The sequence below is a fragment of the Triticum aestivum genome, chromosome 5D (genome assembly GCF_018294505.1).
Source record: "Triticum aestivum cultivar Chinese Spring chromosome 5D, IWGSC CS RefSeq v2.1, whole genome shotgun sequence".
NCBI lineage: Eukaryota > Viridiplantae > Streptophyta > Magnoliopsida > Poales > Poaceae > Triticum > Triticum aestivum.
In genome coordinates, this window is record NC_057808.1 from 214,764,870 (window position 1) to 214,836,958 (window position 72,089).

A 72,089-nucleotide genomic window follows, 5' to 3' on the forward strand; every position below is an offset into this window, starting at 1 on the left:
ATCCTTGAGGAATTTGACATTCTCAATGCCAATGACATGCTTCTTCTTCGCGAGCGTGTGCAAGTTCCCCATCCCAGCATGACCTAGTCATCGATGCCATAGCCAGCCTTCTGAAGCTGTTGCAAGTAGACATATAGCTGGTTGTGTTCCTGTAGAGAAATCAACAATATACAGATCTCCTCTCCTAAAGCCTTCGAAGACTTTGGAATTGTCAGCTTCCATGATCACAACACAATGATACTTGCCAAAGATAACAACCATATCAAGATCACAAAGCATTGAGACTGACATGAGGTTGTATCCTAAGGACTCAACAAGCATGACTTTGTCCATGTGTCGATCCTTTGAGATCGCAACCTTACCTAGACCCAATACCTTGCTTTTGCCTTTGTCAGCGAAGATGATATGCTTCAGATGCGATGGAGATAAGGGAACATCCATCAATAGATTCTTGTCACTAGTCATGTGATTTGTACATCCACTATCGAGGACCCACTCATTTGCTTTGGGTTGATCATCCTGTAGATGAATTAGTGCAGCTTACGAACTCATATACTTCATCAGTGAAGAATATGATATCAAATTCATCAGATCAATTTCATCAAGCAATGGAACAAATAAAGCAGTAAGAGGACGTGAGAAATGAGGATTCATTTCTTCACGATTAGCCTGCGTCCTTTCAGGCAATTTCAGGTCTCCAGCAAATTCTTCAGACGTTTAAGCACGTCTGGAGACCTGACCCTGCATATGAGATTAGTTCTTTTTCTTCACCACCCACATCTGAAGGGGTGGCAAAGAGTTCATCATTCTGCGAGCTCCATAAGAGAACGGTGGCATTGAAACCAGTCCACTTCGTTTCACATAAGAGGAGTTAGGGTAAGCATATGAATAAGCAGAGAAATTCTTCGAGGACTTATGAACATAATGGTTAGAAGAATAATGCTCATATTCATAGCCCTTAAATCTTCCCTGCGAAACAGAAGCGTTAGCATGATGATGTTCATATGAGGACTTTGATCCTTTTGAGGAATTTGATCCACGTGAGGAATTTGGTCCGTATGAGGACTTGGATCCATATGAAGAATTTGATCCATATGAAGAATTTGATCTGGGGTTCCTATTCTTCATAGGTGGTGTCATGATGACATTCACCTGAAGACTTTCAAGGCACCTTTTGGGAACCCAGATTTTCTTCATAGGGGAACCGTTCCTGCAGTTAGTGCCAACATATCTAGGAAATACTCCACCATTCTGATTTTTGAATAGTTTATAGTTTGAGTCAAATGACTCATCAGAAGAATGAGGAGATTCACATGCAAAGCCAGATAAAGTGGATGGATCTACTGGAGGTCCCTTTGCAGCAACCCATGAGGTTTTGGGATACTACTCAGGCTTCCAGTATGTCCCATCAGCATTGAGTTTCCTCTCAAAGGCAATACCCTCTTTCCTAGGGTTCCTGTTGAGGATCTGTTTTTTAAGCACATCACAAAGAGCCTCATGCCCTTTGAGGCTTTTGTACATGCCTGTCATATACAATTCCTTCAGCCCTGCATCATTAGTGATACTAGCAGTGTCCTTAGATGAGGAATTAGTGATAGCAGAGACAGGTGAAGAATTTGTAACATTAGAAGCATTTGAACATTCAGGTGAAGAATTAGCAGATTCACATTCAATGCACTTCAAACATGGAGGAACAAATTCTTCCTGAGCAGCGCTGATTTGTTGAGCAAGTAATGAATCGCGCTCCTTCTGAAGATCTTCATAACTCACCCTTAGCTTTTCAAAATCTTGCTTTCTTTGAAGAAATTCATAAGAAAGCTTCTCATGATCAGATAAGAGAGTGTTATGATGACTTTGAAGGTTGTCAAACTTGGACTGAAGTCTCTGAAGATTTTCAGTCAAAGTTTTAGTGCGATCCATTTCTTCACCCAACATATCATCATTTTTGTCTAGCATGTTTTGAACCTTTTCAAAAGCCTTTTGTTGTTTCACAGCAATCTTAGCAAGTTTAGAATAGCTAGGCTTGAGGTTTTCATCAGATTCATCCTCACTTGATTCAGAGGAGGGATATTTGAGTACCTTGGCACCTTTTGCCATGAAGCAATAGGTGGGAATGTAGTCATCATCGCCTTCATCAGCCTTGTTGGTGAAGCCATTTTCTTCAGAGTTGAAGATGGACTTGCTGACGAACGCAGTAGCGAGAGCTAGGCTCGCCACACCAGATTCTCACTCCTCAGATGCCTCCTCTTCCTCATGTTCCTCAGATTCAGCTTCAGAGTCCATTTCCTTGCCAATGAATGCCCGAGCCTTCTTGGAGCTACTCTTCTTGTGAGATGAAGACTTCGAGGATTTTGATGATGAAGACTTTGAAGATTTCTTCTTCTTCTTTGAGTCATCAGAACTGTAATCCTTGTATTTCTTCTTCTTTGATTCCTTCTCCCACTAAGGACAGTCTTGAATGTAGTGACCGGGTTTCTTGCATTTGTGACATAGTCTCTTCTTATAGTCACTGGATGAGGAATCATTACTCCTTGAAGATTTTCCAAAGCGACCACGTCTTGAGAACTTCTGAAATTTCTTCGCGAGCAGTGCTAGCTCCTGGCTCAGTTCTTCAGGATCACCAAGGCTACTACCAGAATCTTCACCTTCAGATTCAGAGACGGCCTTGGCCTTCAGGGCACGTGATCTGCCATAGCTCGAACCATAGAGATCTCTCTTCTCAGCAAGCTGGAACTCATGAGTGTTTAGCCTCTCAAGGATATCAGTGGGATCAAGTGACTTGTAATCTCCACATTCTTGTATCATCAGTGCCAGAGTATCAAATGAGGAATCAAGCGATCTCAGCAATTTCTTCACCACCTCATGGTCGGTGATGTTAGTGGCACCAAGTGCTTGAAGCTCATTTGAGATGTCAATGAGGCGATCGAAGGTTTGCTGGACATTCTCATTGTCGAGTCTTTTGAAGCGGTTGAAGAGACTGCGAGGAACGTCAACTCGAGAGTCACGCCGTGTTGGGACTCCTTCACTGACCTTGGACAGCCTATCCTAGATAAGCTTAGCAGTTTCCAAAGCACTCACTCTTCCATACTGCCCTTTGCTCAGATGGCCACATATGATGTTCTTCGCTTGAGAATCGAGTTGCTTGGATCTTTTCACATCAGCAGCATTCAGAGAAGGTGTGACTAAGGGAACACCATTTTCCACAACATACCAGAGATCGTTATCAATTGCCTCAAGATGCATTCGCATCTTACTCTTCCAGTAGGGGTAGTCTGTCCCATCGAAGGTAGGACACCCAGCAGAGACCTTGATCATACCTGCGGTCGACATAACTGAAACTCCAGGCGGTTAAACCAAAATCACACAGAACAAGGGAGTACCTTGCTCTGATACCAATTGAAAGTGCGTCATATCGACTAGAGGGGGGGTGAATAGGCGATTTTTATGAATTCTTCACTGAGGAATTCCAGGGTAAGGAAAATCCTAAGCGAAGAACTACTTGCAGCGGAATAAGTACTCAGATGCAAACATAACATAACATAAACATGAACATCGTGATGAAATGAAAACAGACACAGAGTACACGAAGCGTAAGCACATGATAAAACATGATGAAGACAAACAGACTGAAGAAATTAAACTGAGGAAATTGAGAAAGTCTCCAGTCAATGTCTTCGAACAGATATGAACAAGCACACAACACAATAATGAGGAAACGGAAGAGTTGAGGAAATAGAACCAGTAGGCTTGGTGAAGATAATGATTTGGTAAACCAGTTCCAACTATTGTGACAGTTGTATGTCTGGTTGGAGCGGCTAGGTATTTAAACCTGAGGACACACAGTCCCGGACACATAGTCCTCACCGTATTCTCCTTGAGCTAAGGTCACACAGACCTCGCCCAATCACTCGTGGTAAGTCTTCAGGTGACTTCCAAAACTTCACAAACTCAGTAACTCGGCGATCCACAATTTCCTCTTGGATGCTCTAGACCATGACGCCTAACCGTCTGGAAGATGCACAGTCTTCAAAGGTAGCAAGCGTCGGATCCACGCAGGATCAATCTCTTCAGTGATGCTCAATCACTTTGGGTTTGTAGGTGTTTGGGTTTGGGTTTCCTCACTTGATGATTTTCGCTCAAAGTCCTCGGAGGATGGGATGCTCTTAAATGACAAGTGTCAGTTTCTCTCGGAGCAGCCAACCAGCTAGTGGTTGTAGGGGGCGGCTATTTATAGTCTAGGGAGCAGCCCGACATGATAAGACATAAATGCCCTTCAATGATATGACCGTTAGGTGGGTAGATATTTTGGGACAGCTGGCGCATAGCACAACAACGGTCGAAAATTTGACTATCAAATTCCTCAGGGCTATCATGTTCCTCACTTGTAGGCAATCCGCACTGGCAAATTCCTAACTCCTCAGTCAGAACAAATTCCTCAGATACCAGAAGAACTTCGTCTCTGTCACTGAAGAAATTGACTGAACTGCATGAGATTTCCAATGGCTTCACTCAAAGGGATTGGTAGGTGTAGGATTTTGAGTTGAGCATCACATGGAAATTTTTCCTTAGTATTTCCTCGACCCCCTTTAACAGTACGGTGTTTCCTATGACTCAAGAAAGAGAATAATGAAACTACGAAAACAAAAGTCTTCACGCTTCATGTTCCTCGAATGAATACCAAGTCTTCAAGGTCATACCAATTTCTTCACTTTCAAAGTCTTCAGAAAGTCTTCAGAAATCCAAAGTCTTCACTCAAAGAACTTCATTTTTAGGGGTCGACTTTCTCTGTAAATATCAAACTCCTCATAGACTTATAGACCTGTGTACACTCACAAACGCATCAGTCCCTTAACCTATAAGTCTTCAATACACCAAAATCACTAAGGGGCACTAGATGCACTTACAATCTTGCAGCTATAGAACTTATTGGAGACTTCATATCTCTCAATTTGGGCATTGGTTGGAATATTAACTTCAACTCCTGGAACATCTCATATGCTCCATGACGTTCAAAACGTATTTGAAGTCCCGATTCTAAGCCGTAAAGCATGGCACACTGAACTATCGAGTAGTCATTAGCTTTGCTCTGCCAGACGTTCATAACGTCCGGAGTTGCTCCTGCAGCGGGTCTTGCACCTAGCGGTGCTTGCAGGACGTAATTCTTCTGTGTAGCAATGAGGATAATCCTCAAGTTACTGACCCAGTCCGTGTAGTTGCTACCATCATCTTTCAACTTAGCTTTCTCTAGGAACGCACTGAAATTCGAGGGAACGGTAGCACGGGCCATTGATCTACAACAACATAGACATGCAAAAACTATCAGCTACTAAGTTCATGATAAATTAAAGTTCAATTAATCATATTACTTAAGAACTCCCACTTAGATAGACATCTCTCTAGTCATCTAAATGATCACGTGATCCATATCAACTAAACCATGTCCGATCATCACGTGAGATGGAGTAGTTTTCAATGGTGAACATCACTATGTTGATCATATCTACTATATGATTCACGTTCGACCTTTCCGTCTCAGTGTTCCGAGGCCATATCTGCATATGCTAGGCTCGTCAAGTTTAACCCTAAGTATTCTGCACGTGCAAAACTGGCTTGCACCCATTGTATGTGAACGTAGAGCTTATCACACCCGATCATCACGTGGTGTCTCGGCACGATGAACTGTAGCAATGGCGCATACTCAGGGAGAACACTTATACCTTGTAATTTAGTGATGGATCATCTTATAATGCTACCGCCTTACTAAGCAAAATAAGATGCATAAAGGATAAACATCACATGCAATCAAAATATGTGACATGATATGGCCGTCATCATCTTGTGCCTTTGATCTCCATCTCCAAAGCACCGTCATGATCTCCATCGTCACCGGCTTGACACCTTGATCTCCATCGTAGCATCGTTGTCGTCTCGCCAACTATTGCTTCTACGACTATCACTACCGCTTAGTGATAAAGTAAAGCAATTACACGGCGATTGCATTTCATACAATAAAGCGACAACCATAAGGCTCCTGCCAGTTGCCGATAACTTTTACAAAACATGATCATCTCATACAACAATTTATATCTCATCACGTCTTGACCATATCACATGACAACATGGCCTGCAAAAACAAGTTAGACGTCCTCTACTTTGTTGTTGCAAGTTTTACGTGGCTGCTACGGGCTTCTAGCAAGAACCGTTCTTACCTACGCATCAAAACCACAACGATTTTTCCTCAAGTGTGTTGTTTTAACCTTCAACAAGGACCGACCGTAGTCAAACTCGATTCAACTAAAGTTGGAGAAACATACACCCGCTAGCCACCTGTGTGCGAAGCACGTCGGTAGAACCAGTCTCCTGAATGCGGTCATGTAATGTCGGTCCGGGCCGTTTCATCCAACAATACCGCCGAATCAAAGTAAGACGTTGGTGGTAAGCAGTATGACTATTATCACCCACAACTCATTGTGTTCTACTCGTGCATATAACATCTATGCATAGACCTGGCTTGGATGCCACTGTTGGGGAACACAGTATTTCAAAAAAAAAATCCTACGATCACGCAAGATCTATCTAGGATATGCATAGCAACGAGACGGGAGAGTGTGTCCACGTACCCTCGTAGACCGAAAGCGGAAGCGTTTAGTAACGCGGTTGATGTAGTCGAACGTCTTCACGATCCAACCGATCCAAGTACCGAACATACGACACCTCCGTGTTCGGCACACGTTCAGCACGATGACGTCCCTCGAGCTCTTGATCTAGTTGAGGAAGAGGGAGAGTTCCATCAGCACGATGGCGTGGCGATGGTGATGATGAAGTTACCGGCGCAGGCCTTCGCCTAAGCACTATGATGATATGACTGAGGTGTTAAACTATGGAGGGGGGCACCGCACACGACTAAGAGATTGTCTGTTGTGCTTTGGGGTGCCCCCCTGTCCACGTATATAAAGGAGGGGGAGGAGGAGGCCGACCAAGGGGGGCGCGCGCCACAGGGGAGTCCAACTAGGATTCCCAATCCTAGTTGGAGTCCCCTTCCTTTTTCCAAGAGGGGGAATTCGGACTTGCCATGGGGGGGGCACCCCTTGTGGCCCTTCTCTCCTTTCCACTAAAGCGTATTAAGGCCCAATACTTCCTCGGGGGGTTCCGGTAACCTCCCGGTACTCCGAAAAATACCCGAATCACTTCGGAACCATTCCGGTGTCCGAATATAACCTTCCAATATATCGATCTTTACCTCTCGACCATTTCGAGACTCCTCGTCATATCCGTGATCTCATCCAGGACTCCGAATAAACTTCGGTCATCAAATCGCATAACTCATAATATAAATCGTCATCAAACGTTAAGCGTGCGGACCCTACGGGTTCGAGAACTATGTAGACATGACCGAGACAGATCTTCGGTCAATAACCAATAGCGGAACCTGGATGCTCATATTGGCTCCTACATATTCTACGAAGATCTTTATCGGTCAAACCGCATAACAATATACGTTATTCCCTTTGTCATCGGTATGTTACTTGCCTGAGATTCGATCGTCGGTATCATCATACCTAGTTCAATCTCTTTACCGGCAAGTCTCTTTACTCGTTCCCTAATGCATTATCCCGTAACTAACTCGTTAGTCACATTGCTTGCAAGGCTTATAGTGATGTGCATTACCGAGAGGGCCCAGAGATACCTCTCCGATACTCGGAGTGACAAATCCTAATCTCGATCTATGCCAACTTAACAAACACCATCGGAGACACCCGTAGATCATCTTTATAATCACCCAGTTACGTTGTGACGTTTGATAGCACAAAAAGTGTTCCTCCGGTATTCGGGAGTTGCATAATCTCATAGTCAGATGAATATGTATAAGTCATGAAGAAAGCAATAGCAATAAAACTAAACGATCATTATGCTAAGCTAACGGATGGGTCTTGTCCATCACATCATTTTGTAATGATGTGATCTCGTTCATCAAATGACAACACATGTCTATGGTTAGGAAACTTAACCATTTTTTATTAACGAGCTAGTCAAGTAGAGGCATACTAGGGACACTCTGTTTGTCTATGTATTCACACATGTACTAAGTTTCCGGTTAATACAATTCTAGCATGAATAATAAACATTTATCATGATATAAGAAATATAAATAACAACTTTATTATTGCCTCTGAGGCATATTTCCTTCTGTTAACTTGTGATTTACATGTAAATAATAATGCGATTGTGTAAATAAATGTTCATCAAATTCTGACCTTGAATTACCTTATATTTTGATTGGAAGTTTGGTAAGTAAATTAAAGTGTAATTGGTTCAGAAGATAAGTAAATTAAGGTGATTGGTTATCATATACATGGAAGGTTGGACGAAGGGGTGGTGGGAAGAAAGATGAAATGAGAACCTTACGTTCTTTTTAAGTTGTATGAAGAGATTAAAGTGGAATTGATTCAAAATGTAAGTAAATTAAGGTGATTGGTTATCATATACATGAAAGGTTGGACGAAGGGGTGGTGGAAAGAAAGATGAAATGAGAACCTTACGCTCGTTTTAAGTAGTAGAGATAAAGTTAGAGATGACAGACATGACGACTACAGTTAATAACACATGGCAACTAAAGTTGATTACACACGCGCTTGCACTCACGGGATGGAGGTGAGCAGTTGACACACATAATCGGTCGTAGTTGCACCCGAATGTGTGGACAGTTTTAACGTTCACCCACACACGGTCGTGTGGGCTGACTCCTGATACAACCGGCCAGTCATGTGGTCGGGTATACATGGTGAGTATGGCCGTTAACCGAATCGTGATTCATAAACCCAACACGATCACCGTCAAAATCGGGATCCAACCACATTTTACGCGCCCGATCTCGTCTATCGCCGTGGTTTACGTGGACGGTTTCCTTCCGTGCCTTAACCTACGTGAAGGCGTTATAAGCCCCTATAAATACGAAGGCATTGTCACGCAGCTTTCGTTAATCATCCTCGCACTGCTCCGTCCCAGAAAGGAAGCCATTATTGCTCCGTTCACCTGCTGCTGCGCACGCCGCCTCTCCCTCCCCCGCTCCCAGCCTGCAACCTTGGGTTCACCAGCACAAGTACAACCGGAGAGAAGCGGGGTTTCGCCTCCAAAATCTCTCGGCGATTAAAAGAAGTTCTTGAGGTCGTCTATTATACTTGCTTTAATCGCACTGCTCCGTCCCAGGAAGGAAGCCATTATTGCTCCGTTCACCTGCTGCTGCGCACGCCGCCTCTCCCTCCCCCGCTCCCAGCCTGCAACCTTGGGTTCACCAGCACAAGTACAACCGGAGAGAAGCGGGGTTTCGCCTCCAAAATCTCTCGGCGATTAAAAGAAGTTCTTGAGGTCGATGTGACCCCGTTTCCATCTTTGGAGGTTTCGTGGAGAGGATGGGTTTTGCGCGGGGAATGTGCTGGATGGATTCTCGAGGTCTCTGTTGAATCCAGTTTCTTGGAGATTTGGGAGGTTTGATTTCGTCCGAGCTCAGGACGCCCAAGCCATTGTGCTTGTGTCCCGGGGAGATTATTTGGAGCGGCGGAAGGTGGTGCGACATGGTACGTGCTCTTATCTCATCTCTTCTTCTCATGTAGTTTTTTCTTCTTCTTTTGTTTCGTGCTGTGGCCAAAGCCAGAGCCAGATTCGTTAGTAATCTAAAACAGGGATATGTTTTTTCTGGTCGATTGTGCGTAGAGATATTGGCTTATTGTCGACTTGGGCATTGTTGCGGTGGACGCAGATCCCATTCGGCCCAGTGCAAGGCCAATCTGTTTAAGGGCCTCTTTGGATTGCAGGAAATTGAAAACTTAAGAATGAGAAAAGCACAAAATTGAGATGCCTTGTACAATGCTAGGTGCTTAGGGAGGCCCTTAAACAATGTTGGGTGCTTATGCACCAGTACTTAGGGCTTGTACAATGCTAGGTGCTTAGAAAACAAACAAAGTTTATCTTAAGCACCGGTGCCTATTTCTACATGAGAGATGCCTAATTAAGCGTCTACCCTCTACAAATAAGCACCATGCTTAAAGAAACTAATGTTTATTTCTCTAAGCACTTCCCCTAAGCGCCTTGCATTGTACAAGGCTTATTAGGAGAGACAATCCTTGAGCCTCAAATAAAAATTTGACTTACGTTAAGTAGACATGTTAGAACTGTATGGGAAAAGGGGTGGTTACTTTGGCAAGCACCAGGACAGGACCGAAGCAAACTCAAGCACTCGCTTCATTCTCCAAGCACCGGCTTATCTTGATGTGCACAAAAATAACCTGGATATTTTTATTTTGGCAGCTGTCTAGGCACCTGCACTGTACAGGACCTTACTATGAATTCCTATAGGATTTCAAAATACTGAAACAAGGCATTCATTTGTTGCTGTCTCTTTGTGGGTTGGGCCTCTCCACCTCTTCAAGGCCATGTAGATACCAACAAGTATCAGGATGTTGATGATTTTTTCCCCTTTTGCCAGTATGTAGCATGATATCCGACCAACTGACCGGTCACACTCAGATCGGATATCGTATGGTAACTAGTATGTTTTCCCATTCGAATAGATAGTTTTATAGATGTTTTTCAAGAGGTCTCATTGGAATTTGATAAATTGAGTTTATCCCGATATGGTTATGAAGAATACATATAGTTTGTTCCTTTTCCTGTTATGCTTGGCATTTTCTCAATCCAAACCTAGAATATAGGCAAACAATATATCTGTTACAACTGGAGAAGGTTATAATATTTTTGCGAGATACTCGTTTTGCCGAGATACTTCTACGCTCACCAATGCACTAGGCGGTGGTTCTATGCTCACCAATGCACTAGGTGGTGGCCAAACTGAGCACCTTTGGTCCCAGGTGAATGTTATAGAACGAAGGCTCAAGACGAGCTCGACTTTGAATTAACAAAGTTCTCAACCGGCCAGGAATTATGACGACCATCATCTTACAAGGAAAAGAAAACGACAAATACAAAGCGCTACCAAAAAGCTTACAAGCACAAGGAACAAGAAACAACCAACGAAATGAAAAATGAAAGACCTGCTTGATGTCGGCCATGCCACTTGAGAAACTCCGTCCCCGATGGGAGGCGATCACGCAGAAGCTGCCACATGAAGATCTTGATCTACACTGAGGGCCGCTTTCCACAAAGATGTAGTCCACGCAAGAGTATGCACATGACATAGGGCGCTATATGTTGAGCCAACAGAGAAGAACCCCAAAGGGGTCAAATGCCAACATATGGCGTCCAGATGGTCCAGAAGCATCGGCGGGAGGGCCGCCCGAAGGCAGGCCAAGCAACAGTTTCCTCAGGGCCAAATGTTCGTCGTAACGAGACATTCCAATTCCCATTTTTAGTGTCTGAGGAAACCAACATCATCGGGTCCACGTAGAAGAGGGTGTCATCTCCATTTCCTATAGAAACGAAAAGCCAGTTGAATCTCATGCTTGATCGACTGAATATACCTCCAGAACTAAGACCCTTCCCTATGTTCACATGTTCACAAGAAGAGGGCCGCACTATAGATACTAAATTTTAATAAGCTGCAACCACAAGCCCCCTCCCCCCCCCCCAACCTCCATGATCCGCCACACCCATCCTCGCATAAGGGCCACATTCATGCGGTGGCGGGACGCGAGAGTACCTAGACCCCCAGGTCCTTGTGCAAGCAGATGTGTGCCCACTTGACCATATGGTATTTGTGGCGCCCATCCGCCGCCTGCCAAAAGAAGCGCAATAGATCCTTGTCGAAGGAGTTATGCACACCTTCCGGCACATTATACAAACCCATCATTATACATGGGGAGGCTAGAGACACGAGTCAATAAGCATGGATTTACTCCCTTTGGACGCAACCCGTCCCACAAGCAGGTCAAAATCCTTGACAAGGATCCTTGAGCCAAAAAGCGGCATCTCCAAGTACGCAATGGGGAAGAGGATAACTTGTAGTTAAGGTTGTTCGCAATCCGCTGCTGATCGGCGGACCAATACCCCATCAACACAATCTCACTCTTATCAAAATTGATCTTAAGGCCGCACATGACCTCAGAGCAGAGGAGAAGGGATTTGAAGATGATGGTATCAAGTTCTGACCCCTCTACCATGATCATGGTGTCATCTACATATTGGAGGTGGGTCACACCACCTTCAAGAATAATGTGCCCAACCACACCCAGAATGTGGCATGCCATCCTAGGCTTATCCAGGATGGCTGGAAGGGCATCAACTACAATGTTGAAGAGGAGGAGGGGGGATAGGCCCCCCTGCCTCACCCCGCAAGAAGACATAAATAGGGGCCCACCTCCCTTTTGATGTTAAGTGTTGTGCTACCGCTCATGATCAACTGCATGATCCAACAACACTAATGGTCATTGAACCACCTCCACTCCAAGACTAGGCAGAGGAAGGACCAGTCAAGGCGATCGTATGCCTTTTGGAAGTTGAGATTAAGGAATACGCCTTTCTGGCACTCCATATGAACAATTTCATGAAGAGCCAAAATCCCATCATGTATAGGACACCCCTTCAGAAAAGCGAACCGGCGTTCCACCACGGGGGAAAACTGCGTCGCACACACCTTACATACGATTCGTTGAAGAACATTCATCACTGTGATTGCCTGATCGGCCCAAAGTGTCGGATATCTGTCGCCCCAACTATTTTGGGGATCAGGGTAATGACACCAAATTTCAAGCGGGACATGTCCAATGTCCCAATATAAAATTGGTGGAACATTATCATAATCATCGGCCGGAGTTGCGCCCAGAACTTCTGAAAGAAGGAGATCGAGAGGCCATCTGGCCTGGGGGCTGAATTAGCCTTCATCTCAGCAATTGTTCGACCAACCTCCTCTGGCGAGTTTGGCAGAGTAAGTTCTGCATTCTCATTCGCTAAGGTCTTGGCCTCTACCGGCTAGCAGTCAGCAGCCAAAGAAACCCTGGATCGTGGCTCTGCCATGAAGAGCTCCTTATAGAAGGAGTAAATGTGAGTAGCAATAGCTCATGCTTCCTCCAATAGGGCATAACCATCCCATAAACAAGGAATGGAGCACCTCCACCGCCTCCTATTTGCAATGGCATGAAAATATGGAGCTATTTTATTTGGTATAAAACTTTGTTTTAGAATCTTGGGGATTTACGGTTGCAGATTGGTTGATTGTTGTTATATATGGTTTACGGTATGTCTGTTTTGTATGATACTCTCTCCGTTCCAAAATATAGCGCGCCCGTGCTTCCCGAGGTTCAACTTTGACCATAAATTTAACCAACAAGACCGACTGCGGCGGGAGCAAAAATTATATAATTGAAAACTTCTTTTGAATACGAATTCACTGGTATAATTTTTGCTCCTCCCGCAGTCGGTCTCGTTGGTTAAATTTATGGTCAAAGTTGAAGCGCGGAAACAGAGGAAGCACTATATTTTGGAACGGAGGGAGTATATGACAACATACTTGTATTCTAGTGATTTTGATCAACTTCATATATTTGTAATCAGCAGTTGAGCACCATCCATGCTCAAATCCAAATCAACTATTGTAGCCTCAGTAGCTACTCTATGCTACATGCATCAAATTTGTCCTGTAAACATTGGTTGCATTTTTTGTACACTCTTAATTGTTGCTCTATCCGTTCACATTCACTTGTCATATGGATCTGATAGCCGGTAGGGCTAGCCAGCTCTTCAACATACTCTTGACTGTTAGTCCCTCATTTCATGTTCGCTTTACACTTTTGACCATGTGATTTGGTCACAAATACATGCCACCTCACCTTTCACAAAGTCACATTTCACAAGTTACACTTATCCACCCCCACCCACTCCACGATACATTTTGTAGGCCCATGGCATATGTTTTACTACCTCCTTTTTGGTTTATTAGGCTTGCGTGTATCCCTAGATTAACAATTTGACCAAAATAATACAATTTATATATCACAAAAAAAAAATATCATTAGAAACTTCCAAGTGGTATATTTTCTAGTGGTATAAAATTGGGATATATTGCTGGTATTATATTGGTTAAATTGTTAATCTAGGGATACGCGCAGGCCTACTAAACTGAAAAGGGGGTAGTAGTTATGAAGGGCATTTTGGTGATTTTGCACGAAACCTGATGATCATAGTTCTGCCTAAGTCAAATGTGACAACTATTTTTGAAAGGATAAGGTAATTAATTTAGTTTCTACAGATATTTACAAGTAAGGAAACAATGTACATTAAGTTTTTCTTAGACAATATGTCTATCATGTGTTCGATCAGAATAGCATTAAAAAAAGAAGTGTTGGGTCACAATCTATACTCGTAAGTTTGAATATAAGGTCATTACATGTTAGTACGCACGCCTAATATTTGAAACTATTGAAATGTATAATGTGGCAACCAACTATGTGTAGGATTGCCTACGAGCGAGCCTGCTAATGCCAAAATACCAATTCCCTACCTCTGCCTGTGAAGGAACGTGATTTAAAGCACAGAATAATTTCCCTTGCAACATATTAAAGTGTATAACCTCCCTAACATTTTTTATCACCATGCAGGCTGTTGTATGTGAAATCTGTGGAGATGTTGGTTATGGACATCTTTTGCTATCTTGCGATCACTGCAAGTGTGCCATGCACCAGTATGATTTTTTATCCACTATAATTATTTTCTTCTAAATACAGCATGCAGCAATTTAGCATAGATGCTTCGTTGATAGCTGTTTGTATAAAGACTTAGTAGTCAGCTCAATGTAAGAAAAGTCTTATGATAATTCCAGACCTGTCCTGTGTATTAAAATGCTTTTTCTGTAAGATGTTTAATACTTCCTCCATTCATAAATATAAGACGTTTTAATATTTTTGTGAATCGGATGTATATAGACACATTTTAGTGTGTTTGTTCACTCATTTCAGTCTGTATGTAGTCCGTATTGAAATATCTAAAACATCTTATATTTGTGAAAGGAGGGAGTACATGCATAATAATTTTTGTCAGAAAAGGAATACTAAAATGTATACATCCAGGAAGTGATGTAGTGTGCTAATGCTTTGCACTGAAACATGTTGGCAAATAATGGTGTACAATTTGAAGCAACACTATAATCATTGGGAGTCTAAAGTGCTAAAACTAATCAATGTAGGAATCAAACTTTTCCATGAAGGGAACTAATAGCACATCACATGCCTTTACCTTTAATAAGGCTAAAATATGTTTTGCACTGTTTATTTTCCGGAGCATATAGTTAATATGTGCTGTCACTTCTTAGTATTAATTTACCTATGATGACATAATTATGTAGCAATCTCTGAATAGTGACTCTGTGGACAGATACTTCAAGTTCTTTTTGTACGTTTCCTGGATGCATAATACATGGACGATTGCGGCACTTCTACCTCCTCACATATGAATGTTTCTTAGACCATGCAACTCATGTCTGCTTCTGTTGATTTCTGGACAATATATTATCATGGTGCTATGTTTTCAATAGCTGCTGCAACAAATTAGTTAGATTGTTGAAACATTTGCAAAATAGGTGGCTGCATTCATAGCTTGCTCATCTGTTCGCCACTTGTCCCGTAAAAGTTTTGGCTGCACTCATGGTGGAAGTGTAAATCAATACTCAATCAAATCTATTTTATTTATTGACGTTATGCTTGTTACAGGACAAACCCAATAAGTTTTAATGTTCTCATGGGAACTTATTATTGATCACATCAGATGCCATACATGTCATACATCTGATGTCATACATTGATTACAGGACAAACCCAATAAGTTCTGTTACTATGCTTCTTATCTTTTTGTTGGTTTCCCCAAAAGTGCTACTTGCTCTTTGCTTATTGTGAGTAATCATTTTGTAGATACTGTCTGGCCAAGGTTCTTTTTGATGGATCATTAGTAGAACGCTGGTTCTGTGATGAATGCCTGCCAAAGCGTGGTGAAGTTACTTATGAGGGATTTTTGCAGAAGGCGCCAAAACATACTCGTTCTGGTTCTGCAGTACGCCGGGCAAGTACCATAAGTGTGAGGTCAACAAGGGAAGCAGGGCCATGTAGAAACCATAAGAGTAAGTCAGAGAAGTCTAAAAGTAAATCTCGAAGAAAGAAATGTTTGTCAAGCAAGAATTCTATGCTAAGGAAGCACAAACAAAAGGGGTCAGATATGCAACCAATGGGTAACAAGACCATTACACGAGATTGCAATGCTCCCAATATTTATTGTGATAGTGAGAAGGAACTTCATTCCTGTGAAGTCATGTCCATTGAAACATCCAAGGCCGGCAAAGCGGAGAATCAGCAGATTGACCATGGACATTGTGTTCATACATTAAACAATGATTGTGTTGCAAATTGCTTGCCCGCAAGGGTAAAACAAATCAATCTCCAAAACCCATTGGATGAATTTGAACCTCCTCTAGGTGATGCAAGGCAATTGAACCCCTCAAAGGACAGTGACTGCCTGTCGCCAGGGAACGTTGGAATTGAAAATCCAAAGGGTCATGTTACACCAGTCATAGCACGGGGAAATCAGAGTGTACCCAATATTTCTTGTGATAGTGGGAAGGCACTTAATTCTTGTGAAGTCATGACCATTGAAACATCCAAGGCCGGCAAAGAGGAGAGTCAGCAGATTGGCCATGGACATTGTGTTCATACATTAAACAATGATTGTGTTGCAAATTGCTTGCCAGCAAGGGTAAAACAAATCAATCTCCAAAACCCATTGGATGAATTTGAACCTCCTCTAGGTGATGCAAGGCAATTGAACCCCTCAAAGGACAGTGACTGCCTGTCGCCAGGGAATGTTGAAATTGAAAATCAAAAGGGTCATGTTACACCAGTCGTAGCACGGGGAAATCAGAGTGCACCATCAACACTACTGGATCAGGTGGATTCAGGTTCCTTCCCAGGAACCAATTTGAAAGAAATCGTTCTTCTGGAGGACAGTGATACATCAGCGGAACTTTTTTATACTGTTGAGAATTGTGTTAAGGACAATCAAGGGAAGCAAACACAGCTCATTATACTGGACGATGATGAAGAAGAGGCTGCGGATGTGCAGTCAGAAGATTATAATCATCGGTCGCTTGAGTGTGATGGACCACTGAACAAGCGTAGAATAGGCATGGAAGATTGTGTCGAACAAGCTGTACAGACTGGTGATTTGAATGGTCAAAATCTCAATGCTGTACACCTAGATATTTTGATTCCTGAATCTTGTGAGATTACTCAGCCTGTGAAGAAACGGAGGAGAAATATAGAGGAGAATGAAGATAACAAAGATGAAGAGGTTTTAATAGGTACCAGTAATCGTAAATGTGCTCTTGATGATGCTTCAAAGTTGACATCAGAAACTTTAGTTGCAACGGATCCTGTTCTCGGATCCAGAATGGCATTTGATTCAGAGTTTGCCAATCAGCAATGTTCTATGTACTCACAACCCACTGATGAACCTATCTGGAGGTCTGCTTTTCCTCAACAATCATAGTTATATTATTATTGTGTGAAATACTGATGTCTCCCCATTCTTCTGTTTTCATGTCAACAGTGGAATACTTAAGATAAACAACGAAGTATATATCTCGTTGACTGCACACCTGTCGACCACAGCTTGTGGGTTCGTGCGGGAATTGTCAAGGTCGTTGCGACCAGTAGTTAAAGTAATCAAGCTCCCTCAGTTGGAAGCCTGGCCACAGAGTTGGAGGACTTCAAGACCTACTGATGGCGACATTGCATTGTATTTCTTCCCGCCCAGTGCGAGGTGTGTAATGTGTTTACCTTTATGATTCTCCGCATCTTTTCTTCAGCTCATTGTGATACTAAAGGTCCCATGTCCTCATCTCTAGCCCAAATGAAGAATCGGATGGTCCAGTGGAGGAAATCATTGATAGTGGTGCTGTCTTACAAGCTGTTATTGGTGTCGCTGAGCTGCTAATCTTCCCCTCCACAATGTTGCCAGCGCAATATCATTGTACGTGTCCAACTGGAGATTAATTTTCTTATTTCTGCATTGTCTTCATATGCTACACATGGCATGCCATTCCACATAGTCAACATGCTTAAATTGAGATTGAACACGGTTATGTGGTTATTATCAATCTTCTTACTTAGAGGTCTATTCTTGAGCCAACAAAATAATGATTGGATAAGCTTTGCTTTGCATCATAGACCATGGCTTTACCAGTCATTGATCAAACTGTGTTATGTACAGTGTGCCAGGGCAAACGCTACCTGTGGGGGATGTTCAAGCGTAGGGAAGATGAGTCCGACAAAGATCATCTAGTTGAACAACAATATGATTCAGCATGTGCCAAAGAAGGGGAGATACAAGAACACATTTTTATGGACCGGCAATATGAAGTACAATGTGAGTCACCAGATCATGAAACTTCCGCTGTGAAGCATGTCGTGCATGTTGAGAATCAAATGCTGGTGGAGCAGAACTGTGGAGGGCAAGAGGCGACGATGAGTGCTACGATGGGCCTTCACTCACCTGGCAACAATCCGTCATCCGCAGAGCCGAACCCACCAAAGGCTAGATCAAACTGTTTCACACAGCCAAGAGCTGACAGTAAACCAGATATGCCTGAAGAAGTGGACCACCAAGATGAGAAAAACTTCATCAAGCCATCAGCTGACCCTGCGGGACCTGCTGCAGCCACTCCCAGTTCAATCGATTCTACCGAGTGTGGGGCAGCGCCTCCCATGACCCAATTGTTTGGATTTGTCACGGCTCGGACACCAAGAGCGCAGAAGCTCATCCAGGAGATGGTCAGCGAAGGTGCGCTGTTATTTTCGGTGGCTGAAGAGATAGCGACTGGCGGATCTGCAGTAGGCAGTAATACTGGAGCACAAGTACATCTGGCACCTGACAGTGCGTCTCCGCCTATGCAGGAGCGCTGCCAGCCCATCGGATTCGTTCCACTGGATGATGATGTGGCTTCTGAAGCCTGCCTGGAACTGTTCCCAGTTCGGCAGGGGCATATTGGATGGACTCCTAGGGTAGAAACTAGCAAGGAGGTAGATCTTGACCTGAGCCTTAGTGCGCGTTCCCGAGCATCGTGTGGGTCAATCCTGTAATATTTGCTGCCGAGGCTCCTTACGAACCTGGCCGGGTACAATTTTGCTGAGAATTGCAATGGATTGCCGTCTACCAAGCCGGCAATCTTTTCTCTGTTATTTCCAGTGCATTCGTTTGCAATGTTGCTGGCCATGCTTTTTCTTGTAGTGAGTACTTTTTTGTACTAATAATAACCTTAATAGCTAAGCTATTAAACTGATGTGTTGTTTCAAAATATTTATTTAACCTTAATAGCTAAACTGATGTGTTGTTTCAAAATATTTATTTAACCTTAATAGCTAAACTGATGTGTTGTTTCAAAATGTTTATTTAACCTTAATAGCTAAACTGATGTGTTGTTGACGATGTCGTCTCCTAGTAATTTGGCGTTCAAATAATGGTCTGGAGAGTGAGTTGGCTTTTTGATAATGGTCTAGTCGTGGTTTTAGTTCATATACTTAATTTGTGTCCAACAACCATGTCAAGACCATCTATGGAACCCTAACTTTCATCAATACTTCATCTTTACTCGCAATATCTAGATTGCAAATCATAGTTACTTGTTTTTCAATTGCTTGCATGAATTAGACTTCATGGCCAAGTTGATCGTGCTTCGGCAATGGTCAATAACCTTTCGAAATTGATTTAGCGACTGCTAAGGCGCGGTGTCTTTGCACGTTATAGTTGAATGGTCAAAGTCTACTCCACCCAAACCAATAGAGACCTCTCACTGAAAGATCGGGACATCGTTGTGCCTATTAGTCGGCTCTTCTGAGCATGTTACCGGAATTGTCTTGGGTTGTTTGTTGATATGAAGTCGAAATTGTGACGGTGTGATCTGGGTAGCAAGTGGTATGTTCGATGATCTTCCACGACGTCGGGGTTGTATAATTCTCCTTCGTAGCTCGCCGTCTGAACCGGATCTGCGTTGTTGCCGACACGTGTGGCTAATTCCTTGTCATGGGCCTTCGTGTTGCTTCTCATGGCCTTTCCAGTGCTGGTTCCATCCATGGCTATTTTCGGTGAAGCCGAAGTCACTTGCTCCAGGAGAAGTGATGACGATGATTCAATATGAAACCTCGACGGGTTTTCTTCGCAATAGTGTGTGGTGTATCTTGAGTATGCCCCGTTAGCGAGTTGTGGTGGCTTTCCGTAAATTAATTAGGCAACTTTCTTCTTCTTAATGAATGGACGAGCTAAATCATGTGCCTCCATTTCAGGAAAAAAACATGTGAATCTAAGAGGCCCTTAGAGCATCAACAACCGGACCCCTCAAACCCTCCCCAAGCGCCCAGCGGGCAGCATGGTCACTGCCCGGTCACAAAATTGCCACCCAACTAGACCCCCCAAAACCAGCCCAAACGTCCAGGTTGTCTGGCACCCTCAAACTCAACCCATATGTGGGGTAGATTTGTGGATGCTTGGACGCGTCCGCCATGTTGTATTCGACGGGTCGGACCTAATTCAAATATGCTCCAAATTGACCAAGTCCACCAAATCGACAGCCCTGCACCCGCGTCCAACTCGCCGCCCTCCTTCACACCTGCTTCTCGTTCACGCTGCGATCTGATTCTGCCGTCCTAGATGTTTATGTTCACAAGTGGCTGGCCGGAACCAAAGTGGGACTAGAGTCCATAGCTATGTAAGTTTGACATGCTTCACATTATCAGCATTTGTATATTGTCATCATTTGTATTGCTAGCTCCCTTCGTTGCGTTGTCTTGAGTGATTCTTGTTTGCTAGCTGGGGTTGGCGGCCACTTTGTACAACCAAACTGAGGACAAGCCATTCACTTTGTCCCATTGTTGGTTGAAATTGAATGGGAACTAAAGTGGCAACTCACCCTTGATGAGCTTAAAAACCCACCAAGAAGTTGAAGACAAATGATGGCTCAAGCTCCCAACAATCTATTGGATTGGATGACGATGATGAGCAAAGTGAAGGAGCTGACGGGCAAGCGACCATGCCAAAGAGGAACCGACATGTGATGGGAAACAAGTGGGGGAAGCAGAGGGACGTGCGTGACGCCGCGGCAAGCAAAGTGTTCGCCACATGGACAGACATTTTTTCCGTTCAAGGAGGAAAAGGAGGAGAGGTGCCTGCTCTTCTTGTATGTACAAAGGGAGGGGATGTGATAGGGCCGTAGGTGTCCTGTCTTTCGATGAGATATTAATTATCATTTTTGGTGGAAGTCAACTTTGACGATCCGACTAGGAACGTGCGAAGATGTCGCGCCTTAACAATCGCTAAACCAACTCCGAAAGATTACTGATCACGCCGAGCACGATCAACCTGACCACGAGGATCTATTTCCCGCAGGCAAACGAAGAACAAGTAAGAAACTGAGATTGCAATATGGATACTGCGGATTTAAAAGGTAAGCTTTATTGATCGAAGTGGGGTTCTGTGACGTCTTGGTTTGGTCGTTGAACACAAACGGAAGACGCGAGTTGCAGCTTTGGCGGTTTTGAATCTAAAAAAACCCAAGTCTAAATGACGCGTTAAGGGCTATATTTATAGTGAAAAAGAGAGGGCATTTCGTCCCCCCCCCCCCCCGCAAGGTGGGACTAAAACACCTCCCGAGTTGTTTCCCCTATAATATGGACTCTAAAAATAGCCTACGGAAAGGTATTTCAAAATTACATGGCTTGGCCCAAAAATAAAGTGGCGGGACACCTATAATAAACTATGGATGAAATTTATGAAAGACCATCTTATATTTTTCATCCAAGTCCTTGGATGTCATCATGGTTGCTTCAAACTGTTGAAATCTCCACTAGTAACTATGTTGTTATTCCCTTCGCGCAGCTTCATCTCCACACTTGATCATTCCCCAATGTTCATCCTTCTTGTCCATGCTAGGCCCTTCATTCGTAAGCAAAATAAATGTGTCCAATTTAGGCAGCATAATATTCTCAATTTCTCATGAACACTAGAATCATTACCAAAAAACGAAAGTATCCGATAATTCAATTGGCGTGCGCGGGTACTAGTAATTGGTCTAATATGTGTAGCAGCAGGGGTTGTGGGTGTAACAGTGGTAGTGATGTCCTCATCGGGATGTTGTTCGACCAGGAGAGGGTGAAAAAGAAGTTAATCATTGAGAGGAAGAAGATAGATCTAGAGAAGATGAGAAATATGTAAAATGAGAACTTGAAAAGAAGAAGACAATACAATAATTGAGTTCCACGAAGAGAGGTTGAAGCTTGCAAAGGACACGGAGGATTTGAGAATCATGTTAGATGCTAGTGTCTTGGATGAAGAAAGCAAGTGGCTCCACATGAAAGAGATCAACACGTGCAAAGTGAGAGGCAGATGATTCATTCTTGTATCGCCTGAATTGTTGAATTTTATTATGGCATGTGTTGAATTATGATTTATTTTGCTTTGTCAAATTGATGACATATGATGAGCGTGCATTACTTTGCATGAATATGAGGATTTAGATATGAGGGCATCTCCAACAGTTTGTATGTTAGATTGTTGATAAAATATGTCATATCATCAACCAACACCTTAACATACAACATTTTTTTAGACTATCAGGAGGGCAAAACACCCCCCCCCCCCGGTTCCATTTTTCATTCAAAACAAAACCAGAGCAGAATCTGTTACACGACTTTTAAGTTCTACCAGATTAAGGAACTAGAAAACTGGCGAGCCAACGGCCCCAAGGTGCAAATTATTACAGAGACACAACTCCTTACAATCTAAAAAGAAACGAAGGCTCACTCCGGAGCCTGTTTTACTACCCCCACTCCAACCATGAACAGAGACGAAGTTCTAAACCCCCAGCATCATCCCATTGCTGTTCATCAGCGCCTCCAGCTCCATTGCTTTGTGGTACTCGCTACTCTTGATTCTCTTGATTGCTTGGATCGGAGACAACGGCAGCTCCAGCGGAGTGATGGGACTGAGCGCAGGCATGGTCTTGAAGTTCCTCCCAGGGCTCCTAGGAGGCGAACAACGCCCTTGTGATAGCTTACCAGAGCCCTCTCCTCCCATTCCCAGCGACATTTCTGTGAGTGCACCTTGGCTCAGGACACCCTCAGTGTCCATGCCTTCAGTCACCCCATTGTCAGCAGGGAAGGGGAAGTGAGTATTGACGCTATCTTCTGCAAGACAAGTTTCAGACTTTCCAGATGGGAGTCCTTGAAAAGGATCATCCACTTCTTGAGAGTTAGATGGATCTGCCACCAAATTTGTTTAAGGTTAGACCACATTACATTATTGAAAATCATGGAATTTCTGTACTTCCAAATGCACCACATTACATAGGCACATACTGAATTCAAAACTAAGTGTTTCTTTTGCGCTGGCCAATATCTGGCAACTGACAAGTAAGTAGTACCTAATTCACAAGAAAAAACATTAGAGATGCCCGACCAGAGCTGTTTAGCAACCACACAGTGGAAAAACAGATGATCAACAGTTTCATGCTCATTGCAAAATAAGCACTCTGGGGGCTTCACAATGCCTCTCTTTAAAAGATTATTTTTAGTCATCAGCTTATATGAGATAATAACCAGAGAAAAACTTGTACTCGAGGTGGGACGACTATAGACCACACAGAAGGTATAAAAACAAGCTGCACACCTCGAAAGTTAATCACATTGTAAAGCGAACTAGTAGAGTAAACTCCATTATTCTCGTATTGCCAGATCAGAGAGTCTTCTCCTTCAGAGAGCACAGTGCTTCTGATGATCTGTTCTAGACAGTACCAATCCTCCATCATGGCAGGTGAGAAGGTTCTCCTAAAAGTCAATTTTATATTTGTGCCATCCCAGGTTTCAGCCACAGTCACCCCTTGCTGATGGCAGATCGTGTACAGGGGCCAAAATTGCACTGACAAGGGGGATGTGCCAAACCAAATATCCTCCCAAAGTCTAATTTTTGTACCATCCCCTATTTGCCATCTATATCCAAACTTCAAAGCTTTAGCCGCCCACATAACACCTTGCCAGAATTTGGAGGTATTTTGAGTGCTAGAGGCAAAGATGTCCGGCCTCCTTTTAATGTACTTACTATCAACTATATCTCTCCAGATTTTTCCTCCATCCTGGGTGTACCTTCTCACCCAGGTGCCCAAGAGGCACAGGTTTACATCCTTGATGTTTGGGATACCTAGACCACCATACTCTTTTTTCATGCAGACTAGATGCCAGTTAGCAAGGTGTAACTTCCTGTCCCCCTCAAAGTCACTCCATAGGCAGTGAGCTAGTTGACTGTTGATCAAGTCAAGTGCCCATCTAGGAAATTTAAAGAAAGAGAGCAGGTATACAGGGATACTTGCAAGGCAGGTTTTGATCAAGACAATCCTAGCAGAATAGGAGAGCAGTTTACCCCTCCACCCTGCCATTCTCTTGAGGATCTTATCAATAAGAGGTTGTATGTCCTCTCTTCTAAGCTTGTCGTAATGAAGAGGGATACCTAGGTATTTTATGGCGAATGTACCCACAGTACAACCCATGATGTATTGGAAGGGTTCAATCTCCCCTTCAAAGAGGCCTAATGGTATGATTTCACTCTTAGAGTAGTTAATCTTCATACCAGAGACGTTCTCAAAGCAAGTTAGAATAGTTTTGAGCTTAGCTGCTTTTTCTATATCATTATCTAGGAAGAGGATAGTGTCATCTGCATATTGCAAGCAGATGACCCCTCCAGGGATGAGATCAGAGCACAGGCCTTACACTAGGTCATGTGAAGCAGCTTTAATTAGCATTCTAGTCAGCACATCAATTACAAGATTAAACAACAAAGGGGAGGCAGGGTCTCCCTGTCTAAGCCCTTTACTTGTAGTAAAGAAGTTCCCTTCTATTCCGTTAATTTTCACACCAATAGAACCCAATTGGGTAATTTGTTTGATCCAATTAATCCATCTAGGGCCAAAGTTCCTCTTTTCTAGCACCTCATACAAGAAGTCTAGATTAACTTTGTCAAAGGCTTTCTCATAATCTAGTTTAATCACTACACCAGAATTATTGGAATGGACAGTAGAGTGCAACGCCTCATGTGCTGTGACCACACTTTCCAAAATAAACCTGCCTTTTATGAAGGCAGACTGGTTGCTAGAGGTAAGGATGTTCATTAACTTGGCTAATCTATTAGTCAAAACTTTTGTAAAAGTTTTGAAAATACAATTCAGGAGACTAATTGGTCTAAATTTTTTCATACTAGTAGCATCTTTCTCCTTAGGAACAAGAGTGATCATTGCAAAATTAAGTCTATATATGTCAAGCTCCCCCTCAAAGAAATCTTTGAAGAGGGCCATGACATCTTCCTTCAAAATCTCCCAGAACTGTTGGAGGAAGAGGAAAGAGAGGCCATCAGGACCAGGGGCTCCATCTGACTAGGATCCAAAGATAGCCTCTTTTACCTCTTCTTCAGTAAAGGGGGCTTGGAGGGACATATTATCTTCATTCTTGACTTTTTCTCCCTCAGATAAAAAATCATCACTGAGTCTAAAACCATTTCTATCTTCCTTTTTAAAAAGCTCTTTATAAAAAGAGGTGGCAATATCTAGCATATCTTTGGTTTCATTGGCAGTGCCATTAGGGCCTTCTAATACATGGATCAGGGTTTTCCTTCTCCTCTGGTTGGCTACAGCTTGAAAGTATTTAGTATTCCTATCTCCTTCCAAAATATCTTTATCTCTAGATCTTTGCTTGGCTTTAATCTCATCTTTCAGCCAAATCTGTTGAAGTTCCTGCATAATCCTTTTCATCCTATCAACCTCAGATTCAGACAACTGTTCAGTTTCAGCCCTAATATCTAGAGAGTCATACTCTTGTGTGAGGCTGGCTTTATGCTTCCTAAGCTCAGCTTCAATATTCCTACTCCATCCCTTAGCAAACTTTCTAAACCTCCTAGCTTTCACCTGCCAAACATCTATAGCTTTCTTTTCCTTAACAGGAGTTGTCCAATTTTTAATAACTAGTTCTCTAAAGTCTGCCCTCAACAACCACCACTTTTCAAATTTGAAACTGGTGGGTTTTGGGGGGCAGTTTAAGCCAGAGTCCCAAAGGAGTGGGGTGTGGTCACTCCCCACTCTGGGCAGGGCTTGGGAGCTACTTAATGGAAACAAAGCATCCAGCTCTGTATTACAGAAAATCCTATCTATGGTGGTCATCACCAAATTACTTTGGTTATTGGCCCAAGTGAATTTCCTGCCAGACATTTTAATCTCTAAGAGACTCCAAATTTCTATCCAGGCATTAAACTTATCACACCAGTGGTGATTGATGTTGCCATTACTTTTATCATGTTGATATCTAACCAGATTAAAATCCCCCCCAATCAGGGTAGGCTGGCGATCATCTATAAACAGGTTGTGCAGCTCAGAGATGAAAGCATCTTTTCCTTCATCATAAGGTGAACCATAGACACTAATCAACCTAAACTTGACCCCACTGGATCTAACAGTGAGATTACATGAGATAGAGAAATTAAAGGAACTCCAACTATTTACTTCATAAATATCTGCATCCACTCCTACTAGGATGCCTCCAGCAGAGCCCTCAGCAGGAAGGTGGTGCCAAACAAAATTCCTGTTATTGCTAATAGATTTCAAGAAAGCGGAAGAGAGTTCTTCTTTTTTCGTTTCTTGAAAGGTAATGATACTTGCTTTGGTCTTGCTAAGGACCTCCACTATGCAAGTTTTCCTCCCTGGGGTAGTTATACCTCTAATATTCCAGAAGAGGCAATTCATCTAAGAAGGTTTCTCTTAGGGTGCTTGCCCCGTCCATACTTGGATACTTTGGTCCACATTCCACTATAATCTACCTCACCACATTTGTCCCCATGACACCCTTCAGGTGTACGTGGGGAGTTTGTGAGTGTATCTAAACTATCAGGCAATTCTGAAACTTTATTAGCCTCTCCAATCAAGTTGAGCCCCCCTTGGTTGGTGCTGGCCACTTTTTTGGCTAAATCCAATGAGGCATCTATATGAATGTCAGCTCTACCGGACCCCCCAGGTCCCTTAGAGTGTTTACTATTCTTAGACATCTCATCTTTGTTTAACTCAACTACATCTACCTCTATGCCTACTTTTTGAGCAGTAGCAATAAATTCAGGATCAGAGAAATTCATAAAAGAGTTTTTGAGTAGAGTACCTTTGTAAGTCTCTTTCTCCTTCTCTAGATTCTGGATCTTCTTCTTGTTGACGGCTATCTCCAACATGGTCTTCCCTCCTACATCAACTCTGGCACTTTTTCTTTGTGCTTGCACTGGTCCCCATTTATTAGTTGCATCTTTTTGAGTATCCACCACTTGTTCAGTGATATCTTGGCTGGGGCTGAATAGCACTTCATCTCCATCATTGGTGATTTCTCCACTTTCCTCTATCAGGTTTTTGTAGATCTCCTCATCTTCCTCATCTTCCAGCTCCATTGCTTGGAGCAGCTGGCAGCTATGTTCATCCACTCCTGAATCCAACATGCTCTGCATGAAGGTGGTGGCAGCTTGCTTGGTGTACTGAGAGCTACTGTTGTTTCCTTTAGTCATGTTTGTCCCAGCAGAGTTACTTTTACTAACAGATCCACCATTGTTGCTTGCCCCACCAGCAGCAGAGGTGTCTTTGTTGGCAACAGTGTCATCATCTTTCTCAGTAATGTCATCTAGCAGATCATCACTAAGTTCTTCTACAGGAGGCTCCACAGTGATACCTATCTTGTGAAGTTTCTTACCAATACCAAAGACCCTGCTGGTTGGTATTTTGGTGTAATCCTTGCATCTGATCTGAACTCTGACTACCTCAAAAAAGGACTTGAAATTCCCTTGCCAGTCTACATCAACTAGAGTACCCACCACTGAGATGAACTGTTCCAGTACTGACCATTCAGCCCATTTTGGTGCTACACCTGTCAGCTGCAGCCAGACTGTTTGCAGTTCAGCAAGGTGCTCTAGCTCTCCCTTCCATTCTTCAACATTAACAATAACCCCTTCCATCTCTGGCAGTCCAAAGTTTGGGTAGCCAGCTACTTGAGCTACTGGAATATGTGGGGGGAATTTCACTAAGTATGTCCAGTTGTCTAATTTCCTGACCTGCCAAGGCCAGTTGGTCTTATAGATCAAAGAGAAGTTGTGTGCCAGTTCTTCTTTAGTAACCTGCCCAGCTTCTATGTATACAATCCCTACATTCTTGCCTGTCCCCAAATGCTGATCATTGACATCTGGTACCTCAATTTGGAAGAACCCTAATCCAGTAGCAACACTGCCCATAAACTTGGTTGTGTTCCTCGGCTTTTTCCTGACTGAGCATTCCTCCACCTTGTGGTTCACCATTTTGCAAATGAAACATGCAGGAGCCTGTTGGCATTGGGTTTTGTGGTGTCCAGGCTCACCGCAGCTGTAGCATATCACATCTGCATATTCCTGTGGTGACTCTTTGTTTTTGTACACTGCCTTGCTCTTGTTGACTGGCTTGTTCTTCCTCTGTTGATTTCCTGCATTGCTGTTTTTCCCTTCATTTTGCCCTGAATAGTGCTGTTGTGGTTGCAGGGCAGGGCCTGCTCTGTTCTGTTGATTGCCTATCATGCCAGATCCTTGCAGATTTTGAGCACCTCCATGAGGCTGATTCTGCCCAGACTGGCCACCTGCCGAACCGAGTTGAGCCTGTTGGGGTGGATTCCCTCCTGAAGGCATGTTGGATGAATTCCCACCGCTCCAAGCATGGGGATTGTTCCATTGATTCAGAGGGGGGGGGGGAGAACGGTCCCTGGTACCACGGGGGAGGTGGCCCTCCTTGGAATCCATACCCAAAAGCAAATTGGGGAGGCGGAGGCCCAAATTGAGGATCGAATGGCGGCATCCACTGCCCCTGATTGCCCCCCTCCGCGTTGTTGTTCTGGGATCTGTCTCCCGATCCCTTCTCATGCCCTTGCCCTCTTCCCCTCCCTCGATCTGCCATAACTCTGAGACTGGCAAGATCCGGGGGGGATCCTGCCCACTTATCCCGAGAAATCGAGATGGATCTCACCTTATTGCGATCAAATCCTCTCTCGGGTTGCTTCTGGACAGGGTAGCAGTCGGTGGTGGAGAAGCTTCGCGTGGGGATGAGATCTCTCCTCACCCACACAAGGACAGAGTGGGAATTTGTAGCTGCGCTAGGGCTAACAATTTCCTCATCGATCCATAATTGTCCAAAAATCTCACTCAGGCCCTCATCCTCATCTTCTCCTGGCACGCTTTCCACCTCAGCTTGATTTGACTTTTCCCTCCTCTTTTCCAGCTGCGTTGCATTCCCCAATTCCAGCAGGCCCTCTGAACCTTTCCCATCATCTGCGAAGCAGGGGATCTCGCCGACGACGGTGATCTGCACTGCCTGGCGAGCCCTGAAGTGGCGGGTTGTAGCCCCTTTGTTGATCAGATTCATCAGCTGCAGCGGGGACTGGTCTGCAGCTCTACGGAGTGGGGAATCCAAACCTGGCTCCAACGGAAACTCTGGCACGCTTCCACGGCAAGCTCCCCAGGTCGAGCCCCTCGGAGCGCCATGTAGGTTCAGCTGGGCGGCGGCTGGAGGGACCAGAACGCCTTCCATCTCGCCCGCTGCTCCGGATCTGATGAGTTCATCTCCGCGCGCGCCCATCTGACGATTTTCTCCGGCGAGGTCGATCTCCCTGGCAGCAGACGCTCTAATTCCTCCGGAGTGGCCTCCACACAGATCCTGGTGATGAGCTTCTGGGTCGAATCGCCCCTCAGCGGGCGGCGCATCGACCGCTCCATGCGCTCTCGATGCCTCGCCTCCATCTCTTCTTCCCCCTCTGGATCTCGGAGGGGCCTCTCCTGCGCCATAGGGCAGGCGCAGGCAGGGGCGCTCTCCTTCGATGCAGGGCAGTAGGTGTGGTGGCGACGACGGCGAGCAGCGCGGCGAGCGGTGGTGGTGGTGGTGGTGGTGGTAGGCGGAGGGGATGAGGCAGGTCGCAGGAGCGCACATGAGGGGTTCCATACAACATTTTCAATGGATTGTATCTAGTTTGCTCAATAGAATGTGAGATAATAAATAAGGTGATCTCTCATTCTACATTGAAGCTTGTGCAAGGGGTGTTGATTCATGTACATACAACCTTCCTCTCTTTCCTCATTTATTGTATGACACATCATCAAAAATCCTATGTGGCAAAGTCTATCAACACTTACAACCATTGGAGATGCCCTATGTGACAAAGTCTACCAACAATTATCTTACAACCATTGGAGATGCCCTGAACAACCATTGGAGATGCCCTGAACAGTGCGTGCATGGCTTTGCATGAATATGAGGACGTTCAGGGGGTCAGATTTTGTCCAGCCCAAGCTCTTAGGAGAAGCACACCAAAAAGTATTCCAAGTCCAGTAAGACAGCATGACACATTTGAAAACAAAGCCTCGTGATTTGCCAATAGTAAAACTCATGCTAGACAGATCAACCTAGAATTGTCATTCAGTAGATCAACAGAACAAAACTCGCTAATAGAAGAAACATCAGTAACAAAACAGGAACAAAGATTTTACAATCCAAACACTTCCTAGTGATCATTTTGTTAAACCAATTGTCGATGCCTTCATGGTTCTACTGTGTTAGGATTTCTGCACGCCCGGTTGTGAGAAAGATCCGTGGTACGTCACAAGAAACCAGCTAGTCGTGAGCTGACAACGCTAGTCATTGCAGAAGCGAGCTGAACCCCTGCTCTTAGCTCTTGAAAGGTGCCTTGATGGTGCCCATGCTCGATCACTCATCTAAGGTGGCCTGTCGCTGGGATAATCTGGTGCTGCGCAATCCCAAGAGGCATTTTTCCATTTTCTTGGTTCTCTCCTGATCCACTGCCATCACAACTGGGTTCCAACAAGCGCACGAGTGAGAGGAAAATCTCCATTCTAGTCACGTCCCTGTTGGCCTGCACAAATGGAACCAAATAAAGGAACACCTGTCAAAAGCAGGCACGGAAGGAAGCAACTGACAATTAAATTCATAGGAAGAAAATGTTGCAACTCGTAGAATCCAAGGATGATCTGTACAAGTGCATGATCCGTGCAATCTGACCCAACCAAGGGATCTTAATAACATTGAACTACTTACCTCAACAGTGAATCGTGCCCAGATTTTATTTTTGCGTGCTTCCATCACACCCCTCAAGATGGTTAGTCCAAGACCTTTGATAAAGTCGGCTATTTCCAGGAAGATTCCTCTGTCATCACAAATCATCTGCAGACATACTGACGTCAACAAATGGGAAGTATGCATATATAACAATATGTGAACTGAGATTAACAGGATGGATACAGAGAACAAACAATAGCAGAATCATTTACCTCCACAAGCATCTGACGAGGCCGGTCGAGATCCTCAACTATGATTGGGCATGTCATAGATTGACTGCCGACGTTGAAGGCCCAAGTTGCACCACCCTCAAAGTAGTCTTTCCAAAGAGGACCATTGTCACCGCTAAGTATCTGTTTGAAGATTATCAAACAGCACAGGAAAAGATTATACAGGGTTTGCAACTATTTTCTCATGGAATAAACTGCAGCGAAAAATAACTGAAATTAGAGTGTGGCGATTCGGTGCCCAGGTGCATCTGCATTGGGGTGTGAACGGTAAATTCAAATAAAATAGCAAAAGAATCGACATTGAAGATGCTCCAATACGCTAGGTGCGTGCAAAAAAATTGTGGTGAAATGGCATTTGAGGAGCTCTCAGGAAAAAAAAACTGGCCTCAAAGGAACTATGAAAAGAACACTTCGGAGCCGATTTTTTTCGTGGGTTAGAGCTCCTCGAATGTCATTTTGCCCAAAAATTTTGCACGCAGCTAGTGTGTTGGAGCATCTTCGATGCCAAATAATTTCAGATTGTTTTGAACTTTTTACTATTTTTTTTGAATTTACTGTTCATCAGGTGCAGATGGGCCTGGGCTCAGACGTGGAATACTAGTGTATACCTTAGATTCATTACAATCTTTGAGATTGTCAGCATGCTTTGTCACACTCTGCAAGAAAACCATGTGCTTGATGGTCTTTTCCAGTAAAGCATCAATGCTACACTGTTGACAACAAATGACATGAGAATAGCAGTTATTATGCTACAAGTCCATGAGCATTTTAAAGTGAAGTGATATCTAAATAAAAAAATAATCACCAAAGGACCATAAAATGCAGAAGTCAAACTAGAGGGTACCTTTGCACCATTAGGTACAAGTTCCCGAAGCTCCTTTATACGATCCTGAATAAGCTGACGGTCTTTTGGCCGGGGCTTAGAACTCTCTCCTGGTCGAGATCTCTTTCGATTTGCCTTGTTTGGTGTATCATGACCTTTGCTGTTTGAGGCTGACACGCTTTCACACTTCATGTTATGTCCGCTCTCGATCCAAAGGCGTAACTGAGATTTGTGCATTCCATTGTTTTGGGAAAGACAACCATCCTCGGTCTTCTCTAGGAAACTTGGTTGTTTAACCAAATTTGATACAGCCAACTCATCCTTGACTAGCAAAGGAGGAGCACCAGATGATTCGTGTTGCTTCATCACTTTTGAACCACAATAAGAGCTGCTAGGCATGTCTGTCAATGAAGTCCTGCAAGAGGCACTGTCACCGGAGATCTGCTTGCCACCAGGATTGACACTGGAGATAACTGCGTCCAATAATTGGTCACTATCAGTTAGTGAGAAGATTCCAGAAAAGGGGAACTCATCGTCCAGTGCACCAAATACTGGAGAGGTATCAAGATAAACTGAGGATTCAAGTGCATCTTTTCCTGAGCTAGCCGGTTTTGCAGTGTTCCAGGTCGAATCGCCATCCACATTGCGGCACAGATGAGGAAATTCAGCACCAAATATATCAAACAAATCATTTCCTGCAGTTGGATCCACAAGAAGTGAGGAAGATCGCTCACTTGAAATGTCTGGGAGCTTCTGCCGATCCATATTCTTCAAACCTTGTATTCTTACAGCAATACTGGAGTCATTTACTTCTTTAGCCTTTCTGTTTTGGTAAACACGATCCGAAATATTCACTTGATTATCTTGAGAAAAGTCTGTTTTAAATTCACTAGAAGTTTGAACTTCAGAGCCAGAGGATGGAGCTGCAACAGCATGACATGAGTCTCTTTTGGGACTCCCCATTTTCATAATGAATTGAGCAGATTGGGGGTTTTTATATGAAATAGCCGGTTTGTGCCCTATCATCCCAGAAGTAGAGTTACATCTTTGGTCTAATAGTTGACTTGCTGAGCAGTCATACAAGTTAGACTTGACTATGCTATTACCTTCAGGAAGAAAATCAAAGTTTCCATGACTGTTTAGAAAATCTAACACCTCACCCCCTCCATGCGATGGAGGCAGGTTCCGGAATGCAAGAGATTTTAGCAGAAGATTTCTGGTATCAGACGCCTCTTCCATGTTTCCCATTCCCAATTGTCCATCATTCATCAACAGTGGATGCTTTTCTGCTGATGTTGAGGTAGAAGAGAGAAAATCTGAGCTAACCACACTGCTTTGTGTGGTGCTTTCAACTCTCCTGTCACAGTAAGGAGTTTGTCGTCTGAACCTCACATCAGGAGCATATAAACTGTGGTCTCTGATAGCTTCACCATTTCTCTGTGCCACCTTAAGCAAGGAAGCTTTTCTTCCTATGTTTACTGATGCACTACTTGACATTGCCGTCGCATCAGGAACATAGCACTGTTCATAAGTCGCTGGAGAACCACTGAAGGCTTTTGAGCAACCATCTGTAGGGTAGACACTCAGAAGACCATGTGAAGAGCGTGACTGGACCTTCTGGCTAGAATCATTTTTAGCTGAAGTAGATGCAACCATACTTGATCGATTGTTTAACTGAGAACACAGCTTCTTATACTGAAGCACATAAGTTGTATTTTCCATAACCTGTCATAAAATAAGCATTTTATGAGCTCTGACATGTTGGAACCACAAAGACGAGAGCTAAGTCCTAGTGCTAATGGTACAACGCCAGAGCAAGTCCTCTTGATGCAGTTCGCAAAACGCTAAATAAGTAAATATATCAGAGAGAATTATATATCAATTTTTCATTCCAGTTCACCGCTCCAATCACAAGAAGCTTTGGTCTTCCTAGAACCTCACCGCAAATATAGTCTATATAAGGATTCGAAGGACAGAATATTTGACCAGTCAACTACATAATATTCACAAATTAGTACCACTGTTCTACCTCATGGCCCATACTTAAAAACAAGAATAAAGTTCAAGGCATGTTGAGTGGGATATGTATGCTGATATGCATTGTCAAAAGCAGGGCATCTTACCACACTAGTAGAGCCTAGCTGTAGTACACCACGTGGTAACACAGGAATAATTGCAATAGTCTGCGGAACAACCGAACAAGTATAAATTATTAAGAGATCAAAAGTAAAGAAGTCAGTAAATAATCTAACATGCAAGGGCGAAATTCTACTAACCTGAATGCCAGCTCTGAACTGATAATTCATCTCAGCAGCAACCTATCACCACCAGAAGACAACAGCTTATTGTTCCATTATGAAAGGGAACATAACAATTGGGGATAACCAAAACAGCCAGAGCAACTGATAAAATCAAATTGCATTGTTATTAAAAGAAAATTAGAAATCATCATGTAAAAAGATCATGGTTAGCTCAAGCCTGTGTGGCAAATCATGTTAAGTTGTTAATGAGAAACTCTACATGATTTCCACTTGTTCAAATACCATTTGTGTGCTTTTGCAACTAGCTTATCCAGTGACCACTTATGTGGCAGAACAATAGATCAAACTCACTACAAGCCAAAATTTCAACACAGAAGGAACAAATATGTGAGGACAAAATAACCCCACAAGGATTGTTGCGAACTTGCGATGACATAAATTCCTGGACAGCATGCTATTAATGACACAGCAGCAAAAATGAACCAGACAATACTGAATTAGGGCTACGGGCATGTTTGGTTCATGACTACTTTGCCACAACTAAACTTAGGCAAACTGTGGATGCCACAAAAAATGTGGCGAACAAAATGGCCACCACAAGTGTGGCAAGATTTGGCAAATAAATGAGCATGTAGTTAGAAAAGTGTGGCAAGCCATAAGTGTGACAATGAACCAAACACATGCCTAAGGTTTTGTGGCACGACTAATGTTAGGTGTGGCAACCTTAGGCTACAAACCAAACATGCCCTATATTTATATCAGTTCACGAGAACGAAGAAGAAGAATTTATACCTCGGATCTGAGCCTGTGATCATTGGCAGTATCATGGATAATCCACTGATGACTACCAGTAAAAGCAGCACGGCCGATGGTACTGAAAAAACAGAAAATGTAGCATCTATCCATCAATAAAAGAAATCAACCAAGAACATTGTGCTAGCTAGTAACAAACAAATGATGTTCCCGGTTCTTCCTTACCCTTCTCCAACAACATGAACCTGCGATGCCATAACCTTCCTAACTAGGGTGCACACAGTGCCACCTGATTCACAGCCAACCTCAGAAGCCTCAGATCCAGTTGGACAAGATGCGTGGCCACAGTAGCCATCCTCCCACACTAGATGCCTGCACATCACCAAAGGAAAACAGTGCGCGCAAATCATCAAACAAAACCCAAATTCCCAGCGCATCAAGAAGTTTATTCCACATTGCATTTAGCATTCCTCCATGATCCCCAAATCGTGTCCCCATTTCTCCCTCCCCCAAAAAAGCTTGCACGGAATTGCAACAACATCTCGCACATTCACGCTCTTTTAAGCCTCAGGAGCTAACACGAACTTGCACAGACAAGGCGGTAGTAGCTTTTTGGTTCATGTTCCTTGTTGTAAAGGCGTTACTAAATTTGCAAGCATGAGTGAACGCCCACACGAGCGTACGGGCGTTCTTTTTCCAGGCACCATCTTTCCCACAAGGAAAGGAGTCCCTTATTAGTAATTGCTGAGGAATATACCCATCCTACGAATCTTCCTCGCGGATGCTTCATTCGTACGAGACAAATCTAGCTGAAATGGAATGTTCAAGAAGACTTTGAACCCAGAAAAATGAAGAAAAGACACTGAAGCCTGGGGGGGGAGAGAAAAACTAGAACTTGGTTTTGAGATTTTCCGCAAGATCGAGCGGGGGGAGAAGATTGTGACAAAAAAAGAAGTCCAGGAGAAGGATGGAAGGCTTACACGGGGTCAGCAGCGCCGATGGCCTTCCAGAAGACGGCGTAAGACCACCCGACCTCCTCGCAGAGCCGCCGCAGCGCCTCCCCCACCGCCATCGCCGCAGCCCCAAAGCCCAACGGAACCCTAACGAGCAAACCCTAGCTTCTTCGACGGGGGGAGAGGGCGACGAAAAGACGAGCAAGGACGCCGCTGCCTCCCTAGGCGCAGCGAGAGCCGGCGCGCCCGGCCTGCCTCGCGCGGACCCCGCCGTCCCTCTGCTCCGCCGCAACAGCAACGCCAACACTTGCTCCGTTGGCCGCCGGCGCGCGGCAAGCGGCCATCAGTGGGGCTCGCCACCAGCCGCTGGCGCTGGTCCCAGCGTTGGTGGGGACCTCGGGACCACGGCGCAGCACCAGAGGCAGAGATGCCCGGCAGGAGAATGGCGCGGGGTCCCCGGAGGAGCGTCGGAGCCGCACGGCGGCGGGCGAGCGAGCGAGCAATGCGGTCTTGGATTTGGCTGCTGCTGCTACAGCCGCTGCGCGTCCTCGTCAATCTCTTTCTTCCTTCTCCGCTTTCGCTTTGGTTTCTCACTCTGTTCTGGTCTGGTCTGGGAGTCTTTGGCCTCTTTGGGGTGTGCTTGGCTTGTGTGAGTGTGTGAATAAAATTTCGTTCTGGCTTTTTCTTTGTCGCTTTCTTTGGTTGCCCCTCCTTTTCCTTTGTCCATCGCGGCTCCCGAGGCGGGCATCATTCCCTCCACGAGGGGCAGGATGGGCATTCCCCCAGCTAATCACCCTCATCCCCTCCTTTTCCTTTATGTATTTTCACCTAGGTTAAATAGTGCTCCTCTCCAACACACCACCATTCGCTAACAGCTAATATTGATCTAACTATAACCCATGGTCTTACTGAAAGCATATTTCAACATATTTCCTGGATTAATTGTTTAAAACTAATCCCTCCGTTTCACAATACAGGCATAGTTTTTTTGTTGATTCTTTCAAAATCTTGAGAATTGACCCTCCATCCAGATTCTTTCAAAATCTTGCACCCATAAAAAATATATGGGTTCAAGATTCTAGAAGAAGCTGGGGCGAGCCCCAATTCTCAAGATTCTGAGAGAATCGGCCAAAAGAACTGGGCAATAAGAATGTTTTTTAGCATCTTCAAGGTGCATCCGTAAACTTCTCCCAACTGTTCGAACCGCGCTATTTGGACCGCGAAAACCATCCAACGATGTCCTGTATCGATACGTGGGACGGTCCGGACGCGATTTCTCCCGCAAACCGGAGACAAAACATAGGGGGCTTTGAGGAGTCCGGATCGATCCCAAGCCCGCTTCTGACCTCCCTAACCCACCAAAACCTTTCCTCCCTCTTCCGCGTGCGTTCCCGCCCGGCGCCACCTGCCCACATTGAAGACGGCTCAGGGCGGACGCGACCTCTCACTGCCACCGTCATGGAAGCGGCATGTAGGCCGACGGCGCCGTCCGCGACGCGTCTCCGGTGTCCGCGTTGTTCAATGCCGGAGATGCGTGACTAGACGGGACATGGCAGATATCTACCACGCATGTTCAATGCCGCTGTCCGTCCGTATGCCGACATTAACCAAGTTCGCCGGCCGAGAAACCCACTCCGGCGCCACGCATTGACGCACCCAGACGCCTCGCCTCACCGAAATTTGCTATTTAAAGGCGATTACACCCGGCTAACTCCACACCACAACACAAGCCCCTACCCATCATTCTCCCTTGCACTGCATCTGTAATGACTGCAGGCGGCGAAGCTTTGTGGGAGAGCCTTTCCACGGAGATGAAGCACGTCGTGGCCACCCTCGTCGCCGCCTGGCAAAGCCGCCGTGCCAAGCGGATTGAGGCCGGCTTGCCGGTCAGCTCGCCCGAGGTCTCCGATGACAAGGACGAGACCACAATGGAGACGTGCTCCGACGACACCGCCCCGGCTCCCGTGCCTCATGTGCACATCGGCTTCACCATGGAGCAGGCGCAGGCGCACTACAACGCCGCCATGGTGGAGGTGTGACCTGCGCCGGCGAGCCAGGAGGTCGTGGCGGCCATGGCCGCGGCGAACCCCAACTTCGTGGCGGAGCAGCGTGCCATCTACAACGCTGTCCGTGCTCAAGCCGCCGCTCGCGACGAAGTGGCCGCTGCGGAGGCGCAGTTGCAAGCGACCGCAGAGGAGAACAACGCCAGGTGCGCCTCCTACGCGCCGCCGACAAACCATCAGGCGGCCCGGTGGGGCGATGACAGCGTCGGCGCCACCATTTCCATCGTGGACCTCACGTCCACTGGCGACGGATAAGAAGTTGACTCCTCCGAGGATGAGTAGGCCACGGGAGGCGGCATGGCTTGGTGTCCCATATGGGTCAGTCCGTCTCTCGTGTTCTACTCTTCCTCGCGCGGAGACCGCATCTTCACTTATCGGTCTTATCATTGGTGCTCGTGCAGACGGCGGATGGAGGACGACGCGGTCTTGGACGTCGAGCGTCGCCGCCGTAGGATAGGTTTAGGGTCAGGTCTTTCTTTTGTTCTAGATGTTCGAAATGTAATGAAATCATTGTGTTTCTATAAAATCCGTCAGGTCTATATGAAATTCGGCCGTGTTTGCATAAATTTCATCTGGGTTGTTGAAAAAGAGTTTGAAATGTATGCGGCTAGTGTTGAATGGCGGCTTCCTGCATCCATGTCCGCGGATCGGTTCCCCCTATTCGCGGACGGATGCGAGAGGAAATTTGCGGGTTGTCGTTGAAGATACCCTGACAAAACTAATTCCCGTAAAAAAACAACAAGAAAATAACTTCCTTGTTAGAAAAACAACAACAAGAAAGTAACTTCCTTGTTAGAAAAAACAACAAACTGACTTATAGACACTATGGAGGTTTCTTTTTAACACAGTACAACTGCAGATGATCGCATACACTCCTTCCTGTGAACACACTCATGCATATTTTATTCTTATGAGCACACCCAAGATAATAAGCCAACACAACATTTTAAGATTCACAAAGTCACTATAAACACCTTGTAGTCGATGAGATTCTTTTTCCACTAAACGAACATCACCGAAAAATCTGAAACAAATCCAAAAAATACGAGCATCAGTGTTATTGTGTCCAATCCCAGCAAAAAAGATACAAAGTTGAGAAACTGCGCCAACTCACCTATGATCGTCGACCAAATTACCAAACAGTGGGTTCGATCTAACTGATAACAGATTAGTTAATGTGTACGTACCTCTGCACAACTTGACAGTCCATATAAAACGGCGAGCACCATCCTGTGCCACAAGCTTCAAGCAATGTATGATTAATTAGCCTATCTTTTGGATTAAAGAAAGATTGAAATAATTATATATCTTCTTCTCTTTCTACCAAAAAAACTAATCAGTTTGAGAAGCTTTCGTCAGATTGTACCATGTAGCATTCATTTTAAATTGAAAAGCTTCACATAACTTAACTACTCGTCAGAATCCATTGAAAGAAGACAAACCGGATAGCTTACAATATTATCCAACGAATGACCTGTCATGTACCAAAAACAACAGCACTTTTGTACCCTGAAACTCTATCTTAGTGCTATGACAGAGACGGTTATGCCCTCACCGTTTGTGAGTAATTACAAATATGTCAATATGGGGCATTCAAAAGGTGGGCATTGAGTGCAATTATGTGGTCGTGTATGCTTTTGAGGGGTGGTGGGGTAATTTTTAAATTAACATACACATAGTATATTTTATATTTTAACAGTGAGAGTACGAAAAGACACATGCTAATGGACAACAATGTCCTTGAACACGTTTGCGAACAGCTTGGCGGACGAAGGTCATTCAACCGTAGTAACCAAATATAAAACAAACACCAATTTTTCATTCATTTTCGAATCAATTTTTTACATATCCAAATAACCCTGAAAACAACTTTTGAAAAATTAAAAATGTAATTATCCCTGTTGTAGGTGAGATAGACAGCCCCACGCGAGACTGCCTGGCCCAGTTGACGTTGACATCCAATGCGACCAGGCAGAGGCGACGACAGATGCCTCTTTGGCATCATCGTTGTGCTACTTGGGCGCCTCGTCGTCCTTGGCCTCCTGCCCCTCAAAGAGCCGGTTGCGCTCCGCCTCGTTGACGCGAAGCTGCCAATGCTCGGGGCGGCGATGAGAACGGAGGCGGGCACGGCCCGGTTGACGTCGATCGTCGAGTCCGCCCCAACCTTGATCGCGAAGGTAGCTTCGGACACGTGCTCCATCTCCAGCTGGTCCTCAGCCAGTCGATGCTCTACAGGAGCCGGAAAGTGTAGTGCTACTCCGTCTGCAACAGTCTGAATGCGGACATCTACAACTCCTTCACTTGGGCTCACCTCCTCCTCCTCCTCCTCCTCCTCCTCCATCTCTTCCATGGCCATGGGGGCGCCCTCCTCCTCATCCTCCTCCGAGCGCTCTGGAGAGCTCAGAGATTGGCATGCACCAATGCGGGACTGGCCCCGGCCTCGACGTCATGGACCTTCACCATGATCTAGGTGCAGCACACCGACGTGAGCCTCCTTTACCAAAGGACCGGGCCATCGCGACGGTGGACGACGGACGAGGATGCGAAGGTGGTAGGACGATGGCTCAAACAGTGAGAGAAGGGCTCACAAGGGTTGAGTTTTGGGACGTAACTGTCCGGTTTAAATAGTCGTGGCAGGCGGAGCGGCGGGTTGAATGTGGGCCAGACAAACAAACAGACCAAAATTGCATCTCACAGCCTTAGGGCATCTCCAACGTGGACCCCTAATACAGACATAGTATTTGTGTGCGGACGGGTTCACAAACAGTGATACGGGATTTTCGCAAAAAAAAGACAGTGATATGGGAGACGACCATGAAGGAAATATGCCCTAGAGGCAATAATAAAGTTGTTATTTTATATTTCCTTATATCATGATAAATATTTATTATTCATTCTAGAATTGTATTAACCAGAAACTTGATGCATGTGTGGATACATAGACAAAACACTGTGTCCCTAGTAAGCCTCTACTAGACTAGCTCGTTAATCAAAGATGGTTAAGTTTCGTAAACCATAGACATGTGTTGTCATTTGATGAATGGGATCACATCATTAGGAGAATGATGTGATGGACAAGACCCATCCGTTAGCTTAGCATATTGATTGTTCAATTTTATTGCTATTGCTTTCTTCATGTCAAATACATATTCCTTCGACTATGAGATTATGCAACTCCCGGATACCGGAGGAATACCGTGTGTGCTATCAAACGTCACAACGTAACTGGGTGATTATAAAGATGCTCTACAGGTATCTCCGAAGGTGTTTGTTGGGTTGGCATAGATTGAGATTAGGATTTGTCAGTCCTGAGTATCGGAGAGGTATCTCTGGGCCCTCTCGGTAATGCACATCATAAGAAGCTTTGCAAGCAATGTGACTAATGAGTTAGTTAAGGGATGATGTATTACAGATCGAGTAAAGAGACTTGCTGGTAACAAGATTGAACTAGGTATGAAGATACCGACGATCGAATCTCGGGCAAGTAACATACCGATGACAAAGGGAATAACGTATGTTGTCATTACGGTTCGACCGATAAAGATCTTCGTAGATTATGTAGGAACCAATATGAGCATCCAGGTTCCGCTATTGGTTATTGACCGAAGAGGTGTCTCGGTCATGTCTACATAGTTCTCGAACCCGTAGGGTCCGGACACTTAACATTCAATGACGATTTTGTATTATATGAGTTATGTGATTTGGTGACTGAATGTTGTTTGGAGTCCGGATGAGATCACGGACATGACGAGGAGTACCGAAATGGTCGAGAAGTAAAGATTGATATATAGGACGATAGTATTCGGGCACCGGATGTGATTCGGGGTGTACCGAGTACATATCGGAGTACCTGGGGGGTTACCGTAACCCCCGGGGGAATAATGGGCCTTATGGGCCATAGGAGGGGAGCACACCAGCCCACAAGGGGTGCCCCCCCCCCCTAAGGAAGGAGGCCGAATAGGAGAAGGAGGAGGGGGTTCGCCCCCCCCTTTCCTTCGTCCCCCCTCTCTTCCCTTTTCCCCTTCCGGTAAAAGGAAAGGGGGAGCCGAATTGGAATAGGGCCCCCAAGTAGGATTCCTCCTACTTGGGGCGCCCAAGGCAGATCCCCTCCCCCTCCCACCTATATATACATGGGTAGGGGGTGCCTAGAACACACACCAACAATTGTTAGCCGTGTGCGGCGCCCCCCTCCACAGTTTACCCCTTCGATCATATCTTCGTAGTGCTTAGGCGAAGCCCTGCGCAGATCACTTCACCATCACCGTCACCACGCCGTCGTGCTGACGGAACTCATCTACTTCCTCGACACTTTGCTGGATCAAGAGTTCGAGGACGTCATCGAGCTGAACGTGTGCAGTACTCGGAGGTGCCGTACGTTCGGTACTTGATCGGTCGGAACGAGAAGAAGTTCGACTACATCAACCGCGTTGTCAAACGCTTCCGCTTTTGGTCTACGAGGGTACGTGAACACACTCTCCCGCTCTCGTTGCTATGCATCTCCTAGATAGATCTTGCGTGAGCGTAAGAATTTTTTTGAAATTTCATTCTACGTTCCCAACAGTGGCATCCTAGCCAGGTTTATGCGTAGATGATATGCACGAGTAGAACACAAAGAGTTGTGGGCGGTGATCGTCATATTGCTTACCACCAATGTCTTATTTTGATTCGGCGTTGTTGGATGAAGCGGCCCGGACCAACCTTACATGACCACGTTCATGAGACCGGTTCCACCGACAGACATGCAACTAGTTTTGCATAAAGGTGGTTGGCGGGTGTCCGTTTCTCCAACTTTAGTTGAATCAAATTTGACTGCGGCGGTCCTTGTTGAAGCTTAAAACAACAAACTTGATAAATCGCCGTTGTGGTTTTGATGCGTAGGTAAGAACGGTTCTTGCTGGAAGCCCGTACCAGCCACGTGAAACTTGCAACAACAAAGTAGAGGACGTCTGACTTGTTTTTGCAGGGCATGTTGTGATGTGATATGGTCAAGACATGATGTGATATACAATATTGTATGAGATGATCATGTTTTGTAAAAGTTACTGGCAACCGGCAGGAGCCTTATGATTGTCTCTTTATTGTATGAAATGCAAACACCATGTGATTGCTTTATTTTATCACTATGCGTTAGCGATAGTTGTAGAAGAAATAATTGGCGAGACGACCACGACGCTATGATGGAGATAAAGGTGTCAAGCCGGTGACGATGGAGATCATGACGGTGCTTTGGAGATGGAGATCAAAGGCACAAGATGATGATAGCCATATCATGTCACATATTTTGATTGCATGTGATGTTTATCTTTTATGCATCTTATTTTGCTTAGTACGGTGGTAGCATTATAAGATGGTCCCTTCACAAAATTTCAAGGTAAAAGTGTTCTCCCTGAGTATGCACCATTGCTACAGTTCATCACATTGAGACACCACGTGATGATCGGGTGTGATAAGCTCTACGTTCACATACAACTGGTGCAAGACAGTTTTGCACATGCGGAATATTCGGGTTAAACTTGACGAGCCTAGCATGTACAAACATGGCCTCGAAACACTGGAGACCGAAAGGTCGAACGTGAATCATATAGTAGATATGATCAACATAGAGATGTTCACCATTGATGACTACTCCATCTCACCTGATGATCGGACATGGTTTAGTTTATTTGTATCACGTATCATTTATATGACTTGAGGGGTGTCTATCTAAGTGGGAGTTCTTAAGTAATATGATTAATTGAACTTAATTTATCATGAACTTAGTCCTGATAGTTTTTGCATATCTATGTTGTAGATCAATAGCTCGTGATATAGCTCCCTTATTTTTTGATATGTTCCTAGAGAAAAACTAAGTTGAAAGATGATAGTAGCAATGATGCGGACTGGGCCCGTGATCTGAGGATTATCCTCATTGCTGCACAGAAGAATTATGTCCTTGATGCACCGCTAGGTGACAGACCTATTGCAGGAGCAGATGCAGACGTTATGAACGTTTGCAAGCTCGATATGATGAATACTTGATAGTTTAGTGTGCCATGCTTTACGGCTTAGAACCGGGACTTCAAAAACATTTTGAATGCCACGGAGCATATGAGATGTTCCAAGAGCTGAAATTGGTATTTCAGACTCATGCCCGTGTCGAGAGGTATGAGACCTTTGACAAAGTACTTTGCCTACAAGATGGAGGAGAATAGCTCAGCCAGTGAGCATGTACTCAGAATGTCTGGGCACTACAATCACTTGAATCAAGTGAGAGTTAATCTTCCAGATAAGATAGTGATTGCCAGAGTTCTCTAGTCACTATCACCAAGTTACTAGAACTTCATAATGAACTATAATATGCAAGGGATGTCGAAAACAATTCCCGAGCTCTTCGCGATGCTAAAATTAGCGAAGGTAGAAATCAAGAAAGAGCATCAAATGTTGATGGTTAACGAGACCACTAGTTTCAAGAAAAAGGTCAAAGGGAAAGAAAAGGGAACTTCAAGAAGAATGGCAAGCAAGTTTCCACTCCCGTGAAGAAGCCCAAAGCTAGACCCAAGCCCAAAACTGAGTGCTTCAACTGCAAAGGAAATGGTCACTGGAACCGGAACTACCCCAAATACTTGGCGGATAAGAAGGATGGCAAAGTGAACAAAAGTATATTTGATATACATGTTATTTATGTGTACTTTACTAGTGTTCGTAGTAACCCCTGGGTATTTGATACTGGTTCAGTTGCTAAGATTAGTAACTCAAAACAGGAGTTGCAGAATAAACAGAGACTAGTTAAGGGAGAGGTGACGATGAATGTTGGAATTGATTCCAAGGTTGATATGATCAACATCGCACACTCACCCTACATTCGGGATTAGTATTGAACCTAAATAAATGTTATTTGGTGTTTGCGTTGAGCATGAATATGATTAGATCATGTTTATTGCAATACGATTAGTCATTTAAGTCAGAGAATAATTATTGTTCTGTTTACATGAATAAAACCTTCTATGGTCATACACCCAATGTCAATGGTTTATTGAATCTCGATCGTAGTAATACACATATTCATATATTGATGCCAAAAGATACAAAGTTGATAATGATAGTGCAACATATTTGTGGCACTGTTGTTTAGGTCATATTGGTGTAAAGCGCATGAAGAAACTCCATGCAGATGGGCTTTTGAAATCACTTGGTTATGAATCATTTGATACTTGCGAACCATGCCTCATGGGCAAGATGACTAAAACTCCGTTCTCCGGAATAATGGAGCAAGCCAATGACTTATTGGAAATAATACACACCGATGTATGCGGTCCGATGAGTGTTGAGGCACACGACGGGTATCATTATTTTCTGACCTTCATAGATGATTTGAGCAAATATGGGTATATCTACTTAATGAAACACAAATCTGAAACATTTGAAAAGTTCAAAGAATTTCAGAGTGAAGTGGAGAATCATCGTAACAAGAAAAATAAAGTTTCTACAAGCTGATCATGGAGGCGAATATTTGAGTTACGAGTTTGGCCTTCATTTAAAACAATGTGGAGTAGTTTCACAACTCACGCCACCTGGAACACCACAACGTAATGGTGTGTCCGAACATCATAATCATACTTTATTGGATATGGTGTGTTCTATGATGTCTCATACCGATTTACCACTATCGTTTTGGGGTTATGCATTAGAGACAGCTGCATTCACATTAAATAGGGCACCATCTAAATCCGTTGAGATGACACCGTATGAACTTTGGTTTGGCAAGAAACCTAAGTTGTCATTTCTTAAAGTTTGGGGTTGCGGCACTTATGTCAAAAGGCTTCAGCCTGATAAGCTCGAACCCAAATCGGAAAAGTGCATCTTCATAGGATACCCTAAGGAAACAATCGGGTACACCTTCTACCACAGATCCAAAGGCAAGATCTTTGTTGCCAAGAATGGAACATTTCTAGAGAAGGAGTTTCTCTCGAAAGAAGTGAGTGGGAGGAAAGTAGAACTTGATGAGGTAGTTGTACCTTCTCTCAATTTGGAAAGTAGCACATCACAGAAATCCGTTCCCGTGATGCCTACACCAACTAGAGAGGAAGCTAATGATGATGATCATGAAACTTCAGATCAAGTTACTACTGGACCTCGTCAGTCGAACAAAGCACGTTCTGCACCAGAGTGGTACGATAATCCTGTTCTGGAAGTCATGTTACTAGACCATGACAAACCTATGAACTATGAAGAAGCTATGATGAGCCCAGATTCCGATAAATGGCTTGAGGCCATGAAATCTGAGATAGGATCCATGTATGAGAACAAAGTGTGGATTTTGGTGGACTGCCCGATGATCGGCAAGCCATTGAGAATAAATGGATCTTCAAGAAGAAGACTGACACTGATAGTATTGTCACTATCTACAAAGCTCGACTTGTTGCAAAAGGTTTTCAACAAAGTTCAAGGAGTTGACTACGATGAGACTTTCTCACCCATAGCGATGCTTAAGTCTGTCCGAATCATGTTAGCACTTGACACATTTTATGATTATAAAATCTGGCAAATGGATGTCAAAAACTGCATTCCTTAATAGATATTAAAGAAGAGTTGTATATGATACAACCAGAAGGTTTTGTCAATCGTAAGGTGCTAACAAAGTGTGCGAGCTCCAGCGATCCATGTATGGACTTGTGCAAGCATCTCAGAGTTGGAATATGCGCTTTGATAAGGTGATCAAAGCATATGGTTTTATACAGACTTATGGTAAAGCCTGTATTTACAAGAAAGTGAGTGGGAGCTCTGTAGCATTTCTGATATTATATGTGGATGACATATTATTGATTGGAAATGATATAGAATTTCTAGATAGCATAAAAGGATACTTGAATAAAGAGTTTTTCAATGAAAGACCTCGTTGAAGCTGCTTATATATTGGGCATCAAGATCTATAGAGATAGATCAAGACACTTAATAGGACTTTCACAGAGCACATACCTTGATAAAGTTTTTGAAGAAGTTCAAAATGGATGAGTCAAATAAAGGGTTCTTGCCTGTGTTACAAGGAGTGAAGTTGAGTAAGACTCAAAGCCCGACCACGGCAGAAGATAGAGAGAGAATGAAAGTCATTCCCTATGCCTCAGCCATAGGTTCTATAAAGTATGCCATGTTGTGTACCAGAAATATTGTGTACCTTGCCGTGAGTTTGACAAGGGGGTAAAATAGTGATCCAGGAGTAGATCACTGGATGGTGGTCAAAATTATCCTTAGTTACCTAAGAGGACTAAGGAAACATTTCTCGATTATGGAGGTGATAAAGAGTTCGTCATAAAGAGTTACATCAATGCAAGCTTTGACACCGATTCAGATGACTCTGAGTCTCAATCTGGATACATATTGAAAGTGGGAGCAATTAGCTAGAGTAGCTCCATGCAGAGCATTGTAGACATAGAAATTTGCAAAATACATACAAATCTGAACGTGGCAGACCCGTTGACTAAACTTCTCTCACAAGCAAAACATGATCACACCTCGGCACTCTTTGGGTGTTAATCACATAGCGATGTGAACTAGATTATTGACTCTAGTAAACCCTTTGGGCGTTGGTCACATGGCGATGTGAACTATGGATGTTAATCACATAAAGATGTGAACTATTAGTGTTAAATCACATGGCGATGTGAACTAGATTATTTACTCTAGTGCAAGTGGGAGACTGAAGGAAATATGCCCTAGTGGCAATAATAAAGTTGTTATTTTATATTTCCTTATATCATGATAAATGTTTATTATTCATGCTACAATTGTATTAACCAGAAACTTGATACATGTGTAGATACATAGACAAAACACCATGTCCCTAGTAAGCCTCTACTAGACTAGCTCGTTAATCAAAGATGGTTAAATTTCCTAAACCATAGACATGTGCTGTCATTTGATGAACATGATCACATCATTAGGAGAATGATGTGATGGACAAGACCCATCCGTTAGCTTAGCATATTGATCGTTCAGTTTTATTGCCATTGCTTTCTTCATGTCAAATACATATTCCTTCGACTATGAGATTATGCAACTCCCGAATACCGGAGGAATACCTTGTGTTCTATTAAACATCACAACGTAACTGGGTGCTTATAAAGATGCTCTACAGGTATCTCCGAAGGTGTTTGTTGGGTTGGCATATATCGATATTAGGATTTGTCACTCCGAGTATCGGAGAGGTATCTCTGGGCCCTCTCGGTAATGCACATCATAAGAAGCCTTGCAAGCAATGTGACTAATGATAGTTGCGGGATGATGTATTACGGAACGAGTAAAGAGACTTGCCGGTAACGAGATTGAACTAGGTATGAAGATACCGATGATCGAATCTCGGGCAAGTAACATACCGATGACAAAGGGAATAACGTATGTTGTCATTACGGTTCGAGCGATAAAGATCTTCATAGAATATGTAGGAACCAATATGAGCATCCAGGTTCCGCTATTGTTTATTGACCGGAGAGGTTTCTCGGTCATGTCTACATAGTTCTCGAACCCGTAGGGTTCGCACGCTTAACATTCGATGACGATTTTGTATTATATGAGTTATGTGATTTGGTGACTGAATGTTGTTAGGAGTCCCGGATGAGATCACTGACATGACGAGGAGTCTCGAAATGGTTGAGAAGTAAAGAATTATATATAATACGATAGTATTCGTGCACCAGATGTGATTCGGGGTGTACCGGGTACATATCGGAGTACCGGGGGGGGGGGGGTTACCGGAACCCCCCGGGGGAATAATGGGCCTTATGGGCCATAGGAGGGGAGCACACTAGCCCACAAGGGGTGGCGCCTCCCTAAGGAAGGAGGCCGAATAGGATAAGGAGGAGGGGGTTTGCCCCCCCTTTCCTTCCTTCCCCCTCTCTTCCCTTTTCCCCCTTCCGGTAAAAGGAAAGAGGGGATTGGAATAGGGCCCCCAAGTAGGATTCCTCCTACTCTTGCTGGATCAGGAGTTTGAGGAACGTCATCGAGCTGAACGTGTGCAGAACTCGGAGGTGTCGTATGTTCGGTACTTGATCGGTCGGAACGGGAAGAAGTTCGACTACATCAACCGCGTTGTCAAACGCTTTCGCTTTCGGTCTACGAGGGTATGTGGACACACTCTCCCCCACTTGTTGCTATGCATCTCCTAGATAGATCTTGCGTGAGCGTAGGAATTTTTTTGAAATTGCATGCTACGTTCCCCAACAGACCATCCAAGGCTTGGCGTAAATGTTCGCTCACAATAGGAACGGTTTTGGATAGAATTCATTTAAGTTCAGACATAATCTACATAAACCCGACGATATTTCAAATGTTAAACTAATAAAACCTGAAAAAAAACTAAACTACCTTGTAGCGGACGGTGACCTTGTACATATAGTTGGGGTAGCCGGCGGCACCTCCGTCGCCGTCCGTGCTGTCGTTGTAGTCGTCCTCGTCATCGGAGTGGTCCTTCCAGCAGTGGAAGGGTGCGGGGACGCGATAGCCTTGCTCAGCCACTGCCTGGTGCTCACGGAGGAGTCGTTCCCCTGTGTCGTGTGGAGGGCCGCCGCGGGTGACGCCAAGCCTAGTTGTGGAGCCTTGCCCTTGCCCCTGCTGGTGACGGCGACGGCGTCGATCTCGCTGACAGACCACTCCTCGTCGATACTAATGAGCTCCTCGTCGAGGTGTAGTCACTGCTACCTCTTGAGCATGCGTTGGTTTTCCCTTGAAGAGGAAAGGGTGATGCAGCAAAGTAGAGTAAGTATTTCCCTCAATTTTTGAGAACCAAGGTATCAATCCAGTAGGAGACTACACGCAAATCGCCTAGTACCTGCACAAACAATCAAGAACCTTGCAACCAACGCGATAAAGGGGTTGTCAATCCCTTCACGGCCACTTGCAAAAGTGAGATCTGATAAAGATAATAAGATAAATATTTTTGGTATTTTTGTTGTATAGATTGAAAAGTAAAGGTTGCAAAATAAACGGCGACAGAAATAGCTAGTTGACGATAAACTAATATGATGTAAAGTAGACCCGGGGGCCATAGGTTTCACTAATGGCTTCTCTAAAGATAGCATATATTACGGTGGGTGAACAAATTACTGCCGAGCAATTGATAGAAAAGTGCATAGTTATGAGAATATCTAGGCATGATCATGAACATAGGCATCACGTCCATGTCAAGTAGACCAAAACGATTCTGCATCTACTACTATTACTCCACACATCGACCGCTATCCAGCATGCATCTAGAGTATTAAGTTCATAAGAACAGAGTAACACATTAGGCAAGATGACATGATGTAGAGGGATAAACTCAAGCAATATGATATAAATCCCATCTTTTTATCCTCGATGGCAACAATACAATACGTGTCGGTTCCCTTTCTGTCACTGGGATCGAGCACCGCAAGATTGAACCCAAAGCTAAGCACTTCTCCCATTGCAAGAAAGATCAATCTAGTAGGCCAAACTAAACCGATAATTCGAAGAGACTTGCAAAGATATCAAATCATGCATATAAGAATTCAGAGAAGAAGCAAATATTGTTCATAGACAATCTTGATCATAAAACCACATTCATCGGATCTTGGCAAACACACCGCAAAAAGTATTACATCGAATAGATCTCCAAGAATATCGAGGAGAACTTTGTATTGAGAACCAAAGAGAAAGAAGAAGCCATCTAGCTAATAACTATGGACCCGAAGGTCTGTGGTAAACTACTCACACATCATCGAAGAGGCTATGGTGTTGATGTAGAAGCCCTCCGTGATCGAATCCCCCTCCAGCAGATCGCCGGAAAAGGCCCCAAGATGGGATCTCACGGGTACAGAAGGTTGCGGCGGTGGAAAAGTGGTTTCGTGGGTCCCCTGGATGTTTTCAGGGTATAAGACTATATATAGGCGAAAGAAGTAGGTCGGTGGAGCTACGAGGGGCCCACGAGGGTGGGGCGCGCCTACCCCCTGGGCGCGCCCTCCTGCCTCGTGGCCGCCTCGTTGCTTCCTTGACTTCCACTCCAAGTCTCCTGGATTGCGTTTGTTCCAAGAAAGATCCTCGTGAAGGTTTCGTACCATTTGGATTCCGTTTGATATTCCTTTTCTGCGAAACACTGAAATTGGCAAAAAAACAACAATTTGCACTGGGCCTTCGGTTAATAGGTTAGTCCGAAAAATAATATAAAAGAGCATATTAAAGCCCATTAAACATCCAAAATAGATAATATAATAGCATGGAACAATCAAAAATTATAGATACGTTGGAGACGTATCAAGCATCCCCAAGCTTAATTCCTGCTCGTCCTCGAGTAGGTAAATGATAAAAATAGAATTTTTGATGTGGAATGCTACCTAACATAATTTTCAATGTAATTTTCTTTATTGTGGCATGAATGTTCAGATCCGAAAGATTCAAGACAAAAGTTTAATATTGACATAAAAATAATAATACTTCAAGCATACTAACTAAGCAATTATGTCTTCTCAAAATAACATGGCCAAAGAAAGCTCAACCCTACAGAATCATATAGTTTGGCTATGCTTCATTTTCGTCACACAAAATGCTCTCATCATGCACAACCCCGATGACAAGCCAAGCAATTGTTTCATACTTTAGTATTCTCAAACTTCTTCAACTTTCACGCAATACATGAGCGTGAGCCATGGACATAGCACTATGGGTGGAATAGAATATGATGATGGAGGTTGTGTGGAGAAGACAAAAAAAAGAAAGTCTCACATCGACGCGGCTAATCAACGAGCTATGGAGATGCCCATCAATTGATGTCAATGCGAGGAGTAGGGATTGCCTGCAACGGATGCACTAGAGCTATAAATGTATGAAAGCTCAACAAAAGAAACTAAGTGGGTGTGCATCCAACTTGCTTGCTCACGAAGACCTAGGGCACTTGAGGAAGCCCATTGTTGGAATATACAAGCCAAGTTCTATAATGAAAAATTCCCACTAGTATATGAAAGTGACAATATAAGAAACTCTCTATCATGAAGATCATGGTGCTACTTTGAAGCACAAGTGTGGAAAAAAGGATAGTAGCATTGTCCCTTCTCTCCTTTTCTCTCAATTTTTGGGCCTTCTCTTTTTTTATTTGGCCTTTCTCTTTCATTTGGCCTTTTTTTTATTTGGCCTTTCTCTTTTTTTCCTCACACGGGAAAATTCTCTAATAATGATGATCATCACACTTCTATTTACAACTCAAGGATTACAACTCGATACTAGAACAAAATATGACTCTATATGAGTGCCTTTGGCGGTGTACCGGGATAGGCAATGAATCAAGAGTGACATGTATGAAAAATTATGCATGGTGGCCTTGCCACAAATACGATGTCAACTACATGATCATGCAAGGCAATATGACAATGATGAAGCGTGTCATAATAAATGGAACGGTGGAAAGTTGCATGGCAATATATCTCGGAATGGCTATGGAAATGCCATAATAGGTAGGTATGGTGGCTGTTTTGAGGAAGATATAAGGAGGTTTATGTGTGATAGAGCGTATCATATCACGGGGTTAGGATGCACCGGCGAAGTTTGCACCAACTCTCAAGGTGAGAAAGGGCAATGCACGGTACCGAAGAGGCTAGCAATGATGGAAGGGTGAGAGTGCGTATAATCCATGGACTCAACATTAGTCATAAAGAACCCACATAATTTGCAAAAATCTACAAGTCATCAAAACCAAGCACTACGCGCATGCTCCTAGGGGGATAGATTGGTAGGAAAAGACCATCGCTCGTCCCCGACCGCCACTCATAAGGAGGACAATCAAAGAACATCTCATGCTTCAAATTTGTCACACAACGTTTACCATACGTGCATGCTACGGGACTTGCAAACTCCAACACAAGTATTTCTCAAATTCACAATTACTCAACTAGCATGACTCTAATATTACCATCTTCATATCTCAAAACAATCATCAAGTATCAAACTTCTCATAGTATTCAATGCACTCTATATGGAAGTTTTTATTATACCCATCTTGGATGCCTATCATATTAGAACTAATTTTATAGCCAAAGAAAATTACCATGCTGTTCTAAAAGACTCTCAAAATAATATAAGTGAAGCATGAGAGATCAATAATTTCTACAAAATAAAACCACCATCGTGCTCTAAAAAGGTATAAGTGAAGCACTAGAGCAAAATCATCTAGCTCAAAATATAAGTGAAGCACATAGAGTATTCTAATAAATTCCGATTCATGTGTGTCTCTCCAAAAGGTGTGTACAGCAAGGATGATTGTGGTAAACTAAAAAGCAAAGACTCAAATCATACAAGACGCTCCAAGCAAAACACATATCATGTGGTGAATAAAAATATAGCCTCAAGTAAAGTTACCGATAGACAAAGACGAAAGAGGGGATGCCTTCCGGGGCATCCCCAAGCTTAGGCTTTTGGTTGTCCTTGAATTTTACCTTGGGGTGCCTTGGGCATCCCCAAGCTTAGGCTCTTGCCACTCCTTATTCTGAAATCCATCAAATCTTTACCCAAAGACTTGAAAACTTCAGAAGACAAAACTTAAACAGAAAATCTCATGAGCTCCGTTAGTGTAAGAAAACAAACCACCACTTTAAGGTACTGTAATGAACTCATTCTTTATTTGTATTGGTGTTAAACCTACTGTATTCCAACTTCTCTATGGTTCATACCCCTGATATGTAATGAACTCATTCTTTATTTGTATTGGTGTTAAACCTACTGTATTCCAACTTCTCTATGGTTATACCCCTGATACTAGCCATAGATTCATCAAAATAAGCAAACAACACACGAAAAACAGAATCTGTTAAAAACAGAATAGTCTGTAGTAATCTGTATCAAACGTATACTTCTGGAACTCAAAAAATTCGGAAATAAATTGGTGGACGTGAGGAATTTATCTATTGATCAGCTGCAAAAGAATCAACCTAAAAGCACTCTCGAGTAAAAAATGGTAGCTAATCTCGTGAGCGCTAAAGTTTCTGTTTTTTACAGCAAGATCGCAAAGACTTCACCCAAGTCTTCCCAAAGGTTCTGCTTGGCACAAACACTAATTAAAACATAAAAACACATCCAAACAGAGGCTAGATGAATTATTTATTACTAAACAGGAACAAAAAGCAAGGAACAAAAATAAAAATTGGGTTGCCTCCCAACAAGCGCTATCGTTTAACGCCCCTAGCTAGGCATAAAAACAAGAATAGATCTAGGTATTGTCATCTTTGGTATGCAATCCATAAGTGGCTCTCATAATAGATTCATAAAGTAATTTAATTTTATTCCTAGGAAAGTGTTCCATGCCTTTCCTTAACGGAAATTGGAATCTAGTATTTCCTTCTTTCATATCAATAATTGCAGCAATCGTTCTAAGGAAAGGTCTACCAAGGATAATAGGACATGCAGGATTGCAATCTATATCAAGAACAATGAAATCTACGGGCACATAATTCCTATTTGCAACAATAAGAACATCATTAATCCTTTCCATAGGTTTCTTAATGGTGGAATTCGCAAGGTGCAAATTTAAAGAACAATCATCGAATTCACGGAAACCCAGCACATCACACAAAGTTTTTGGAATCATGGAAACACTAGCACCCAAATCACATAAAGCATAGCATTCATGATCTTTAATCTTACTTTTAATAGTAGGTTCCCACTCATCATAAAGTTTTCTAGGGATAGAAACTTCTAATTCAAGTTTTTCTTCATAAGATTGCATTAAAGCATCAACGATATGTTTAGTAAAAGCTTTATTTTGATCATAAGCATGAGGAGAATTTAACACGGATTGCAACAAGGAAATACAATCTATCAAAGAGCAATTATCATAATTAAATTCCTTGAAATGCAAAATAGTGGGTTCATTGCTATAAGTTTTGACCTCTTCAATCCCACTTTTACCAATTTTTGCATCAAGATCTAAAAACTCCGAATCATTGGGATGCCTTTTAACTAATGTTGACTCATATCCAGTCCCATATTTATCAAGATTAATATTGGAAAACAAAGATTTAATAGGAGACACATCAATCACTTTTAGATCTTCATTATTATCATGAAAACTAGAAGAACATGCTTTCACAAAGCAATCTTTTTTTTGCACGCATCCTAGCGGTTCTTTCTTTACACTCATCAATGGAAATTCTCATGGCTTTGAGAGACTCATTGATATCATGCTTAGGTGGAATAGATCAAAATTTCAAAGAATCAACATCAATAGAAATTCTATCCACGTTCCTAGCCAACTCATCAATCTTAGGCAATTTTCTTCAAGCAAAGCATTGAATTTTTTTTGCAAAATCATAAATTCTTTAACACTAGTCTCAAAATTAGAGGGCATCTTATTAAAATTTCCATAAGAGTTGTTGTAGGAATTACCATAATTATTAGAGGAATTACTAGGGAACGACCTAGAATTAAAGTTTCCTCTATACGCGTTTTTACCAAAGTTGTTCCTACCAACAAAATTCACATCCATAGATTCATTATTATTCTCAATCAAAGTGGACAAAGGCATATCATCAGGATCATAAGAAACACTCTTATTAGCAAACAATTTCATAAGTTCATCCATCTTCCCGCTCAAAACATTAATCTCTTCAATCGCATGAACCTTTTTACTAGTAGATCTTTCGGTGTGCCATTGAGAATAATTAACCATAATATTATCTAGGAGTTTAGTAGCTTACTCTAAAGTGATTTCCATAAAAGTGCCTCCTGTGGCCGAATCTAAAAGATTTCTAGAAGCAAAATTCAATCCGGCATAAATTCTTTGTATAATCATCCATAAATTCAAACCATGTGTAGGGCAATTACATATCATTAATTTCATCCTCTCCCAAGCTTGTGCAACATGCTCATGATCAAGTTGCTTAAAATTCGTAATATCGTTTCTAAGAGAGATGATCTTAGCGGGAGAAAAATACTTAGAGATAAAAGCATCTTTGCACTTATTCCATGAATCAATACTATTTTTAGGCAAAGAAGAGAACCAAGTTTTAGCACGATCTCTAAGCGAAAACGGAAATAGCTTAAATTTAACAATATCATTATCCACATCTTTCTTCTTTTGCATATCGCACAAATCAACGAAGTTGTTTAGATGGGTAGCGGCATCTTCACTAGGAAGGCCAGAAAATTGATCTTTCATGACAAGATTCAACAAAGCAGCATTAATTTCACAAGATTCAGCATCGGTAATAGGAGCAATCGGAGTGCTAATAAAAGCATTGTTGTTGGTATTGAAAAAGTCACACAATTTAGTATTATCTTGAGCCATCGTGACAAACAATCAATCCAACACACAAGCATAGAAGAAGCAAGTGAAAAGAGCCGAACGAAAAAGGGCGAATAAAACGGCAAGGGTGAAGTGGGGGGAGGAAAACGAGAGGCAAATGGCAAATAATGTAATGCGAGGGATAAGAGTTTGTGATGGGTACTTGGTATGTCTTGACTTGAGCGTAGATCTCCCCGGCAACGGCGCCAGAAATCCTTTTGCTACCTCTTGAGCATGCGTTGGTTTTCCCTTGAAGAGGAAAGGGTGATGCAGCAAAGTAGCGTAAGTATTTCCCTCAGTTTTTGAGAACCAAGGTATTAATCCAATAGGAGACTACACGCAAATCGCCTAGTACCTGCACAAACAATCAAGAACCTTGCAACCAACACGATAAAGGGGTTTTCAATCCCTTCACGGCCACTTGCAAAAGTGAGATCTGATAAAGATAATAAGATAAATAGTTTTGGTATTTTTGTTGTATAGATTGAAAAGTAAAGATTGCAAAATAAATGGCGACAGAAATAGCTAGTTGACGATAAACTAATATGATGTAAAGTAGACCCGGGGGCCATAGGTTTCACTAATGGTTTCTCTCAAGATAGCATATATTACGGTGGGTGAACAAATTACTGCCGAGAAATTGATAGAAAAGCGCATAGTTATGAGAATATCTAGGCATGATCATGAACATAGGCATCACGTCTGTGTCAAGTAGACCGAAACGATTCTGCATCTACTACTATTACTCCACACATCGACCGCTATCCAGCATGTATCTAGAGTATTAAGTTCATAAGAACAGAGTAACGCATTAGGCAAGATGACATGATGTAGAGGGATAAACTCAAGCAATATGATATAAACGCCATCTTTTTATCCTCGATGGCAACAATACAATACGTGTCGGTTCCCTTTCTGTCAGTGGGATCGAGCACCGCAAGATTGAACCCAAAGCTAAGCACTTCTCCCATTGCAAGAAAGATCAATCTAGTAGGCCAAACTAAACCGATAATTCGAAGAGACTTGCAAAGATATGAAATCATGCATATAATAATTCAGAGAAGAATCAAATATTGTTCATAGATAATCTTGATCATAAACCCACAATTCATCGGATCTCGGCAAACACACCGCAAAAAGCATTACATCGAATAGATCTCCAAGAATATCGAGGAGAACTTTGTATTGAGAACCAAAGAGAGAGAAGAAGCCATCTAGCTAATAACTATGGACCCAAAGGTCTGTGGTAAACTACTCACACATCATCGGAGAGGCCATGGTGTTGATGTAGAAGCCCTCGGTGATCGTATCCCCCTCCGGCAGACCGCCGGAAAAGGCCCCAAGATGGGATCTCACGGGTACAGAAGGTTGCGGCGGTGGAAAAGTAGTTTCGTGGCTCCCCGGGATGTTTTCAGGGTATAAGAGTATATATAGGCGAAAGAAGTAGGTCGGTGGAGCTACGAGGGGCCCACGAGGGTGGGGGCGCGCCTACCCCCTGGGCGCGCCCTCCTGCCTCGTGGCCGCCTCGTTGCTTCCTTGACTTCCACTCCAAGTCTTCTCGATTGCGTTTGTTCCAAGAAAGAGCCTCGCGAAGGTTTCGTTCCGTTTGGATTCCGTTTGATATTCCTTTTCTGCGAAACACTGAAATAGGCAAAAAAACAGCAATTTGCACTGGGCCTTCGGTTAATAGGTTAGTCCCAAAAATAATATAAAAGAGCATATTAAAACCCATTAAACATCCAAAACAGATAATATAATAGCATGGAACAATAAAAAATTATAGATACGTTGGAGACTTATCAGTCACCTGCGCAACCATCTCCATGGTGGCCAGCGATCGGTCGCAGGCCTAGGCCTCCATGAGGTCACGGTCCATGTGGATCCAGGTTGGCGCCTTGTCGGACTTTGTGAACGTAGAGCGGCGCGCCGTCTCACTGTTTGTGCTCTCCTTGACCGCCATGGTGCTCTACGACTACGAGGAGCTACTACGGCCATCGAGGTAATGGAGGAGGCGCCTGCGTGCCTTCGCGATCACCGATGGAGCCCCCTCATTCACGGCTTTGCCGCGCCAGACATGGCGGGGCGACAATGCCTGCTAGTCGATGCAGACGTAATGGTTCTGCGGCGGCGACGCCGGTCCTCCTTCATGAAGTCGGACATCGCGGCCACGATGGGGGAACCCCCACTCCGGCTTCATGCGTTGGAGAGGCAGTGACACCAGCTCCTTCTTCATGTGGCGGCGAGACGACACACTAGCTCCTCCTTCACGCGGGTTCATGGCGGCAAGGGCGGCAGTAGACTCCGATCCCGGAGCGACCCCTCGATCATGACCTCCATTTTTCTGCTGGTACTCATCGTTTGTGACTGTCGCCTTGGCGTAAAGGCACGTCCGCTCCTCCTCGTCATTGGAGGAGATGACGATCTCCTCCTTGGAGGAGGTGGCCACCATGGAGGTCGAGGGCCCAGGAGAGCGACGACGCGACGCAAAGACTCGGAGTCACCAGCGACCGACGCGTAGAACCATGACTTCGACATGATGTGTTGTGGTGCGACCGACATCGGAGTGAAGTGGATCGGATAAGCTGTGCGCAAAGAGGACTGGTGCGGTGTGGTGTAGACGACACTGGAGCGAAGAGGATCGGATACGTTTTGAGCGAAGAGGACCGGTGCGGTGTGATGTGGATGGCGTTGGACATGTGCTTAAATAGGCGCGGCTAGGCGAAGGGACGAGAAGACGACTTCAATTCAGCGGATCAGCGGAAGTAGGCTTTTCGGCCGCCACGCCGGCATTGAAGCAGCGCCGTCCACTCGTCCGGTCACATCGCTTTGAAAGACGTCATTGTCACGGAGTCACATTCGTTTTGGAACAGCACTGACCAACATAAATGCGCGGCAGCTGCTCCAAGCGAAGAGGGTTTTTAGGCAGAGAAGTTTTCTGGTTGGTCCGGGGTATCAGATGCGTACGTGCCAGCGGTCTGCTCTCTCGCAAAGTCCCCTTGTTTGCATCCAGTTTGTTAGATTTCGAACAACCGGGCTGGTATACGAATCGATGAGATACCGCATTTGATAACAAACTGCGTCCGAACAGATATGTCCGGACATTTGCGTACAATTTGAGGTTCCGCGTTGAAGATGCCCTCACTACAAGCAACCAAACAATCCTCCATATGGAGACACATTAGGGCATCTCCAACGCTGACACGCAAATTTGCTCCGACATCCGTCCATGGACAGGGAGGGCAAATTCGCAGACACAGATGCGGGAGCCGGCCATCCAGCTTGCCCGCATACATTTCAACCACTGTTTGAACTGAACGGACAAAATGCATGCGAACATGGCATATTTCATTCAAGTTCCATCGTAATTTACGTAAAATGTTCGATATTTTGACCGTCTGACTTAAAAATTAGAAGAAAAAACCTAAACTATACAACGGACGACCACCTCGTACGCATGGCCACCCTGCCCCGCCATGCCACAGCCGCGTCTGCTACTTGTGAGCTGCGTTGGGATTTCCCCGAAGAAGAGGGGATGATGCAGTGAAAGATCGTGGATGTCGCCTAGAGGGGGGGGGGGTGAATAGGCGCTTTAAAATAATTACGGTTGAGGCTTGAACAAATGCGGAATAAACCTAGCGGTTAATTTGTCAAGCACAAAACCTACAACAACTAGGCACACCTATGTGCACCAACAACTTATGCTAAGCAAGAAAAACTACTTAGGTGATAGCAAGATATATGACAAGAAACAATATGGCTATCACAAAGTAAAGTGCATAAGTAAAGGGCTCGGGTAAGAGATAACCGAGGCACGCGGAGACGACGATGTATCCCGAAGTTCACACCCTTGCGGATGCTAATCTCCGTTTGGAGCGGTGTGGAGGCACAATGCTCCCCAAGAAGCCACTAGGGCCACCATGATCTCCTCACGCCCTCGCACAATGCAAGATGCCGTGATTCCACTAAGGGACCCTTGAGGGCGGTCACTGAACCCGTACAAATGGCAACCCTTGGGGGCGGTCACCGAACCCGTACACTTTGGCAACCCTTGGGGGCGGTCACCGGAACCCGTCAAATTGCTCGGGGCGATCTCCACAACCTAATTGGAGACCCCGACGCATGCCCGGAGCTTTACACCACAATGATTGAGCTCCGAACACCACCAACCGTCTAGGGCGCCCAAGCACCCAAGAGGAACAAGCTCAAGGGTACCAAGCACCCAAGAGTAATAAGCTTCTCAACTTGTAACTTCCACGTATCACCGTGGAGAACTCAAACTGATGCACCAAATGCAATGGCAAGGGCACACGGAGTGCCCAAGTCCTTCTCTCTCAAATCCCACCGAAGCAACTAATGCTAGGGAGGAAAATGAGAGGAAGAACAAGAAGGAGAACACCAAGAACTCCAAGATCTAGATCCAAGGGGTTCCCCTCACATAGAGGAGAAAGTGATTGGTGGAAATGTGGATCTAGATCTCCTCTCTCTTTTCCCTCAAAAACTAGCAAGAATCCATGGAGGGATTGAGAGTTAGCAAGCTCGAAGAAGGTCAACAATGGGGGAAGAACACGAGCTCAAAGGATAAGGTTCATTGGGGAAGAAGACCCCATTTTATAGGAGGGGGAAAATCCAACCGTTATGCTCACAGCCCGCACCGAGCGGTACTACCGCTCCTACGAGCGGTACTACCGCTAGGGCGGTAGAATCCCAATGAAACAACACTGCAAACGGGCAACAGGGCGGTACTACTGCAGGAGCGATACTACCGCCTGCCCTTGCGGAACTACCGCGCGACCATGGAAGTAAAAATAACTGCCGCGCCTACAACCGCTGGAGCTAGCTACGAGAAAAAGGCGGCACGGTACTACTGCTCACAGGGAGCGGTACTACCGCGCAAGGGCGGATGTAAAAAATTACGTCCGCGCCTACTACCGCACGCAATCAGCGACAGGATGCCAGGCGGTGGTACTACCGCTCACTAGGAGCGGTACTACCGTGTAGGACACGGAAGTAAAAAATTACTTCCGCGCCTACTTCCGTGCGCGCCAGCGTTCTGGGCTAGAGGCAGCGGTACTACCGCTCACAGGAGCGGTACTACCGCTGGCCCCTGCAGTACTACCGCTCCCTTGAGCAGTACTACCGCATGCCACAGAGACTTTAGCACTTGGATGCCTTCAAAACGCAGCTAAAGACAACAAATGGATCCAATAAAACCAGAACTGCCATAACTTCTGCAAATGAGCTCCGAATTGAGCAAACTCAAGCTTGTTGGATACAAGACAACGAGTGGCATCAAAACAGCGACTAGTTATAGTAAGAAGAGGCAGGGGAGGTATGCCTAACACATAGAGGAGTGAAACCTCCAACAGAGAAGAACCGGCATAACCTCCAACATCGAAAACATCATAGAAGATGCAAGAAAACTCCGTTTTCGATGAACTCAAGCTTGTCATCAAGATGACCATAAGCTCTAAGACTCACAAAGAGAACCAAACAAGAACCAAGAAACATGATGCAAGGATGCAATGGTTTGAGCTCTCGACGAACGATACGATCAAGCTACTCACTTGAGAGCCCCCCTTGATAGTACGACTATCGATCCTATAACCCGGTCTCCCAACTACCACCATGAGACCGGTAAAATAGAAAACCTATCAAGGGAAAACCTTTGCCTTGCACATGGTCCACTTGAGCTAGATGATGACGATCTTGACTCCCTCAAGTTGGACCACCTTTCTTGATTGCGTTGGCTCGATGAAGACTAGATGATTACTCCCCCATAGTCCACTATGGGTGAGCCACTCTTCGGCACATCTTCACAAGTCCATTGTCACCACAATGGACGGCAAGCTTCAAGCACTTGATCTCTTCGTGATGCTCCACTTGAACTTGCACACGGCAATCTTGATGACGATCACCACTTGATGTCATCCTCTCCATGGGTTGAGTGATATCTTCCTCTTGACGCAAGCCCATGAACACGTACCTAACCCCACATAGAACTCTCACATAGACCATGGGTTAGTACACAAAGCACAATGGACAATGCTTACCATACCATGGGATCACTTGATCCCTCTCAGTACATCTTCTACGCTTTGTGAGTTGATCAACTTGATTCACTCTTGACTTAGTCTTGATCAACCTAGAATCTTTCCAACTCTCTTCATTTGGATGATGTCTTGAAGGTAAACATGAATGATCACACAATCTTCTTCTTCAAGACATGCTTGCAATAAGCTCAACTCTCACATGACCAATCTTTGGATAATTCCTTAATAGCACCTTGGTCAACACAAACTCTCCTTGAAACCAACACATGTACTCCAAGAAAAGCCTATGGACAAAACCTTCAAATATAACTCAAGGCAACCATTAGTCCATAGAGATTGTCGTCAATTACCAAAACCAAACATGGGGGCACCACTTGTTCTTTCATGCAGTACAGTAGAGATAAGTATTTCCCTTAGTTATGAAACCAAGGTTATCAATCCAGTAGGAGAACCAAGCAACACTATGTAAATAGCACCTGCACACAAAGAACAAATACTTGCAACCCAACACGTACAGGGGTTGTCAATCCCTCAACGGTATTGAGATAGATAAAATTGTCTAGGATTTGATAAATAGATCTAACTAAAACACAAAATAAAATAAATAAAAGAAAATTGCAGCAAGGTATTTTTAGGATTTTTATATGATAAAAGATAGACCCGGGAGCCATAGTTTTCACTAGAGGCTTCTCTCGAGAAAATAGCATACGGTGGATAAACAAATTACTGTTGGGCAATTGATGGAAAAGCAAAATAATTTTGACGATATCCAAGGCAATGATCATGTATATAGGCATCACATCCAAGATTAGTAGACTGAAGTGATTCTGCATCTACTACTATTACTCCACACATCAACCGCGCCAGCATGCATCTAGTGTATTAAGTTCATGGAAAAATGGAGTAATGCATTAGGCAAGATGACATGATGTAGACAATATAAACTCACATATGAATAAACCCCATCCTGTTACCCTTAATAGCAACGATACATGTTTGTCATGTATCTTTCTGTCACTGAGATTGAGCACCGCAAGATCAAACCCATCACAAAGCACCTCTTCCCATGGCAAGATAAATCAATCTAGTTGGCCAAACCAAACCAATAAATCGAAGAAGAAATACGAGGCTATAACAATCATGCATAAAAGAGTTCAAAGAAAACTCAAATAATATTCATGGATAGATCCGATCATAAACTCACAATTCATCGAATCCCAACAAACAGACCGCAAAAAGTCATGACATCAAATAGAACTCCAAGAACATCGAGGAGAACATTGTATTGAAGATCCAAAAGAGAGAAGAAGCCAACTAGCTACTAACTACGGACCCGTAGGTCTGTGGTAAACTACTCACGCATCATCGGAGGGGCGGGAAGGATGATGAAGAACCCTACGTGATTGTTGCCCCCTCCGGCAGAGTGCCGAAAAAAGGCCTCTAGATTGGATCTCGTGGTCCTGGAACTTGCGGCGGCGGAAAAAGTATTTCGTCGACTCCCCTAGGGTTTTTGGGATTTTAGAGTATTTATAGAGGCGGAGGTAGGTCAAGATGGTGCTCGTGGGCCCCACTACCCATCAGGGCACGCTAGAGGCCCTTGGCGCACCATAGTGCCTAGTGGGCCGCACGAGCCTCTTCTCGTGGCCTCCAGAAGCTTTCAGGGTCTCTTCTTGTCAAAAAAATCTCCAAAAAGTTTCATGGCATTTGGACTTCGTTTGGTATTGATATTCTGCAAAGTAAAAACCAAGCAAAAAACAGCAACTGGCACTGGGCACTAAGTTAGTAGGTTAGTCCCAAAATGATATAAAGTTGCTAGTAAATGTATATAGGACATCCAAGATTGATAATATAATAGCATGGAGCAATAAAAAATTATAGATACGTTGGAGACTATGACCGTCCATGCCATTGTCATCGTCTCTCCAGCAGCGAAACAACGCTGGACGGCCGCGGTAGCCTTGTCCGGTGGTTCCTTCCGCTCGCGGAGGAGCCACTCTGCCTTCTGCCGCGCGGTGCGGAGGGCTGTCGCGGCCATTGTCGATGTGGCCTTCGAAGCCTGGGCAGCGGCCTTGTCGCGGCTGGCGTTGGCGGAGGAGCGGCTAAGCGACCACTCCTCGCCGATCTTGGCGTGCTTGCCATCAAGGCGGGGGCGGCGCCTAGCAGCCATCTCCGCAGTGGTAACGGAGCGGACGGGGGCCAACGCGGCGGCGAGGTCAGGGTCATTGAGGACCCAATCCGGCGCCATGCTGGTTTTGGCAAAGGCGGAGCGACGACCCTACCGCGCCTACTGCCTTGTCACATGCTCCACGTCGAAGATGACGATCATAGAGCCCAAGGGACCGCTGGTGGCACCTTGAAGGTAGTGGAGGATGCGGCCCCGCACCTTTGTGATCGCACGCGGCAGCTGTGATGCCCCCGATTCAATCGTACACTAATCATACACGCAAACATGTACGATCAAGATCAGGGACTCACGGGAAGATATCACAACACAACTCTAAAATAAAATAAGTCATACAAGCATCATAATACAAGCCAGGGGCCTCGAGGGCTCGAATACAAGTGCTCGATCATAGACGAGTCAGCGGAAACAACAATATCTGAGTACAGACATAAGTTAAACAAGTTGCCATAAGATGGCTAGCATAAACTGGGATACAGATCGAAAGAGGCGCAGGCCTCCTGCCTGGGATCCTCCTAAACTACTCCTCCTCGTCATCGTCGGCCTGCATGTAGTAGTAGGCACCCTCTGCGGGTCGTCATCGACGGTGGCGTCTGGCTCCTGGGCTCCAGCATCTGGTTGCGACAACCGAGAGGAAAGGAAAGGGGGAAAAGAGGGAGAAAAGCAACCGTGAGTACTCATCCAAAGTACTCGCAAGCAAGGATCTACACTACATATGCATGGGTATCTATGTAAAGGGGCAATATCGGTGGACTGAACTGCAGAATGCCAGAATAAGAGGGGGATAGCTAGTCCTGTCGAAGACTACGCTTCTGGCAGCCTCCATCTTGCAGCATGTAGAAGAGAGTAGATGTTAAGTTCACCAAGTAACATCGCATAGCATAATCCTACCCAGCGATCCTCTCCTCGTCGCCCTGCTAGAGAGCGATCACCGGGTTATATCTGGCACTTTGAAGGGTGTGTTTTATTTAGTATCCGGTTCTAGTTGTCATAAGGTCAAGGTACAACTCCGGGTCGCCTGTTACCGTGGACACGACTATTCGAATAGATCAACTTCCCTGCAGGGGTGCACCACATTACCCGACACGCTCGATCCCTCTGGCCGGGCACACTTTCCTGGGTCATGTCCGGCCTCGGGATATCAACACGTCGCAGCCCTACCTAGGCTCAACAGAGAGGTCAGCACGCCGGTCTAAATCCTATGCACGCAAGGGTCTGGGCCCATCGCCCATTGCACACCTGCATGTTGGGAACGCGGCCGGAAGCAGACCTAGCCCCCTTAATACAAGCGCAGGCTTACGGTCCAATGCGGCGCGCGCCGCTCAGTCGCTAACGTCAAAAAGAGCTTCGGCTGATACCACGATGCCGATTGCCCATATCTTGTCCCACGTGGCGGTTAGTGCGTATAAGGTCAACGACCCAACTCAGATCAAATACCAAGATCTCGTTAAGCGTGTTATTAAGAAGTAACCGCGGACGCCGACCAGGGCCATGCCCACCTCTCTCCTAGGTGGTCTCAACCTGCCCTGTCGCTCCGCCACAAAGTAACAGTCGGGGGCCATCGGGAACTCAGGCCCACCACTACTTGGATGGAGCCACCTGTCCTTTCAGCCCGCACATCGGAATCACATGCGGTTACTCAACGAGCCGACCCGACTTTAGTCACCACCTGTATAGTATGTATGTATATATGTATATACTCGTGATCACCTCCTGAGTGATCACGGCCCGATAGTATAGCATGACAGACGGACAAGCATGTAGGGCCACTGATGGATACTAGCATCCTATACTAAGCATTTAGGATTGCAGGTAAGGGTAACAACTGTAGCAACAATGACAGGCTATGGAGCAGAATAGGATTAACCGAAAGCAGTAACATGCTACACTACTCTAATGCAAGCAGTAGAGAGAAGGAATAGGCGATATCTGGTGATCAAGGGGGGCTTGCCTGGAAGCTCTGTTGCACAAGAAGAAGGGTCTTCGGTGATGTAGTCGTACTCAAACGCATCAACGCCGGTCTCGGGGTCTACCAGACAAGAAGAGGGGGGAAGAAACAGTAAATACGGAGCAAACAAAGCATCACAAAATATAACAAGGCAATACGCGGTGTCAGGGGTGATCTAACGCAGGGATAGGTGATACCGGCGAAGGGGGAAAACATCCGGGAAAGTATTCCCGGTGTTTCGCGTTTTTGAACAAATGAACCGGAGGGGGAAAGTTGTGTGTTTTCTATGCTAGGGATGTGTGACAAATGAATGGGCTGCGCGTCCGGATTCGTCTTGTCGTTCTGAGCAACTTTCATGTACAAAGTATTTTCATTCGAGTTACGGATTATTTTATATTAATTTTCAAAGTTTTAATTCAATTTCTGAAATTATTATAATTCAAAAATAATTATGAAATTGCTAGGGGTACCCAGCCCTGTGTACACAAAAATGTACCCAGGAGCTGACATGTGGGCCAGGAGGACCCAGTTGACCAGTCAAAGTCGTACTGGTCAACAGGGGTGGGGCCCCCTTGTCATTCTCTGCTATTCTAACCTAACAGATTAGTTCGACTAATTAGAATATTAGACTGACTAGGTTTAATTAAGCATGGTTAATTAAATTTAACTAAACTAAACTAGATTAATTAAGTTAATAGATTATATAATTAATTTTTATTTACTTATATTTTTATCTCTTCTTTTAAAAATGTTCCAGGGGCGGTGGGGCCCTTTTGTCAAAGGCCCCTGGGGGCCTAGCGGGTGCTGGTCTTCAGGCTCTAGATCCGAGAGAGGCGCCTATCGGGGCAGATCCGAGGCGGCGGGGCGGCGGCGGGTGCGGGCAAATTGGGCGGTGGCCGCGGCGGACAGGGCGCAGGAGGGGGAGAGGTGACGGCGCGGCGCACGGGGCTGAGGCAGTGGCGCTGGGGTACAGCAGGAGCGAGCAGTAGCACCGCAGCAAGCGGTGGTGCGCGCCAGCGGGCGCGGGAGCGAGGCAAGGCGGAGGGCCGCGGGCGCAGTGGGAGGCGGCGCCGGAGAGGGTGCGACTAGGAGCGAGGACGGCGGCAGGCGACAGAGGGAGCAAGCGGGCGGGGCGCACGATCCGGGGCAATGGCCGGAGTGGCCACGGGCGGCAACGACAGCAGTGGGCGGCCGCGAGCCCATCCCCGCGCGAGCGCGCGCGCTGGTTCGAAGCTGTGCGAGGCGGGCAGCAGTGGTGCACGTGGGCAGCGGCGAGGGCACGGGCGCGCGAGGGGCTTCGGCCACGGTGAGGGAGCAGCGGGAGGCGGTCGGGCGCGTGCGCGTTCGTGCGCATGGGGACAGGGGGAGAGGAGGAGAGGCCAGGGAGCTCACAAGGGTTGTGTAGGGTTCGAGCAGCGGGGGTCGAGGAGGAGGACGGGGTCGACGGCGGGGCAGCTTCGGCGAGGCCGTGGCGGGACGAGGCGGGGAGGTCCGATGACATCGGGGGCGGCTTCGGGCGACGGCGAGGTCTGGCGATGGTGGCGTGGTGGCGCCGGGGACACACCCCGATCTAGATCGGGGGCAGAGGCAGAGGAGAGGGGGAGGAAATCGTGGGGAGGGAGTGGGTGAGTGGGGGGTTCGATCTAGGTTTTCCACCGACAAGGGGGGAATATGGGGGAGTTGGGTGAGCCGGCTGGGCCGGCCTGGCTAGCCCAGTGGCCAGCTGGGCCGGTTGGTCCCGGGGGAGGGTTTGTTTTTTTGTTTCAGTTTTACTTTTTGTTATTTTCCTTTTCTGTTTTATTTTAGTTACACGCTAATTTTAGTTTAGTAAAATATGACTATAACCCCTAAAATAATGTTTCAGAACAATCCACAAGTATAAAAAGTTTTACCCTGGCATAAAATAGTTTAGTATTTTATAAAATACCAAAGGCGTTTAAATAGTTGTTTTTGCTACTGTTTAGAACATTTAAGGTCATTTAAAAACCTTTTAAAATATGGGTTTCAACATGGTAAATATCCAGGGGTTATTTTCCACACCGTGAACATTTTAGTTTTGACATTTGAAAACTTTTATAGTTTGACTTGATTTTAAATTTGAATTTGAACGGGGTTTGAATCAACGCGAGCTTATCAACAGTGATCGTGGTGACGTGGCATCATTAGTAGAGAGTTACTGTAGCTTAATTATCCGGACGTCACAATTCTCCTCCACTACAAGAAATCTCATCCCGAGATTTTAGAGGTGATGTTAAGGGGCAAGAATTGGTTACGAAATTCTAGCGAGTGTTCTTGGTCTTGGTTGCTCTTCTCAACGAGGTCGATCCACCACGTTGATGTCTTTATTCCTCTGCTTCAGGTCATCATGATGATGTCATCATCCTTTCTTCGAAAATTTAAAGGACAAGGGGTAACTTCGGAGGAACGGACCTTACAAGGTTGATTATCTGGCAGCTAACTCAGGGAATGTGGTAGAAAGTAATTCTCGAATAGATACTTAAGAAAATATCGAGAGTAAAGTAAGAAGGTACCATTAGAAGTTTCCAAAGGGGCAGGCAATCATTCGATGGCCTAATCAGAAGGTGAAAGGGGTTCAGAGCAACGAGAATAAGTATTGCGTCTGATACCAGAATAGATCACTAGGCAGGCGGCCTGTGAATTACATACGAAGTCAAGCGCGAGGAATAACTTTGACAATAGGGTGTACAGGAGAGTCAATTTTCGAACCTTTGGAACTGTGGGTTATGGGCCCACCATGTGGGTTAAAAGTAGAAAGGGCGGTGATATTTTGCACAGTCATGTAAGCAAGGCATGTCAGAGGATAGCCTGTCAGTTATGTCAGCAACAACATCGGTACCAAGGGCGAGGGATGAAGAGAACCATTTTCCTGCTCGTCGAACGAGGCAGACCAATAGGCAAAGTTCTCGTCCATCGGTGGTTACCGGAATGTCATCAACAATAGTAACAGGGTCTTGCTGACAGAATTGTACAACGAGGTGTTTACATAAGCAGGAGAATATTACTGCTTAGATCATATAGATCACAAGGAAGGTTAAACAAATCAATGGAAAGGAAAATGTGATCATCAGATCAAACAGAACAATGGAAAGAAAAATGTGTTTGACACATATACCAGGGGTATATCCTTCCCAAGGACAAACAGAGCATGATATCCATGACAATATATAACATAGAAAACCCTTTAAGTAAGAGAAGTGAAATTTCATGACATTACCCTTACAAAGGTGTTTGGATAATTGATAAGGAAAATTTAGCATTGTGCTTCAAATGTTTTTATTGAAAATCGAAGTACCACAAACATGCTTCGAGATAGCATTGACATGGTCTTCAAGCAAGGTCGGACCTTGGATACTCAAAAGATTCACCAGGAACAACTTATAGAATAAGTCTTACAATTTCCTCATGGAAGAATGGCTAACCTTGCTAAAAAGGAAACTATAACAATAGGTCCTCCGGCCAGGTGTGCTAGGAATGACATCACCTTACCGGGTCATATAAAGACCAATGTTATATGTCTTTCGAAATATGTTCCAACCATCATATATGGCCGAGATTCAGTTCTGGTTGGTGCCACGGTATCTCAGACTTAGGATGCCTGAGAAGAAAAGGCGTGACACAATTTGACGAGATGACATTGTAAGATTCTCGGGAAATGAACTATGAGAGCGAGTTCTGAAACAAGAGATCATCATTAAATTAAGGAGAGGGTGAGGAGGTGGCCGATGAACTCAGCGACAATTCATTGAGATTTCCAAAAAGATGGATTTCCACAATCATGCGGACAAGGAGATAACATTTGTCAGATCTGATGATATAATGATGTATGCTCGAGGGAAACATACACAATTAAACAATGGTTGAAAGGTGCACCCGAAATATAGGCTGGGTTGCACGACCAATGTCAGAATGGTGATTCAGCAACCAGCACACTAAATTGGAAGTATTGTCCATTAACTCCGAAGCAATAGGGTTGCTAGAAATACTAAAGTCTCATAATAGAGTTCATTTGCGAGTATTCCGGTTAGCAACGACACGGGGGACCAAGAAACGAACGAAGATTGCGAGAAGTATTACCACATCAAGAATTCTTAAGGGGTGGAACAATTCTACAACATCCTTGACGTAAAGGATGGTAATACTTCAAGGTAGAACATACTACTAGCTGGATAGAAAGGAACTCAAGGTACTACACAAAACATGAACAAATTTGTGTTGAAGGGAGGGCAATAAAGTGGTCGATGATAACAAAAATCATCAAGGGCAAGGATGGCATTTCTCATCATGAATTCAATTGATATCCTGGAAGAGCTCAGAATGCTGATGATGATCATGACAAATTTTGTCGAGAGGCTCCACGAAGAAGCAATTGAACAGCGGCTACATCAAGAAACATGACTAATGCAGCGAAAGATTATTGGAACCACGGATACGACACCAACTCAGAATCAAGCTTGTTGTTCGAGGTGGAACGATAAGACGAGGAAATCGACGTAAGCTTAGCTCATCATCAAAAGTTGTGCTCCGGGATTAAGGACCAGGTAGCATAGTTAAAATTAGCACGATAATGATGTAGCCGATCAGGCTAGGAGGTACGTGATGGAGTATTAAACTTCTCAACAACAAAGTACTGGGAGTACTTAATCTCAGTGTTGATTCGATTCACAAATCGGTGTTCTCGGTTGACGACAACCCAGAACCCGTGGAGTGACTATGATGGGGAAAGGTACTACTTCATCAGAAATTCATAAGATGAAGTGCAATGGGTTGATATCCTTGAGATACCAGGGGGTAATACTCGAAGGTAGAGTAGAATAGAAGCTTGACAGGTGAAATGATGTGCAGAAGACAAGTAATTTAACTTGTCCGAGAAACAGGATCAAAGAAGAACAATATGGCCGGAACCACGATTGCAAAAGATCAAATCCCATATATAAGATGAACTTATACCAAGGGGATAATTAATTTAAGAGAATCTTCCATGATAAGATCTACATCGTGTCCATGGGCATGAACACAAAGTTCAAGGTCGTCTCCCACTTCTCCAATGCATAACCTTTCATTCACTTCTCGTCTTCGAAGAGGTTGTAGTGTTGAAATTTTATCTGGTGAAGCACCAGAAGAGTATGACTCGTGAAAACTTTCGGGTTCACACGGTTTAGAGAAGGCATATGGGCTTCTTCGAAACATATACCACAAGTTTCAAGAGTAAATATCACCAGCTCAAAAGCAGAGCATGGTTGGCCAATCAGAGAATAGGATTTACTAATGGCATTATATATCAGAGAAAGAACTACTCGACGTTTAGTATACGAAGGACACTGTCGGATGATAATTCAACAAAGGATCTAACGGTCCCTAACAGAGCTGATGTGAGCATCGGCACATAATCAGAGGAAGAAAGAATGCAAGGGCATCAGATT

General features: G+C 44.4%; 2 protein-coding genes across 3 annotated transcripts; one reads left to right on the forward strand and one right to left on the reverse strand.

Moving 5' to 3' along the window:
• The first annotated feature begins 8,978 nt into the window (after window positions 1-8,978).
• LOC123120117 (uncharacterized) lies at window positions 8,979-19,270 on the forward strand. 2 transcript variants are annotated; one of them, XM_044540138.1, is made up of 7 exons: window positions 8,979-9,575; window positions 14,547-14,629; window positions 15,654-15,765; window positions 15,852-17,453; window positions 17,539-17,751; window positions 17,837-17,961; window positions 18,202-19,270. In XM_044540138.1, the coding sequence occupies exons 4-7, from the start codon at window positions 16,120-16,122 to the stop codon at window positions 19,068-19,070; spliced, it is 2,541 nt and encodes an 846-aa protein (XP_044396073.1). In that variant the 5' UTR covers window positions 8,979-9,575; window positions 14,547-14,629; window positions 15,654-15,765; window positions 15,852-16,119; the 3' UTR covers window positions 19,071-19,270. The 2 variants fall into 2 exon arrangements, with proteins under 2 accessions (XP_044396073.1, XP_044396072.1); XM_044540137.1 differs by lacking the exon at window positions 15,654-15,765 and having other exon boundaries at window positions 8,979-9,165; window positions 9,367-9,575.
• Window positions 19,271-30,402: 11,132 nt separating this feature from the next.
• Window positions 30,403-36,805, reverse strand: LOC123120118 (transcription factor LHW). The gene is made up of 10 exons (XM_044540139.1): window positions 36,177-36,805; window positions 35,422-35,568; window positions 35,236-35,317; window positions 34,459-34,500; window positions 34,306-34,365; window positions 32,204-33,907; window positions 31,968-32,069; window positions 31,342-31,482; window positions 31,109-31,234; window positions 30,403-30,926 (listed from the first exon to the last, which is right to left on the reverse strand). The coding sequence occupies exons 1-10, from the start codon at window positions 36,266-36,268 to the stop codon at window positions 30,765-30,767; spliced, it is 2,658 nt and encodes an 885-aa protein (XP_044396074.1). The 5' UTR covers window positions 36,269-36,805; the 3' UTR covers window positions 30,403-30,764.
• Between the last annotated feature and the right edge of the window lie 35,284 nt (window positions 36,806-72,089).

Excerpts from the sequence above, each read along its gene's own strand:
- LOC123120117 (XM_044540137.1), top strand. Across the intron at positions 14,630-15,851 it reads TGCAAGTGTGCCATGCACCA|ATACTGTCTGGCCAAGGTTC; the intron begins GTATGATTTTTT and ends ATCATTTTGTAG. Across the intron at positions 17,962-18,201 it reads GTTGCCAGCGCAATATCATT|TGTGCCAGGGCAAACGCTAC; the intron begins GTACGTGTCCAA and ends TGTTATGTACAG.
- LOC123120118 (XM_044540139.1), bottom strand. The coding sequence starts at position 36,268 with ATGGCGGTGGGGGAGGCGCTGCGGCGGCTCTGCGAGGAGGTCGGGTGG. Across the intron at positions 32,070-32,203 it reads TTGTACCTAATGGTGCAAAG|TGTAGCATTGATGCTTTACT; the intron begins GTACCCTCTAGT and ends TGTTGTCAACAG. Across the intron at positions 31,483-31,967 it reads AAGATTGTAATGAATCTAAG|ATACTTAGCGGTGACAATGG; the intron begins GTATACACTAGT and ends ATCTTCAAACAG.